The following is a 72,089-nucleotide window of genomic DNA, read 5'->3' on the forward strand; positions in this document are numbered from 1 at the left end:
AGCCTCACTTGAGTCTAACTCAAGTCTAACCCAATCGAGTCTTACTCAATTAATCTAATTTGGATTACTCTTAATCCAATTTGGTTCATCATATGAACCTAATCCTCTTAGTTCATCATATGAACCTAATCTCCATCTAATTTCCCTTTGTGTGTGACCCTATAGGTTCTTGCAACATTGGCAATGCCCCTAAACCCATTTAGAAGCATAAGTAATGAGTGGTATCTAGCAACACATCATTACTACCCAAGTTACAAGAATATTGAGATCCAACATCACCTTTGTGACTACTAATTGTGAATCTCACAATATGTGACAATGCCCTTCTATCCTTGACATATAGATTGATCAATTGAGGCATAGACCGTGTCATCCTCTAATCAATCTATGTCTTGAACTCCAAGTAGACTCACTCTAAACAAATGAGCTCAATATCTCATATTGACTCATTTGGGCATGGTCATGCACTTAGTGGTTTCACTCTATCAAGAATCATGATGTCACTCTCGTCATATAGGAGGGATAGATCCCATCTACATCACTCACATCCCTCCGTATAATTTGTTACATACCCAGTAATCGCCTTTATAGTCCACCCAGTTACGGGTGACGTTTGACGAAGCCAAAGTATGCAACTCCTTATGTAGGGAACCATGGTGACTTCTGGTCCAAAGACTGATAGTCATACTAATAGTCACATGAGAAAGTATATGACACTCATATAACGATCCATGATACTTTCTCATGGCGGGTCATTCAGTATACATTCTCCAATGCATACCCTGGTGTCAACTTGATATCTCTATATCCATGACTTGTGAGATCAAGTCATCGAGTTGACCTATATGCTAGGCTCATCGCATTAACATTGTCCCTGAATGTTAATACTTGATTAGGAATGATTAAGAGTAGTTTTCTCTATATCATCTCACTATTAATTCAACAAATTGATTGATATAGATAAGAACCTTCTACTCAAGGACGCTATTATACTTAGTTATTTGACACCAATACAAGTAAGTATAATAACCATAAAGAAATATCTTTATTAATATATAGGAATATGATACAACGAGTCCATACAGCAATCATCATATGATTGCCTCTAGGGCTCTAACTAACACTGCCATCACCTTATCCTCTTCATCTTCTCATGGTTTGGACGCACCATTTATAAGAAGATTGAGGAAGACGAAGGGGAATGAACGCCCCTTTGTCTCCTTGGCGTTTGCCGTAAAGAGAGACGTTTGTAGCAATGATACAAATGAAGGAGAAACAATGCCCCTTCGTCTCCTTCAACGGCCAACAAATTGACCATATTCAATCTTGGTTACTTACTTCTTGAATAACTTCAAATAAAAATAGAAAATCTTATGAGAGAAGAAACTGAATATAATAGCCATCTTCTTTCACTTTCCTTCCCTTTTGGTAGAATTCTCTTGTAATATGACACATTGAAATATTTGATATCACTATGTTTTGAAAACACATTATAAACATTTCTCTTCTAACCTCTTTCTACTAAATACTTTCTAACTTTTTGTTCAATGTTGTCCCACTTCCCTATATCATTACATCAAGTCTTCTGATTCAAGTTCTCATATTAAACATACTTATCATTTCTCTCATTATCATTCAATTTATCCCCATTAACTGATCCAAGGAATTTTCAGTATCAATCTCATTCTCATCTAATTCATCGTTCTCCACTAATTGAATTATCAACCACATTTTTAACCTTCGGAACTACTTCTTTTTTTTTTTAATTTGAAACAGAGTACTTATTGATATCTCTAGCTTGACTTTGAATTAATTCTTCAGAGTACTTAGTAGACATGATTAACCTAAGAATTTAACAAATAATTCAAAGGAATAACACAAACACTTCTACTTATGTTTCATTTGTGTGAGATATTTATTCAAATATTTAGTAAGCATATGAATCCATATCTCATCTTTAAAGATTTCTTATAATAGATTAATGTAATTCCTAATATTGTAATAAAGTAGTAAAAATAATAAAGATTCAAACTAAAAGCTCATTCTATCTTCTTCGATTGAGTTCTGGTCTACAAAATTAATGAAGTTACAAACATTTGATCCCTTAAATTCAAGATATCAAAGAACATACACAAATCATGTTTCATATATTAAGCAAGTCACGGAATTTGCTCCTACTTTTGAAAAAAATATTCTCTAAATTAATAATAAAAAAAATCAAGAGAAAGAAGAATCAAACCTTCCAACTATTGAAAAACAGCTCTACTAGCAAATCTTTCATCAAATTTTAAGAATTAAAAGGGGAAATAAGATAAAAAAGATTCTTCGATTGATTTAAAAGAAGGATTAGAGTGAAAGGGATTATATTGGATTAATTTACATTACTATTGTTGGTGCAATCGACTTCCAAGATTTTAATGTCCGACAAATATGTTTAAGTAAGTTTAATGGAGTTTGATCATGGGAAGTCCTAGTCATGGCTAGGCAATGGTGGGAAGTCAACCGAGTGACTAGTCCTAACTGCGGTTAGGCAAGGGAAGTCCTAGTTGTAAGCTAGACAAGAGAAATCTCAGTAGATCGTGGAAGACAGGTGGATTTGATAGGTTTGGAGGACCTAATCCCTAGATAGCTGAATACTGAGGTAAGGGAAACCTCGGTAGATCGTGGAAGCCAGGTGGATTCGATAGGTCTGGAGGACCTGATCCCTAAGGGGAGATAACTTTAGGTAACGAGAAGTCTTGGAAGAGTGAACTCCAACCAAGTTGATCAGATGGTTTCGACCGAACTAGCGGATCTCGGTTAATCTAAGTTTAGGTTTACCATAGTATCCTGTATTACTATTATTATTGTTGGCTAATGTAGTATTGCAGGAAAAGTCTTAGTGGAGCAGGTGATCAGACACTGAGTAGGTAAAATCCAAACAGGTCTGGAGGACCAATGTTTGGCAGGTAAGTTGAGGTATGCAACTGGAAGAACGACAGTGAGGTCGTGTTCCTGAAAGGAACAACCTAAGGTTGCTGATCCAATTGAAGAAACCAGGAAGATTTTCAAGTTGAGATCAAGACAGTTCTACTATCCAATATTACTCATACATTATATATATTACTGTGCTAACCTTTGTGTTGCAGGAATACTCTGTTTAACTTTGTGTTGTAGGTTTGGCCGGATCGATCGACTGAACGTAGGGATTGGTCGACCGAACTAGCTTAACTCATATCAGAGATCAGTTCATACCAAAGCAGAGTATGTTTCGATCTAAGCTTGATCGGTCGACCGAACCCTGATGACTCAGCACAGTTTAGATCGAGTAGAAGAAAAGAAGGAAGAGCGACAGATCGGTCGACCAAACCAGGGGATCGGTCGACTGAACAATCATCACTTAATGATGCATTAATTCCAGATCTCGACGAACAGGGAAGGATCTATGTTCGGTCAACCCAACAAGGGGATCGGTCGATCGAACACTTAATTGTCATTAAATGTCAAATATCGAATTAGCATCAGATCTCAGCGAAGATGGAAGGGAGCTGGTTGGGTCGACCGAACCCAAGGATCGGTCGACCGAACACCGACGACTCTTATAAAAGTGAGCTCGAGGTCCGAGGCTAGGAAACGAAATCTGATTGGTTCAAAGTTCATCTCTGCACAAGCTACTGTGCATGCTACAACTACTCTTCACATGCAAGCTACTGCTCCAAGAAGTGCCGACAAGCTGCATACTCATTCTTAAGTCGGTATAATTTTAATAGCTTGTAATTGTACTTATTTATAAGTAAAATAGTAGGTTGTTACTATCTTAATCATTTGTATGCACTGCTTCTTTCCAAGATTTTTGGAAAGAAGAGTTTTAGTGGATTGCCCATTGGTGTGATCAAGGATCACGGGGCTTGGAGTAGAAGTCGACCTAGACTTCGAACCAAATAACCGAATTGTGTTTTCTATTTTCCGTTGCACAACTTTAGTTTTAACAAATAAAAGAATTATCTTTAAAAGTGCGATATTCAACCCCCCTCTCTATCGCACTCTTTCGATCCTACAACTATATAATTTTTTTTTTCAAAATTATGGGCCCCCAAGAAAATGGACCTAAGTTAAAAGACTTTTTTTCCTCCTAATAGATATGACCGTGCGTATGAATTATGAAATGCCTATAATAAAAATATATATATTTAAAGGAGAGAATATTTGTCATGTATGTATTATACATTGGATTTGTTGGAAACACAATCAAAGTCTCATATTAAAAATATATGGAAAAGATCATGATTTTATAAGATAAAAGATATTTCCATTAGTATAAACCTTTTAGGTAGAACTTAAAAATAAATCCATGAGGTCTAAAGTCTAAAGTGGACAATATCATATTTTTATAGAAATATGTAAATTCTTTTGATCTTAACAAGTGGTATCAAGGTCGTGGTTCAAATCGATCTTGTTGGTAATTTTGAGAGCATGAAAACTAAAATTAAGAAAAACATAATCACTCACAGTGATCTCCCGAAGATATCACAACTGAAGACTCCGCCAGTCGATGAAGAGGTTGCCGCTATCGGAAGCACGATCACGGAGCAACCGGAAAGCACTTCAAGGTTCACGAGCCAAATCCCAGCCGTTGGATGTTCTCCTTTGCTCGCACATGATTACCTCACGGCTATGCTCTCTGATCACCTTCGCAACACCAGTCACTCGCCCTACCCTTTGATCTCCACTTGGACACTCCTTTTATAGGAAGGCTGAGGAAGACGAAGGGGAAAGGACGCCCCTTCGTCTCCTTGGCGTTTATAGCACACAAGCGTTTGCAGCAGCGAAAGGGGCGAACTCTTTCGTCTCCCAAGTGTAACACCCAACATCTCCCACTCATCCAAGTCAATCCATAAGGTTATATGGTCACATAGACTACAAGGTGATCATGTCATAAAGACCAGAGCAAAATTAGTCACAAAGACTAAATAAGTTACATAGACTTTATGAGGATCAAGTCATGAAGACCAGAGCAAAATTTAGTCACAAAGACCAAATAAGAACATTCATTCCATATATTAGGGAAAATGGTTCATGCGACAGCAAACACAGTGAGCATTCAATTGCTAAGAAGATTGTCACACCTTACTTAGCTGCTCTATAGAACGAATCAGAGACATAAATATCCATAGAACGAAGATTGTCACAGCTTATTTTGTTAAGAAGATTGTCCATTCAATTGCTAAGAAGATTGTCACACCTTATTTTGTGAATTTGAACTTCATGAAAAATCTAATGTGGTTTCAAAAGAGAAAGGTATGACTCTTATTGTAGAAAAGAAGGAAAAGAAAAATAAGAAAGAAAAGAAAGTGGAATCCTCATCATCCGAATCCGAGCAAGAATCATCGGATAGTGATGATGAAATGTAGGCAAGTGAAGTGACTCACTATGTCAAAAAGATGATGGGAAGATCAAAAAAATTCACAAGAAAGGATGTGAAGAAAATGTTTCAACCCTCAAAAGGTAAAGTAGTCAAAGTTCAAGTTTTAACACTAATGTCACTTGTTATGGATGTAACAAGAAAGGACACATCAGGCCAAATTGCCTGGAACTAAAGAAGAAAGAAGAAAAGGAGAAGAAGAAGAAGGAGAAAAAGAAGAAGGAAGCCATGGTGGCCCAAGCTACATGGGATACACCAAGCATTGGCTCATCGGATGAAGATGAGCTATGCCATGTTACTCGACATATGACATTTATGGCTTTTGAAGATGACAAAGAAGAGTCAAGTCAAGAGGAAGTGTCAAGTGAAGAGGATTCATCAAATGAAGAGGAATCAAGTGAGGAATCATCATCAAGTGATGATGATGAGGTAAAAGAATCTCCCAAAGTAGAATTTCTTTATAAAACTATTGCTCACCTCAAAAATGCTTTTGTCAAATCACAATCTAAGGTGAAGACCTTGAAGGGAAAGCTTAGGACCATTAAAGTTGATGCATGCATGTCTAGTGAGTCAAATATGCTCAAGGAAGAAAATGAGAAATTAAAGAATGACGTGATTGAATTAAGAGCATGTTTAGAAAAATTCACAAATGGATCCAAGTATCTAGATATGATCATTAGAGATCAAAGAGTCGTTTACAATAAAGCCGGAATAGGATATAGACCTAAGGAAAAGGAAGTTGCATATATGTCTCTAATCAATGGTACTAGAAATGATGCACTTAGAAACAAAGTTACGAAAAATCTTAAAGGGAAGGTAAAACAAGCTTGGGTGCCTAAGAAATATTTGAATGATATTTCTGAATCAAGTGCATGGGTACCAAAGAGTTGTGTGTTTTATGTTTCTTAGGTAGAGGAGAAGAAGGATGTAAGTATGTGGATTGTGGATAGCGGTTGTTCAAGACATATGATCGGTGATGTGAGCAAGTTCTCCACAATAAATTATATAAAGAAGGGAACGGTATCATTTGAGAATAGTGGAAAGCTCAAGATTATAGGTAAAGGTACAATTTAGGTATCATCTAAAATTACCATTCATAAAGTCCTATTGGTTAAAAATATGGGGTTTAATTTGCTTAGTGTTAGCCAATTATGTGATGCCAGATATAATGTAGAGTTTCATCCTGATAAATATTTAGTTAAGAACAAAAATCTTGAGAATGTTGCGCTAAAAGGATTTAGAAAAGCAAATCTTTATTATATTGATCTTTCATATGCTTCTAATCCTCCTATTAAGTGTTTGATATCAAAAGAAGAGGAAGGATGGTTATGGCATAGAAGACTTGGACATATCAACATGAGAAACATAGCCAAGGTAGCCAAGATGGAGCCAGTAAAGGGACTACCAAAGATCAAGTACATCAAGGATAAATTGTGTGATGCATGTCAAGAGGGTAAGCAATCAAGGTCATCACACAAAGGTAAAACTTTAACTAGCACTTCATTACCATTAGAGTTATTGCATTTGGATCTTTTTGATTGTCATAGAACACCTTTTTTTGGTAGGTAACAAATATTGTTTGGTGATAGTAGATGATTACTCTAGATATACTTGGGTTTATTTCTTGAAACATAAGGGGGAAACTTTAGAAACAATTATAGGGTTTACCAAGAGGGTAGAAAATGAAAAGAGCCTCAAAATTGATAGAATTAGAAGTGATCATGGTGGAGAGTTTGAAAATTTGAACTTTTCTAAATTTTATTTGGAAAATGGCTATAAGCATGAATTTTATTATCCAAGAACACCTCAACAAAATGGTATAGTGGAGAGGAAAAATAGGGCCTTACAAGAGGCGGCTAGGACCATGCTTAATGCATATTCATTACCTAGCTATTTGTGGGCCGAAGCGGTTAATACCGCATGTTATATCCAAAATCGTGTCTTGATTCATAAGTTTTTAGGTAAAACACCTTTTGAATTATGGAATGGCAAAATCCCTACAATTCACTATTTTAAAGTCTTTGGTTGTAAGGTTTATATTCTTAATATTAAAGATGACTTAGGAAAATTTGAGGCCAAGTCCAATGAGGGAATTCTAGTTGGATACTCATCTACTAGTAGAGGATATAGAGTATACAACAAAAGGACTCAAATGATTGAGGAATCATCCAATGTTGAGTTTGATGAATCCACTAGTACTTACCCTAGGAAATCCCCTATTGATAAGGATATAAGTGAACCAAATCAAGATGTTACTCAAGGAATACAAAATATACATTTAGGGGGTATTGATCAAGGGGGAGGAAGAGATGGTTCGGATGATGAAAGAAACAATGTAAACAATGATCCTCCCAAAGATGATGATTCCATAACCTCGAGGACCTTAAGGTATCATCAAGATCATCCTATTAATCAAGTAATTGGAGATGTTGCACAAGGGGTAAGGACTAGATCATACTTTAGAGATCACACAAGTCAAATTGCTCTAATATCACAACTTGAATAAAAAACAATTGATGACGCTTTACTTGATACGGATTGGATTCTAGCAATGCAAGAAGAGTTGAATCAATTTGAAAGAAGTGATGTATGAGAGTTGGTTCCAAGACCGAATGATAGTACAATTGTTACAACAAAATGGGTCTTTAGAAACAAGTTGGATGATCAAGGGAGAGTCACTAGGAATAAGGCTAGGTTGGTAGCTAGAGGTTTCAATCAAGTAAAAGGACTTGATTATGATGAAACATATGCTCCGGTAGCTCGATTAGAGTCCATTCGGATACTATTATGATATGCCTCCTATATGAGGTTTAAACTTCATCAAATAGATGTAAAATCGGCTTTCCTAAATGGGTTCATTAAGGAAGAAGTTTATGTTGAGCAACCACCCGGATTTGAAAATATAGATTATCCGAACCATGTTTATAAATTTAAGAAAGCTTTATATGGATTAAAACAAGCTCCCCGGGTTTGGTATGAGAGACTTTCATCTTTTTTAATCTCTAAGGGCTTTAAAAGGGGAACAATTGATCCAACATTATTTTTAAAGTCTAAGGATGGAGACATTTTTGTTGCCCAAGTCTATGTTGATGACATCATTTTTGGCTCAACAAATAATGATCTTCTTCATGACTTTATCAAACACATGGAAAGTGATTTTGAAATGAGTCTAGTTGAAGAATTGAGTTTCTTTTTGGGATTACAAGTCAAGCAAACTAGTGAGGGAACCCATGTTTACCAAACCAAATTCGCTAAAGAACTTATCAAGAAATTTGGGTTGGAAAATGCTAAAGGAGCATCTACCCCTATAGGGACTAATACCAAGATAGATAGTGATCAAGATGGAAAATTAGTAGATCCAAAGTAATATAGGAGCATGATTGGTAGTTTGCTATACCTAACCGCTAGTAGATCGGATATATTATTTGTGGTAGGAATATGTGTAAGATACCAATCATGTGCCAAAGAGTCGCATTTAGTAGCGGTAAAAAGAATTTTGAGATACATCAAGAGAACTCTTAATGTGGGTCTTTGGTACCCTAGAACTAGAAACTTTGACTTAATTGGGTATACCGATTCCGATTATGCGGGTTGCAAAAATTTTAGAAAAAGTACTAGCGATGGATGTCAATTTCTTGGACCTTCCCTTGTGAGTTGGAGTAGTCGAAAACAACCTTGTGTGGCATTGTCCACAATCGAGGCCGAGTATGTGGCAATGGGTGGTTGTGTAGCCCAATTACTTTGGATGATGCATACCTTAGAGGATTATGAGCTACACTACTCCAAGGTCAAGGTATTGTGTGATAATGTGAGCACCATTAATTTGACCAAAAATCTGATGCATCACTCTAGAACAAAACACATTGAGGTAAAACATCACTTCATTAGAGATCATGTGGCAAGAGGAGACATTGAACTACTTTATGTTGAATCCAAATCTAATCTTGCCGATATTTTTACCAAACCTTTATCCGAAGTGGAGTTCATCTATATTAGAAGAGAGCTTGGTATGTGCCTTGTAGAATAATAGATTTAGCTTTACATGATCCCATAAATTTACAAGATAAATCCATACTTGAATGTATCTCACAAAGGACCTAAGATGACTTGCTTGTATTTAGACATCATGTGAGATATTAGGAAGATGAATTTGGTTCATCATGTTAGTTATGATGCATTATTGTGAGCCAAAATGACATCTAGAGATATCAATCCTTCATTGGACCAATCATTAGGAAGGCTTGTGCACAATTAATGTGCTCTTTGCTCCTAGAATATGATTGGAAATTTCATGTGGTCATAAGGACATTAACTTATGAATTCAATGCATAATTATCATATAAATGGCTGCTTGAGATATACTCGGATTTGGCTAGGACAAACATTTTAAGGAAAAACTCAAACTAGTGCTTTGGATTGAGGTTACATCCTTGTACTCTTGATAGTTATAGGGTTTGTATCTATTTTATAGTTTATATTGCATCCACTTGTATACCTATTTTTCCCAAATAGATATTGACATAACAGATCTCTCCATGAATTTTGAGTATTTTTTGAGGGTCTCAAGAATATTTGGTGATTTTTCGAAACTCGAATCCTGAATATTTAATCTGCGTGCCAGTCCCCTGATACAGATACCAGTCGACTAATGCAGTCGACTGGTCAGTCGACTGATAGCACTGTTCAAACATACAGAATGGTTCTGTATGATTTTTCTTCGAAGTGCAGTCGACTGCATGTTTTAGCAGTCGATTGCACCAGTCGACTGAATGTTTTGTCAGTCGACTGGTGCCCTCGATTTTATATAAGGCACGCGATCGGGCGACGGCAGAAACCCTAGTTTTTTTCGCCGCCGCCCACTGTTCCTCACCGAATACTCCTCTTTCTCGACCTCTTCTACCTTCTTGTGTCTCGAAAGCCTCTCCAAAACCTTTGGATCTGCTCTCCTTCTCGTTCTTTCTCTCCTCTATCCTCTGGAACACTGTCCGGCCAGCACTCAGAGGCTTGGGTTGAAGATCCCGCCATTTCCCTTCATCCGGTGAATTCCAGGCATAATGGAGCGTTGGTAATACTTTCTTTCATCTTGGTTTTGTTTATTTTCGGTTGATTCATGTCTAAAATCATCTATGTCTTGCTTCTTTTCTTGTTTGACTGAAAATGGGCACTGTGTACTGCATATGAACGGTTTAGAGTTAGGCAAAAATGTCCGGTTGGAGAGGGTACCTCTCGGCAGTTCCCTCGGCAACCCCCTTCAGCGCCTTCTGGAGGGAGGTTTCCCTCCGAGTCTTGCCGTACCCGTTTTGAGAATACCGACTTCAAAATGATGAGTTGTCATTATATCAATCGTCCCGATTTCACCGGAATTGCCCCCGAAATCATTGACATTAGTGTGCATTATGGGTTAGAAAAATTATTTCATTGCATGACTACCATCAATTTAGACTTGTGTAAGGAATTTTACAATAATCTGTGTCCATCTAGTACTGAGGGTCATGCATATGTCACTATGGTCGGCGGGGCATCCATTAACTTCACCCCTGATATACTGAGGTCCTTCTTAGGGTGTAGGCGGTCTACTAGCACCTTTACTTGTTTTCCTCATGTTGAGGAGCCTCTCTCTGATTCACTTTCTCATGTCTCCATCGATCTGATTCATCAGCATTATTTTCATGTTCCCAGGGCTCCACTAAAATGTATTTTTGATGCCACCCGCATGTCATCCCCAGTTACATCCTCTATAAGGTTGTCATTGCCTGTCTTCTGCCCATCGTGACCAAAGGGTAAGCCAAAATCCGTCTTCCTCATTTAGTTCTGATGTATGCCCTAGAGCAGCGTCTTGATATCGATATTGCTCTTCAGGTCTACGAGTCTATCATCCATTTTTCTAGATTAGTGTAGGGGAAGTTATACATGCCCTTCTGTCATGTCTTGACATCATTTTTCATTTCTAAAGGGATAAATGTCACTAGGGGTGCCTTGCATCAGTTATCTAAGGACTTTGATCAGTTAGGGCCTCGCCAGATGTCTTTAACCCAGATTGAGTAGCGTGACGGTGTTATGGTGTGGTGTCGCCACCCTGGCCTGGATGATTCTGATTCTAATGATGATGCGGAGGAGGTTCCAGCCCCTGCTGCGGAGCCAGCGCGTGCCTCCCTGCGGGAGCGTGTCTTTCACTTGGAGGAGTTTGTTCGTGAGGAGTTCCGGAGCGTTCACCAGCAACAGACAGAGATGTTTGATATGATGCGGTGTTGGGATCTTGCCTACTAGGGCCCCCCTCCTCCTCCTTCCCATGATGATGCTTCGGCGTAGGGACTTTGTTTTGTTGCTTGGTGTCGGGTGGACTTTTAACTCTTCTTTGTTTATTCTTTCTCACCTCGAACATTGTTGATGTTGTTGTTGGATGTTATTATCTCTTTTGCCTATGTTGCTTGAGACCTTTTGTATTTCTATCTATGCATGCTCGTTATGTTTATGGTGTTCCTGTTTGTCTATGATTATGTTTCCCTATTTATAACTATTCATGTACGCTTATGCTTCTGTTTAATCTTGTACGGTTTTTGCTTGCTTCTTTAGAGGGTATGCTATGTGTCTCTGAACTTGTTGCTTCTTCTTTCCTTTTTGATGTATGTCAAAGGGGGAGGATAAAACAAGTTTAAGTTAGAATATTTTTTTTAATAAAGCTAGCATATGTTAAGGGGGAGTTTTGGATATCATGATTTATGTCTCATAATAGAACATATGATAAGGGGGAGTGTGTGTGGATGTTTATGCCTTATGGTTTATGATTTATACCATGCTTATAATCTTCAAAGTTATGAACTTGTATTCTTCATGATTTTACATTTCATGATAACAAATATCAAAGTTTTGGATGTTATGTTTCATGCTTGCATTATGTTTGCAATTTTCAAAGTTAATCTTATGTCTAACTTAAATATATTACCACACATCAAAAAAGGGGGAGATTGTTGATACAATCGACCTAGGATTCAATGGGACGATCTTTGATTTTGATGTGTGTGTCAAAGAATTTAAGCTAGGATTCTAATATGTAGTTAAGTTGTGCAGGACTTGATAAATTGCACAAGCTTGGAAAGTTTCATGGCTCAGGTTCTTGAAGATTGGTGAAGGATGGTGCATCCGAGGGACCACGGACAAGAAGCAAACGGAGTGAAGGGAAGTGAACCTCAAGGCAATGTGAAGGATGGCACGAAGAAGAGCTGCAGGCTTGAGTGCATCTGAGGGACAAAGGTTGAGGAGGAAGACTTCAAGGGCAACTCCGGACACCAGTCGACTGGGAGCGAACATAATGTTTTTGTTCGCTCAGTTCACAGACACCAGTCGACTGCATGTTTTAGCAGTCGACTGGTATAATACCGTTAGGATGATGACGCAGAGGATCTCCATAGATTTGAACAAAATAGTAGCCGTTGTGTGCTACCAGTCGACTACATATTTCAGCAGTCGACTGGTATCGAAAATTCCAACATCCTGTATATAAAGTTGGAAGCTTGGAGTGAACAACTTAACAGATTTGAAATTACTGTTTAAGCTTTCCAAGTGACCTCCAAGCCTTACTACTCTTATTCTCTCCTCCCTAAGCTCATTAAAATCTTGTAAAAGGAGGAGATCATCTTGTAAAGGTTTCTCCACCGTCACTCTTGGATTGAAAAGGAGAAGATCTTAGTGAAGCTTGATTGGGTGTGTGTGTGTGCCTTGGATTAGTCACCTCAAGGAGGTGGAGACCAAGTAAATCGAGGAGTTAGCCTTGTTCTCTTATTGTTTTTCAATTTCATTTCTTTTTGTGCTTCCGCTAACAAATTGTAGGTGACAAATCAAAGAAAGGCTATTCACCCCCCTTCTAGCCATACGTAAAGGTCCTATCACATATGAATTCTAATCTGGCCTCAAGCAGATTCAGTAAAGGGTGGGTGCATTTACTCCAATAATTACACAAATGATCTCATCTTGACACAAATATCAAGACGACCTTAACTTATGGGTATGTCTCTATTCACAGCTACATAAGATGCCCCATAAGCAACGGTCTTACCTCTATTCATACTTAACAAATAGAGATGATTGTCCATGTGAGTGGACCAATCTCAATTTGCTAACATGCTTATCGAGACTTTTATTCGAATGTAACCAAGACATATACACTGAATATTTCATATCATTTTTCATTTATCAAAATATTTTTACAATTGTTACATTTTCGAAGTCCCAAAGACTTCACATGCCCATGAAATGACTATTTAGTCAATGGCTTAGTAAAAGGATCAACAAGCATATTTCGTGTAGGGATGTACTCAAGAATCACCTTTTTCTTGTCAACAATATCCCTTACAAAATTATACTTAATTTCTATATGCTTGCCTTTGCTGTGATATTTGAGATCCTTGGAAAAAGCTATCACAGCTTGACTGTCACAGTGCACAGTAACAGGCCTCCCACTATCCTCAGCAATCTTCAGATGCTTTAGGAACCTTCTTAGCCAGACAGCCTCTTGCACAGCCGTTACACAAGCCACAAACTCAGCTTCCATTGTCGACAAAGCTACGCAAGCCTACTTCTTGCTGTTCTATGAGATGGCTCCATCATTCAGCAAGAAGACATAGCCAAATGTGGATTTTCTGTCATCAAGGTCCCCTGCCCAATCTGCATCTGTGTAGCCACTTAGTCTCATTTATGATCCTCGGAAGCAGAGGCAATAATCTGCTGTTCCTTTGAGATATCTGAATATCCTCTTCACCACTTTCTAGTGTCTTGATCCTGGGTTTGATTGGAAATGACTAACTAAGTCAACAGTATAGTTTATATCGGGACGGGTACACAACATAGTGTACATCAAACTACCAATGGCACTGACATATGGTTTCTTCTTCATTTCGGCTATTTCCTCAGGAGTCTTGGGATACATACTTTTGCTCAAGACAGTACCTTTTGCTATAGGCGTCTGTTCAACGTTGCAATCTGACATATTGAAGTGTTGCAACATCTTAGTGATATAAGCTTCTTGAGACAAACCCAAAAGCCTCTTTGATCGGTTTCTAACGATATTCACTTCTAAGATGTACTCTACTTCTCCCATATCTATTATGTTAAATTGTGATGAAAGCCAACTTTTGACTTCTATCACACACTTTATATCGCTTCCAGCTATTAGCATATCATCAACATATAATGATAAAATGACAAACTTTCCTTTCTCCTTTCTTAGGTAAACACAATGATCCTCATTGACCATTTCGAAACCATAAGACAATATTAATTCATTAAATCTTATGTTCCATTGTCTTTACGCTTACTTTAGCCCATATATAGACTTCCGAAGTCTACATACTCTTTTCTCTTGGCCTTCAGCAACATAACCTTCTAGTTGTACCATATAGATTTCTTCGTCAAGATTACCATTAAGGAAAGCCATTTTTACATGTATCTGATGTAATTCCATGTCATATTGTGCTACTATAGCTAGGATGACATGTATTGACACAAACTTCACAACTGGGGAGAATGTCTCTTCAGAGTCAATATCCTCTATTTGGGTATATCCTTTTACAACTAATCGAGCTTTGTATCGATTAATCGATCCATCTTCTTTTCTCTTTATTTTGAGAATCCACTTATTCTCAATAGCCCTTCGGCCCGGAGGAAGATCGACTAAATCCAAAACTTGATTTTTTTTCTCATTGACTCCATTTCCTCATCCATTGTAATTTTCCATTTTTCTCTTACTGAGCTTCTCAAAGCTTCCTCAACTGTTCGAGGTTACTCATCATCAACTGGGAGAATCATCAATGCCTCATTCTCAATATCAAACCTTCTTCGAGGAATAATCTGACGATTACTTCTTCATAGGATAGACTGTTGAGAAACAGACTCATTCAGTGACAAATTACTCCCACTAGGTTGATTAGATTCAGGCATCTCCTGATTTGTTGATAAAGGAACATTATCCTCCTCCTCTATCTCATATAGAGGAATTGTCTTATCAACTTCACCTCGTGTTGGGAACTCAGTTTCTAGAAAAGTAGCATCTCTTGACTTTATTTCAGAGATGGTTCCATCTTGTCGCTCACCAATAAAAACATAACCCTTAGAAGTCTCAGAGTACCTTATAAAGATACCCTTCTTACCTCTGGGTCATAATTTTCCATATTCGTGAGTCTTATCATGAACGTAGGTAGCTGACCCCCAAGGTCTCAGATTACTTAAATCCGACTTTCTGCCTGTCCAACGTTCATATGGGGTAGATGGAACTGACTTTGAAGGCACTTTGTTAAGTATATAGGTCGCAACTAATAATGCATCTCCCCAATAGGAGATTGGGAAATTAGCCTGCGCCATCATAAACCTAATCATTTTAAGAAGAGTCCTATTTCTTCTTTCAGCAATCTCATTTTGCTGTGGAGTTCCAAGGATAGTTAGCTGTCTAATAATCCCTTTCTCATTACACATTGTCTTGAACTAATTAGACAAATATTCTCCTCCATGGTCACTGCGCAAGGTTTTAACCTTACATTCCAATTGATTCTCAACTTCGTTCAAGTAACAAATAAAACAATCCAATACTTCAGATTTGTGAGAAATCAAATACATATGACCAAAATGCGTGAAGTCATCAACAAATGTAATGAAATAAGAATTCCCATTTCTAGCTTTCATATTCATCAGACCACAAATATCTGAATGAATTAATTGCAATGGTGATTCAACCCTAATAGCCTTACCAAATGGTTTTCTAGTCGTCTTTCCCGCAAGACAATGCTCACATATAGACAAGTTAATCTTAGCATGAGTGCCTAATAGGCCCTCCTTAGCTAATCTATTCATTCGTTCTTGTCCTATATGTCCCAATCTAGCATGTCAAATTTCATCATTAACATCAGCATTACTAGTAAGAGCAATGTTTGAAAAACAACCATCATTATTATTTGGTTCTACACCAAGAACCATAAAACCATTTGTTACAAAACCATATCCAATTAACACAGAGTTAATTCGAAGTTCCACACAACAGCTATAAAAATTTACATTGTAACCTAATCAAGAAGACAAATAACGGAAACCAGATTCCGTCAAATCTCAGGAGCGTACAGGACATCATGTAGAAACAAGTGCCTCCACCACGTAGGTTGAGCTTGCAAGTGCCAATTCCTTTGACTTCAATTCTTGCATTGTTTCCTACATATATCCATTTGTTGCCAGCTGGTACCCGACGGTACTCCACATATGTAGCTCGATCATGAGTTACATGGTTTGTTGCTCCTGAATCTTTTTAGGCTCAGCACACTCCCGAGCAAAATGACCCTTCTTGCCACAGTTGAAGCAAGTCAACTTGCTCCTAGGTTTTTATCCATATTTCTTTCCTTTCTTCTTGATTTGGTTTTTCGCAGCAATAGCATTAGCCTCCTTTCCTTTTCCATTTCCTTTCTTAAACCATTTTTTCTTATTCTTGGAACCAGAACCTTCAGCTACAAAAGCTTGATCCAGAAATCCTTGCGGATTCAATCCTCTCTGCTTCAAGTTCCACATGGTGTGAGACATCAATGAAAGTCTTGATACTCTTACTATGGGTCAGATTCTGTTTCATCGTTTCCCAAGAATCAGGAAGGGAATGAATAACTTCTTGAACCTGTTGTTCATCGGTCAACGCTTAACCAACAGTCTTAAGCTCTCGAATCATGTTACCCATCTCCCTGAGATGTTGGGCCATGGTAACATTCGAGCGCTTTTTACAGCTATCAAACTTGATAGTTAGCTGACGGAGCTTACTCAGACTGACTCCACTGTACTTCTCTCTAAGGGCTACCCAGACAGCATGAGCCGATGGTAATGGCTCATACTCAAATACCAGGTCATCCACCATTTAACTAATCAATATTCCCTTAGCAATGGAGTCCTTCCTTTTCCATGCCTTATAGGCATCAAGGTCACGTCTGTGTTGTGCTATAGAACCATCAACCGGTTCCTCCATGAATTGATTTACAGCCTCTAGAACTTCTTGTTCCTCAAGAATGTATTGTATCTTGAGGTGCCAGATTTTGTAGTTATCCCCATATAATTTCTCACCCTTATTGAGTTCAGCTATGATGTTTTTAGTTGCCATGATCTACATAAATAAACAAATTATTTATTATTTCAGTGTAATTCATATATGTGCAATTATTTATTGACTCAGTGTAAATTAGAGTTAGTTTACAAAATCAAGTGATAACATTGTTTCCACTCATCATTTGTATATTCTAATCTAATTAACACTGATCAATCATATTACACATATCTCATCTAATGAACGAATCAATATTAAAATGAACTAATCATTTTTCATATGAACTAATCACATGGATATATGAACGAATCATATTCACATGAACTGATCATGTCATGAAATGAACTAATCATTTCCAAATTTGTTAACATATAACATAGCTTTTCATTATATAATTATGTTCGTACATAACGACAGAAATTATTACATGACTCAAAAACTAGATGAGCTAACACTGCTCGTACATAACGACAGTAAACAGAACACTAATAAACTAGATAGGCCAGCACTGCTCCCACTAGGACAAACACTAGTATAGCAGCCAACACTATGCCTATTAACCTGGACTCATTTGGGATAATCTCAGATGGGGCAGCTTCAGGATTCTCCATCAGATCCATTTCTGGATCTTCCTCGAGCATCTCCTGGTCCTCTTCAGACTCTTCAGGCTCTTCTTCACCCATATGATGAAGTAGTTCCTCACACAGTACTGAATATGTGACGCACCCTTCATGACACCCCCATACATAGTCTGCTATTATCCTAGGATACTCTGGCAATGAATGCATCAATGGCCAGATCCTATAACTGTCCAGGACTGGAAACTCTTCTTGCTCAAGTTTCTAAAATAGTCTATCCAGCCTTCTAACATGTCCGTCGACTCCATAAGCAGACTTATACTCTATCTCCTGAATTTTCTCTCGGAGCTGGTTTCGTCGCACTTCACGACGAGTCAATGTGGTAATCGTCCGTGCCATCTGAAAAATTAAATTTAAATAAGTCAGTACAAAACCAACTAACTAGTACAAAACTAGTTTAATTCAATTTATACAGGCATACCATCATTATAAACCAAGAAAAACAAATCTTCTTGATTTTCAGGAGTTTAAGTCGACTGACCCATTAGACCGGTCAATCAGGAGTCCGGATGTTAAACTTAGTCTATTGTCCTCATTAGAACTAATCTAATTGGACCTATGTTCTATTATTGTTTAAGCTCATTTGAGTCAATCTCAGACTTATTGATCAAACTCAGGTCCATTTGATTCATCCAATGCCCATTGGATTAAGTCTGACCCATTAGAACAAATCTAATCTTTTTGATCAAATTTGACACAACGGAACTAATCCGGTCATATTTGATCACCCCAACTTCTGTAATCAAACTCACCCCAATTAATTCAATAATAAATTGAACTGGTTAAATTAAAAAATAATTTGAACCAGATCTAGATATCATTGAATCAATTTGGTCTGCTTAAATCAATTAATAATTTAAACCAGACCTGGGTTTGATTGGACAAGTTGGTCTGGTTCTATTTTTGATAAATTGAACCATAAATTAATTAAATATTTATTTATTAATTAATAATACATATCTATATGTATTTAATTAATTAATAAATATATTTAATTAAACTTTTAAACATCCATGATTTATATGAAAAAAACTTACATGCATGCACTGTGCTTCGTTAAGAAACTACTGTTCATGCCTCTTTTTTTCATCTTTAATCGATTCATTCAATCTTTAATTGATTCAGTGAGAGTTATTGTGCTTCGTCAAAAAATTGTTCACCACAGCATTTTTGAATCGATTAAAAACTTCATTCAATCGATTGATTAATCGATTCATAAATCAATATGGCACTATTCACGTTTTTTTTCCAATCGATCCATAAATTGATCCATTCACTGTGCCGTGAGCTTAATCGATTCAATTTCATTCTCAATCGATTCAAAATGCATGAATCGATTGAGTAATCAATTAAAAACAAAGAAAATGCACTATTCATCTTCTTCGTGACAGAAAAAAAATAGCGAGCTATTCTCACGCCGATTTTCATGCTTTCAAAAACTATAAATTCGTGCTCTGATACCATTGTTGGTAATTTTGAGAGCATGAAAACTAAAGTGAAGCAAAACATAATCACTCACAGTGATCTCCCGAAGATATCACAACTGAAGACGCTGCCAGTCGACGAAGAGGTTGCCGCTGTCGGAAGCACGATCACGGAGCAACCGGAAAGCACTTCAATGTTCACGAGCTAAATCCCAGCCGCTGGATGTTCTTCTTTGCTCGCACACGATTACCTCACGGCTACGCTCTCTGATCACCTTCGCAACACCAGTCACTCGCCCTACCCTTTGATCTCCACTTGGACGCTCCTTTTATAGGAAGGCTGAGGAAGATGAAGGGGAAAGGATGCCCCTTCGTCTCTTTAGCGTTTGCAGCACACAAGCGTTTGCAGCAGCGAAAGGGACGAACCCTTTCGTCTCCCAAGTGTAATGCCCAATAGATCTATGTGGGTGGAATAGTAACTTTGAAAGAAGGAGATAGAGACTCTCAGAGGAGTGAACTCTAAGTGAAAAGTTAAGTAGGTCAAGGGCGGCTGAATGCTTAACTAAAATTCTGAGGGAGTGAACCCTAAGTGGCGAAAAGTCCAAGTCGGTCAAGGGTGACTAAATGCTTGACAGAAATCTTGGGGAAGTGAATCATAGGTGGTGAAAAAGTCTTAGAAGAGAGGAATGATCTCGATTGATTGAATGCTTAAGAGGAGGCTTGGGGCAGGTCAATAATGACCAGATGCTTAAGGAGAGGCTCAAAGTAAATTAAGGATAACCGGATGCTTGAGGGGAGGCCTGAGCCATGTGAATAATAGTGATCTTTCATTTGGGGAAGGATTGTTGGGAATTCAATCAAAGTTAAACATTGGAAATACATAAAAAAAATCATGAGTATAAGATGGAAGATATCTCCATTGGTATGAGATCTTTTGAGTAGAACCCAAAAATAAATTTATGAGACCCAAAATGGATAATATCATGTCATTATAGAAATATATGAATTTTTTTTGGATTAAATTACAAATGTATAAAATAATATTTATATTATTAATATTTTAACCATGAATAATTAGAGATGATATGGAAAAAAAATGTAACTAATTAATATCTTTAGGTGTATTAATAATAGCAAAATCTAAAAGGATGTACGCATTAATTTGATAAATAAATTTATTTATATAATATGATTTTGAGTGCTTATTTTGGATAAAACACTTTTGACATGATCATGTATATAAAAGTTATGCTTGAGTTGATACAGCTAGTATTTACAATGATGTTACTATAATTGGTTGCAATATTGATCGTCAGCATATGTGCAAATATCTCACTAGTCACTTGACCCCGTATAAAGCATCTTTATAATGGGCAAAACTCTCCATAATTTGATAGGCGTTTGATTCTTTCATAGGAATGAGAATCAGAATAGGAATCATTATATTAAGGAATGTAAATGGGTATGAGCATGAATATCTGTCACGCCCCGGGGAAGTCCCTGTCCGAAGAAATTTCGGCAGCACCTCCCTTGTACGGGTGACAATCTAAAACATTTCTACAGACACAATATACATCAACCACAGACGGCTGGAATATATACACAACCACGCAGTTATATATGAAGCATACTCGGCTGATACAACAAAAATACAACCACGCAGTTATATATAAATCTAACAGTCCACTCCGCTGCATCAAAACCAAACACAGCGAAAATCCAATGGACAATACATACAACTATAAACAGAGACTGCTAGCCGGCTAGGCTTACACCACATAACAACACAACACTCCGGAAACAAAACCGGAACACAAAGCCAAATACACACATTCATATACCAAAAAATAAATAAACAAAAACGAAGACAGGTCTTCTGATGTGACGTGAGGACCGGCAGGTAGGATGCTCCAAGCGACTACATAAACAACCTGATACCTGAAAAAGATAGTGTCCACGGGGTGAGTTCAACAACTTAGCAGATATCAGTTGACATGTATAGCAAGCTATAATAGACAGTAATAACTATGGAGTATAGTCTCCTGAACAAAAGCTGGAATGCTCAATAGAAAAGGGGCTGAAGAGATCTGTACTCACCAGGGTCTCCTATCAGAATAGTCAGGTCATCAGATCGAGAGTATCATAAATCTTGTATGCTTGTCAATCATATGCATGCATATAAATACAACAAGTAAATGCAGCAAACACAAGCAATAAATGCATCATGCATATGATGCCAATGTCATGGTCACCCCTGATGCCAGTCAGCCATCTCACACACAATGGTGAGACCGAGTGGGTAGGGCTGTGACAACCGTGCACTCTGACGTCACTGCTCCTGATGAGTGACCGAGTGGACGGGATGCTATCGGAGTACACCTATCCTCCTACCCCAAATCATAAATGGGGGAGCGCAATGCTCTCATCTCCCGGTACACCATGACGGGGAGGGATCCCTGACGTGCTATCACGCTGCGTCACACTACCCATGAGCGGACCAACGGAGCACCGACAGAGCCCAAACTGACGTGCTACCACGCTGCATCATGCTACCCATGAGCGGACCAACGGAGCACCGACAGAGATGAAACTGGCGATGTGCTCAACTATAATAGAGCAGACTATCGCGCAGCATGCAATCATGCGAATGGTGCATGACACTAAGCATGGCAATATCCTGAACCAATCCATATATATAAAAATGTGTACCCTAGTATCAGTAAGTCAAATCCACAAATCTAGGGTATACATGTCCGCTATGGTATAAAAAAAAACCTAGGTCCTGAACATCATAAGGCAGGGTATGTCACTACCTCTATAAACAAATATATAATCATGTGAGTACTAACATAAAATGCATGATAGGTGAGCTAACAAGCATATAACAGGTATCCGGTAGCGACATATCAAAATAAGGACAAACATAATTATTACTAAAGGCTATAACCTACTAAACATATCAACATGACATTATCAAAGATAAGTCAAGATACCCGCCTCCAATCGAAAAGTCCAAACTGATCCAAATACGATGTCGAGATACTCGTCTCGTGTCAAGGTCCTGTGATATCAAACATACAATTTTATTTAGCTACAAATTAAATGAATAGCTAAATTAAAATCCTTAAGAACAATTTAGGGAAAACCCCTAAACCATAACCCTCAACCTTCCTAAATTAAATCCAACGATTAACTAGGGTTATTTGCCTTTAACCCTAATCATAACATTAGATTAAAAATCTAAAGCTAATCCAATCTACATAATCCTACTAACCATGTAATCCATATTTATACTAACAACAATGTATTTACCTCAATTCAAAACTCACCCAGATATAATGATTTCTCGGTTAGTCAATGTCGAAGGTACACTCTGCGATACCGCTGTCCTACATGGTTAAATGCCTGAAAATTAACAATCCATCACCGTATCACCTATTTTAGAGGCTAGGGTTAACGCTTACCTCAACTCACAGCCAAAGCTGGTTGATGCCGGAAGAAGTAGCTACTGGAAACCCTCCTCACTGCCCGGATCACAAGAAAGATTGAGAATCAACCAGGATATCTATACACCATTACAATTTGTGCACATTACATATTTCTCTCTTACTGTCTGTGATGAACAGGGATCCAGCAACTTAGTGGTGCGACGAGACCACGCTGCTAGGCACATCTCGGAAAGGAAAGAAACTCACGAGAGGGGAAACCCCTGGCGACCTTCAAGACAAGGGTAGAAGAGATGGCGGCTCGGGCAATGCTAAGAAGAGCAGCGCCGGCACGATCGGGTGCTAAAGTGGCGCTACTCGGTGAAGTCGGGAGTGAGCCCGAGGGTCGGCGTGGCGTGGAATATGCAAGGTGGTGCTGCGACAAGGATGGCAACTTCGGCTATCTAGGCACGACGAAGAGGTTCTGTGCGTTGGCGTCAGCGCGATGCTAGGGCACAGGGAAGGCCGGCGGCACTACGGTGGTTGGTGGCGCTGAAAAGGGGCAGAGGGAAAAATTAGAGTGGAGAGGAGGGAAGGAGAAGGGAGCGATGTGAGGCTTCCCTTGGCCTTTGGGGTCCTGTATGCGGGGAGAAGAGATCGCGTGAGGCGTCGGTTAGAGCAGTCAGGGCACGGTGTAAGAGGAGGCTCGGCGCCGAGCACACGGGGAGGAAGGGAAACAGAAGGGACACGACACAGTAATGGGAGAAAAAGAAAAATAAATAGAAAATAGGAAAAGAAATAAAAATAAAACTTTTCCTCTTTAAAATGGGGTAGTCTAAACAGGCTTTTCCGGGGCCCATTTTTATCCCCGTAAACTCGTCCATACGAGCTCCGAAAAATTCCCGAAAAATTCAAGAAAATTCCCCTTATTATTATCTCTATTTTTTCGGTATTTTACATTCTCCCCCACTAATAAAAATTTGGTCTCCAAATTTCGTTATCTACCATCAGCAAGTACTAACAACAAATAGAAAGTATAAATTCTGAATAGAAAATAACTCACACACCTCAAGTGAAAAGATGGGGGTATCGAACCCTCGAGCTCCCAGGTAGCCTCCTCATCAGAATGATGCTGGCATCCGACTTTAACCAGTCGGATAGTCTTGTTCCGCAACTGACGCTCTTTCCAATCCAGAATCCGTACCGGAACCTCCTCGTAAGTGACGTTAGGCTGAACGGGAACTGACATATCTGTCAGCACATGTGTTGGGTTAGGTACGTATCTCCTCAGCATAGATATGTGGAATGCGTCATGCATGCCTGCCAAAGCCGGTGATAGTGCCAGGCGATAAGCTACTGCTCCAATCCTCTCTAGGATCTGGAAAGGGCTAATGTATCATGGAGCTAGCTTACCTCTGAGGCCAAATCTCTTCACCCCTTTCATGGGTGAAACTCGCAGAAAAACATAGTCGCCTGAAAAGAACTTCAGGGGTCTGCGTTTCCAATCTGCATAACTCTTCTGGCGGTCCTGCGCATCTAACATCCTCCGTCTGATAGTACGGACAAACTCTGCCTCCTGTTGAGCTCTATGAGGTCCCAACAACTGGCCTCCCCAACCTCAACTCAAAGGGTGGGTGTCTGACAATGCCTACTATACAACGCTTCAAACGGTGCCATCTGGATAGCCGAATGAAAACTGTTGTTGTAGGCGAACTCTACCAATGGCAAATGGTCCTCCCAACTGCCTCTAAAATCCAATACACAAGACCTCAGCAAGTCCTTTAGAGTCTATATGGTCCGCTCTGACTGTCCATCTGTCTGCGGATGGAAAGCTGTACTGAAACGGAGCTGCGTGCCCAAGGCCTGCTACAGACCATGCCAAAATTGAGACGTGAACCGGGGGTCTCTGTCCGAAATAATAGTCAAAGGGACACCATGCAATCTGATGATCTCCCGACAATATAGATCTGCCAATCGATCCAGGGAATCTGTCCTCCGGATCGCTAAAAAGTGCGCGGATTTGGTTAATCGATCAACGATTACCCAAATCGCGTCATGGCCTCGTCGTGTCCTCGGCAAACCCACCACAAAGCCCATGGTAATATGTTCCCATTTTCACTCAGAAATAGGAATCTGCTGAAGTAAGCCGGTAGGTCTCTGGTGCTCAGCCTTCACTTGCTGACAGACAAGACATCTAGCTTCAAAATCCGCGATGTCTTTCTTCATTCCGTTCCACCAATAGGAATGCCTCAAATCTCAGTACATACGGGTCCTGCCTGGGTGGAACGCAAATTGAGAGCGATGAGTCTCCTGAAGTAGCTCCGACAAGACCGGGTGAGACTGAAGTACACATAATCTGCCTCGGAAGTATATAATACTCACTTCATCTCGAGTAAACTCGGTCTGCTGCCGGGAAGCTATCTGGCGGCCTATGGACTGTAAATACTGATCTCCGATCTGGGCCTCCTGAATCCTCATCCTGATCGACGATTGAGCAACCATGGTAACTAGAATACCCTGCTCTATCCGTCCCTGCTCCTCAAGGCCTAACTCGGAGAAACCCTGAATCAAATCTATAATCACACCTCGGCGGCAAGCTAAAGTCTCTCTAAACTTCCGGCTAAGTGCATCGGTAACCACATTAGCTTTCCCTGAGTGGTAGCTAATGGTACAGTCATAATCCTTCAGGAATTCCATCCATCTCCTTTGTCGGAGATTACTCTCTTTCTGTGTAAAAATATATTTGAGACTCTTATGATCAGTGAGAATCTCAAATGTAATGTCGTATAATGATGTCGCCAAATCTTCCACGCATAGATTATGGCGGCTAGCTCCAGGTCATGAACTGGATAGTTCTTCTCATGCTCCTTCAACTCTCAAGAAGCATAGGAGACTACCCTGTCGTGCTGCATCAGAACAGCGCCCAAACCCTGAAGAGATGCATCAGTGTAGAGTACAAATCCATCCTCTCCAGAAGGAAAAACCAAAACTGGAGCCGACACTAATCTCCTCTTCAACTCCTGGAAGCTGGTCTAGTAGTCCTCGGACCACGTAAACTTCACGCCTTTCCTATTCAGGCGTGTCAGTGGCATTGTAATCCGAGAGAAACCCTCAACGTATCTCTGGAAATATCGAGCCAAACAAAGGAAGTTGCGAGCCTCCTCTATAGACTCCGTCTACTCCCAACGGTAAAAACCTCTATCTCCTGTGGAACCACGGTATACTCCTACTGGTGACCGTGTGTCTCAAACATCTCACAGAAGACAACCAAAATACGCTCTACTGATCTTCACATATAGATGTTTCCGTCGAAACATCTCTAGAACTATGCGAAGATGGTGTACGAGACTCACCTCGGATCCGTAATAGATCACAACATCGTCAACAAAGACAATGGAAACCGATCCAAACATCCTAGGAATACCAAATTCATCGAGTCCCTGAAAACATCTAAGGCTCCGCAAGCCCTTGTTAGTTAGAGCCCTAGAGCCAATCATTTGATGATTGTATGGACTCATTGTATCATATTCTTGTATATTAATAAAGGCATTTGTTTGGTTATTATACTTATTTGTATTAGTGCCAAATAAACTAAGTATAATAGCGTCCTTGAGTAGAAGGTTCATACCTATATCAATCGATTAGTTGAATCGATAGTGAGATGATATAGGGAACACTACTCTAAATCATTCCTAGTCGAGTATTAACATTCAGGGACAATGTTAATGCAATAAGACTAGCATGTAGGTCAGCTCGATGACTAGATCTCACAAGTCATGGATATAGAGATATCAAGCTGACACATGGGTATACATTGGAGAATGTATACTGAATGACCCGCTATGAGAAAGTATCATGGATCGTTATATGAGTGTCATATACTTTCTCATGTGACTATTAGTATGACTATTAGTCCTTAGACCTGAAGTCACTATGGATCCCTACATAAGGAGTTATGTACTTTGGTTTCGTCAAACGTCACCCGTAACTGGGTGGACTATAAAGGCGATTACTGGGTATATAACGAATTATGTAGAGGGATGTGAGTGATGTAGATGGGATCTATCCCTCCCATATGACGGGAGCGACGTCGGTATTCTTGATAGAGTGAGACCACTAAGTGCATGGCCATGCCCAAATGAGTCAACATTAGATGTTGAGCTCATTTGATCGAGTGAGTCTACTTGGAGTTCAAGATTTAGATTGATTAGAGGATGACACGGTCTATGCCTCACATTGATCAATCTAGATGTCTAGGATAGAAGGACAATGTCACATATTGTGAGGAGTCACAATTAGTAGTCACAAGGTGATGTTGGATCTCAACATTCTTGTAACTTGGGTAGTAATGATGTATTGCTAGATACCGCTCATTACTTATGCTTCTAAATGAGTTTAGGGGCATTGCCAACGTTACAAGAACCTATTGGGTCACACACAAAGAACATGTGGATGGAGATTAGGTTCATATGATGAACCAATTGGATTAGGTTCATATGATGCACCAAAGATTGGATTCAAATTAGACTTATTGAGTTAGACTCAATTAGATTCAATTGTTGAATGAGTCTAATTTAAATTTGATTTATTGAGTCAATTTATATTAATGAATTGAGATTCATTAAATTGAAATTGACTTGAATCAAAGGTTGGATTTAACTCAACAAGGAAGAAAATTGGTCAATTTTGACTTGACCAAATGGATGTTGAAACATCAAGTTTGACTTGATGCATTGCCACATCATGTAGGTTGACTCATCCTACATGGCATGCCACATAGTTGCCACATCACCTCCACCTCATGGAGGTTACACCTTCCTCTTTGCATTAATGTGGCCGGCCACATTAATGAGGGAGGTTTTCATTGTGTGGTCGGCCACACACTTTATGGGAGGAGTTTTTATTTTGTGGTAATGATGTGTGTTGAATGCTTGATTCTTCTTCTTCCTTGGTCTCTTCTTTCTCCTTCTCTTGAGGTTGCCGTGTACTTTTCATGGTGGAAGAAGGTGGGTGAGTGAGTTAATCCAAGAAGTCCAAGAAGAAAGGTAATATTTTAGAGGAGTGTATTGTATTCTCTTCTTGGCTTTCCTTTCTTCTTCCATTCCCATCCGAGAGCCCTAGAGAGTGCTAGCACACTTGGGGTCTTTCTTCTCCATCCTTGAATGCTAGAGAGCATTCCTTGTTCGTGTGGATATCACTAGAGAAGTATCTATCTTGATACTTTAGAGATCCGACACGTACCTTGGACGAGCGGGATTTTGTGAGGGCACGCTTCAAAGGTAAAACTTTCAACACATAGATCTAGGAGTAGATCTAAAGTTTTGAAACTCGTACTCGTATTTTTGTTCGGTTTTCCTTGCACGGATCTATGGCTTTGGGTGATTCGGGGTTTCCGCGACGCGAAAAAGCGGTTTTCGCGGCCCGAAAAACCCAACAAAGCTTGTACGAGTTTAATTTTTTGGTTTTATGAAAACTAAAGTTTCTGTAATTTTCTGTAAAATTATGATTTTGGATTTTTATGAGTATTTTTCTCGAGTAATCGAAGCACAAGTGTTTAGACGCTTGTAGGCTTCGACTACCGGGAAGTTTTTTCCAAAACGGTGATGTTTCGACCCAAATCCGTTTGGGACAGCAAGCGAAGGCACTGTAGGATCGCTTAGGATCAACTCACGATGGTTAGATCGTGGGTAGGGGCACTCCCCCTAACCCCACAAGGGGATTTGCTTCGCGATTGCGCCCGAAATCGCTAATCGGGACCGCCGGGAAAATTCTTCTCAAAGGTTTCGTCCCAAATCATTTTGGGACAGCGAGTTTAGGCACTGTTGGATCGCAAAGGAACCCTCGCGATGGTTAGATCGCGGGTAGGGGCACTGCCACTGGCCCCGCAAGGGGATCCGTTCCGCGATTGCGCCCGAAACCGCTAAACGGGACCGCCGGGAAATTTTACTCGTAAAAATTGTAAAAATTAATTTTAAAATTATAGAAAATTATGAAAATATATAATTTTGAATTATATATTAATTTTGTGATAGTCATGACCCAAAAACCCAATATGATTGATTTGTGTTGTAATTCATAATACGGCCTGCGTGCCGTTATGTGTTTGCGCGTGTTGTATGTTTTTATTTTTCCGCGACCTGCGCGTCGTGCCTTTCTCATATATTCTGGTTGTAAATTAGATTTAGACTCGAATGTAACTCGAGTTTCAAATTGTAATGTACAACTTGGAGCGGTGGAGGGTCCACACGAGACGGAGTTCCGAGGCGGGCACGAGCAACACAAGGTGGTCAAAGGGAGGAGCTTAGAGAAGCTGTTGACCCTAGGTTGACCATTCGATCTTCTCATTGTCTTGAGAAGATCGTAGTAGGGCCATGACTAAATCACAAATAGATTAATTAGTTAATTGCTTATGTATATGATGCATGTTTAATAAGTAATTGATTAATTAGTGCCTTACGATTAGATTAGATCTAAGTCGTGCACATGATGCACCCTTGCGATTGATTAGATCTAAGTCGTGCACAAGATGCATCCTTTTCAATTAGATTAGATCTCGATCGAACCAACTCTAAATGCCTAACCGTGCCGTGATACCTATCACTACCTCGATCACATGTATTGTTGAATCTGCCAAAGCAGAGCAATACATATTATCTTGGTAGGGTACGGAGGGATAATCTTGGTCCCGCCTATCAACGCATGGGTGAATACAAACTCAATTAGATTGAGTATTCCTAGTTACTCGGTTGGATCGAGTCAACTATAGGCATTATTCCAACGGTTGGAAAAGATAGGTCAAAATCACATCTATATTAACTCTCGGGCGTATTAGCCAAAGCTAACTCGAGTTTTAATATAAATGCGGATATTGATTCTATAAACAAGAGTTGCATAGAGATGTAATTGGTAATCGTTACCTACCGATCATACTAAGCCTTGGGCGTATTAGCCAAAGCTAACTCAAGGGTTAGTATGATGTGGATCTTGTCCCACAAGAATTATAGAATTCAGTGGGAGCATCATTTAATTAAAGGCCTAATTAAATGATTTTAAAAGAATATGATATTTAATTCTGCAAATTTTCTGTTGTAGATAACCATGACGTCGAACACGAATTCCTTCTCCCTGCGATCTGTCCTTGAGAAGGACAAGCTCAACGGAGCAAATTTCCTGGACTGGTACAGGAACTTGAGAATAGTTCTCACCCAGGAACGTAAACTGTACGTTCTGGAGCAGCCCATTCCGGAGGCTCCTCCTGCCAATGCCCCGCGAGCAGACAAAGATGCTTACAAGAAGCATCAAGACGACGCATTAGATGTGTCCTGTCTAATGCTCACGACCATGAACTCTGAGCTTCAGAAGCAACACGAGTTGATGGGCGCTTACGATATGGTTGAGCATCTTCGCCAACTATATCAGGGACAAGCGAGGCATGAGAGATTTGAGATCTCTAAGGCACTGTTTCAGTGCAAGATGTCAGACGGGGCTCCCGTAGGTCCTTATGTACTCAAGATGATTGGGTACATAGAGAACCTACAAAGACTGGGGTTCCCACTTGGCCAAGAGCTGGCCACTGACTTAATCTTGCAATCCTTGCCAGATAACTATAGTCAATTCGTTCTTAACTATAACATGAACGAGATTGACAAGTCACTGCCCGAGCTCCTTAGTATGTTACGAACTGCTGAGGTTAACCTTAAGAAGGTTAAGCCCATTCTGATGGTCCAAAAGCATAAGGGCAAAGGCAAGCCCAAAGGCAAGGGAAAGTCCCAAGCCAAGGGCAAAGGCAAGGCACTGAAGCCTAAAGGAGGGGTCGCCAAGGATGCTACCTGCTTCCACTACGGTCAGACCGGACACTGGAAGAGGAACTGCAAGGTATACTTGGAGGATCTTAAGAAGAAGCGAAGTGAGACTTCCACTTCAGGTATATATGTTATAGAAGTCAATCTATCTATTTCTACATCATGGGTATTAGATACTGGATGTGCTTCTCACATTTGTACTGATGTGCAGGTGCTGGAAAATAGCAGGGCATTGACAAAGGGCGAGGTGGACCTACGAGTAGGCAATGGAGCACGGGTTGCTGCTGTTGCTATAGGGACTTACTGTTTATCTCTGCCCTCTGGGCTTGTACTAGAGTTAGTCGATTGTTGTTATGTGCATGCATTAACTAAGAACATTATATCAGTTTCTTGTTTGGACAAGAAAGGTTTCTCGTTTATTATAAAGAACAAATGTTGTTCCGTCTACTTAAACGATATGTTCTATTGTAGTGCACCTCTGATAAACGGACTCTATATTCTAGACCTTGAAAGCCCTATCTATAATGTAAATACCAAGAGGTTTAAGTCCAATGACATGAACCAAACCTACCTTTGGCACTGTCGCTTAGGTCATATAAATGACAAGCGCGTATTCCAACTCCATAAGGATGGTTTGTTGGACTCATTTGATTTTGAATCATATGAGATATGCGAGTCATGCCTACAAGGTAAGATGACCAAGACTCCCTTTAGTGGGCACAGCGAGAGAGCAACTGATTTGTTAGGACTCATACATAGTGATGTATGTGGCCCTTTCAATGTTGCTGCTAGAGGCGGTTATAGGTACTTCATCACATTTACTGATGACTTCAGTAGATATGGTTATGTGACACATAAATCTGAATCCTTTGAAAAGTTCAAAGAATTCAAGAATGAAGTACAGAACCAGCTTGGCAAGAGTATTAAGGTACTTCGATCAGATCGAGGTGGTGAATACTTAAGCCATGAGTTTCGTGACTACTTAGCTAAGTGTGAGATTTTATCTCAACTCACTCCTCCTGGAACACCACAGTGGAATGATGTATCCGAAAGGAGGAATCGTACCTTATTAGATATGGTACGATCTATGATGAGTCACACAGATCTTCCGTCATATCTATGGGGATATGCTCTAGACACGGCAGCTTTCATTCTCAATCGAGTTCCATCCAAGGCCGTGATAAAGACACCATATAGGATATGGACTGGGAGAGATGCCCAGGTGTCTTTCATGAGGATTTGGGGTTGTGAGGCTTACGTACGACGTCAAGTCTCAGACAAATTAGGACTCAAATCCGACAAGTGCTATTTCATCGGATATCCCAAGGAAACTAAGGGATATTACTTCTACATTCCCAGTCAGCACAAGGTAGTTGTGGCAAAGACTGTGGTCTTTCTAGAAAGGGACTTTGTTTCTAGAAAGACTAGTGGGAGCGCGTTCGATCTTGAAGAAGTTCAAGATGCGAACAATGACACTGATGCCTCGATGGAAATTGAACTGGAACCACAAAGTGTTGTGGATGATGTTGTTCCACAAGGAGTTGAGGAACAACAACCGGTTCAAGTAGACATACCTCTTCGCAGGTCTGATAGGGTACGTCGTCAGCTTGAGAGATACTCATTTCTCTTGTCTGACCATGATGACATTGTGCTCATAGAGGATGAGCCTACCACCTATCAGGAAGCTGTGATGAGACCAGATTCCGAGATATGGCAGATGAATGTCAAAACCGCGTTTCTGAATAGAAACCTGCTCGAGGATGTGTACATGACACAACCTGAGGGTTTTGTAGATCCACAGCATATTAGTAGAGTATGCAAGCTGCATAGGTCCATTTATGGACTAAAGTAAGCTTCTCGGAGTTGGAATCTTCGATTCGATGATGCAATCAAACAGTTTGGTTTCATCAAGAACGAAGATGAACCTTGTGTCTACAAGAAGGTTGTAGGGGATATAGTTGTCTTCCTCATATTATATGTGGCTGACATACTACTCATTGGGAAGGACATCCCTATGCTTCAGTCTGTCAAGACCTGGCTAGGGAGTTGCTTCTCAATGTAGGACTTAGGTGAGGCATCCCGCATTCTAGGGATATAGATCTATAGAGATAGATCTAAGAAATTGCTTGGCCTAAGTCAGAGTACATACATTGACAAGGTACTCCTTCGGTTTGCCATGCAGAACTCCAAGAAGGGATTTCTGCCTATGTCACATGGCGTGAGTCTTTCGAAGACTCAAGGTCCTTCTTCTAGAGAGGAGAGAGACCGCATGGATCAGATCCCTTATGCCTCAGCCATAGGGTCTATCATGTACGTCATGCTATGTACTCGACCTGATGTCTCGTATGCTTTGAGAATGACGAGCAGATACCAGTCAGATCCAGGTGAAAGTCACTGGATAGTGGTCAAGAATATTCTTAAGTACTTATGAAGGACTAAAGAATATTTCTTGATATATGGAGGCAATGATGAGATAACTGTAAAGGGTTACAGTGATGCCAGCTTCCAGACTGATCAGGATGATTAAAGATCACAGTCGTGTTTTGCTTGAATGGTAGTGCTATAAGCTGGCAGAGTTCACAGCAGTTCTACAACGTTTCCATCTCATTCAAGAGATTATCGATAGAGGAGATGTGAAGATTTGCAGAGTATCTATAGAAGCTAACATCGCAGATCCCTTGACCAAGGCTTTGGCACAGAGAAAGCATGATGGTCACACTAGGTCATTAGGCCTTAGAGCCTATACTGATTGGCACTAGTGCTAGTGGGAGATTGTTAGTTAGAGCCCTAGAGCCAATCATTTGATGATTGTATGGACTCATTGTATCATATTCTTGTATATTAATAAAGGCATTTGTTTGGTTATTATACTTATTTGTATTAGTGCCAAATAAACTAAGTATAATAGCGTCCTTGAGTAGAAGGTTCATACCTATATCAATCGATTAGTTGAATCGATAGTGAGATGATAATAGGGAACACTACTCTAAATCATTCCTAGTCGAGTATTAACATTCAGGGACAATGTTAATGCAATAAGACTAGCATGTAGATCAGTTCGATGACTTGATCTCACAAGTCATGGATATAGAGATATCAAGCTGACACATGGGTATACATTGGAGAATGTATACTGAATGACCCGCCATGAGAAAGTATCATGGATCGTTATATGAGTGTCATATACTTTCTCATGTGACTATTAGTATGACTATTAGTCCTTAGACCTGAAGTCACCATGGATCCCTACATAAGGAGTTATGTACTTTGGTTTCGTCAAACGTCACCCGTAACTGGGTGGACTATAAAGGCAATTACTGGGCATATAACGAATTATGTAGAGGGATGTGAGTGATGTAGATGGGATCTATCCCTCCCATATGATGGGAGCGACATCGGTATTTTTGATAGAGTGAGACCACTAAGTGCATGGCCATGCCCAAATGAGTCAACATTAGATGTTGAGCTCATTTGATCGAGTGAGTCTACTTGGAGTTCAAGATTTAGATTGATTAGAGGATGACACGGTCTATGCCTCACATTGATCAATCTAGATGTCTAGGATAGAAGGACAATGTCATATATTGTGAGGAGTCACAATTAGTAGTCACAAGGTGATGTTGGATCTCAACATTCTTGTAACTTGGGTAGTAATGATATATTGCTAGATACCGCTCATTACTTATGCTTCTAAATGATTTTAGGGGCATTGCCAACGTTACAAGAACCTATTGGGTCACACACAAAGAACATGTGGATGGAGATTAGGTTCATATGATGAATCAATTGGATTAGGTTCATATGATGCACCAAAGATTGGATTCAAATTAGACTTATTGAGTTAGACTCAATTAGATTCAATTGTTGAATGAGTCTAATTTAAATTTGATTTATTGAGTCAATTTATATTAATGAATTGAGATTCATTAAATTGAAATTGACTTGAATCAAAGGTTGGATTTAACTCAACAAGGAAGAAAATTGGTCAATTTTGACTTGACCAAATGGATGTTGAAACATCAAGTTTGACTTGATGCATTGCCACATCATGTAGGTTGACTCATCCTACATGGCATGACACATAGTTGCCACATCACCTCCACCTCATGGAGGTTACACCTTCCTCTTTGCATTAATGTGGCCGGCCACATTAATGAGGGAGGTTTTCATTGTGTGGCCGGCCACACACTTTATGGGAGGAGTTTTTATTTTGTGGTAATGATGTGTGTTGAATACTTGATTCTTCTTCTTCCTTGGTCTCTTCTTTCTCCTTCTCTTGAGGTTGTCGTGTACTTTTCATGGTGGAAGAAGGTGGGTGAGTGAGTTAATCCAAGAAGTCCAAGAAGAAAGGTAATATTTTAGAGGAGTGTATTGTATTCTCTTCTTGGCTTTCCTTTCTTCTTCCATTCCCATCCGAGAGCCCTAGAGAGTGCTAGCACACTTGGGGTCTTTCTTCTCCATCCTTGAATGCTAGAGAGCATTCCTTGTTCGTGTGGATATCACTAGAGAAGTATCTATCTTGATACTTTGGAGATCTGACACGTACCTTGGACGAGCGGGATTTTGCGAGGGCACGCTTCAAAGGTAAAACTTTCAAAACATAGATCTAGGAGTAGATCTAAAGTTTTGAAACTCGTACTCGTATTTTTGTTCGGTTTTCCTTGCACGGATCTACGGCTTTGGGTGATTCGGGGTTTCCGCGACGCGGAAAAGCGGTTTTCGCGGCCCGAAAAACCCAACAGCCCTAATGGTAAAACCAAGACACATAATATCCGTATCACAGACATTCCTAACCATAAGATCCCCGACAACAAGTCAGGAATCTTATCACCAACGATATAAATCACCAAAGAATAGATCCTCCAGTGTGAGAGCAACTCTCCATCACACGAAATACCACATATGTGGGAGCAACGCTCTACCACAAGAAATCCTCCATATGTGGGAGCAACGCTCCACCACAAGAAATCCGAAATATGTATCTGCAATACATATGGGAGCAATGCTCCGCTACACTCAATCCGTAATATGTGGGAGCAATGCTTCACCACAAGTAATCCATAATATATAGGAGCACGCTCCACCAAAATATTCCATAAGTGAACAAGACCTCAAACTATCCAACTAAAGACTGCACGAGATCACTCAATCACATATCACTGTGGCAGCCAGGGTATAACAACCTAGTAAGCAAATCAAATCCATAGTCAACTCTATCATCATCCTAGTGGGTCGGTAGCCCACTAATAGGAGAATTAGTTGACAGGGTAATTCAACCAATAACATAATGTAGACACCCCACATTCTACATTCAACATTGGTAGAATCATCATGATGCTACCAACCATACACCTGGCACATATGCACACACACATATGTATGATCGACATAATCATCCAATTAGTACACACCCAACACACTCATAACACAAGTATAAACCAGCGTGATACCTCCAACAATGCATACCGAACCCGGGTGCATATATCATCGTAAGTATAATCGACAATACACGTCCAATAATACTCACCAAACATGTGTACACATATCTTATGAGTATAGTCAACATATACTTCCAATAAAGCATACTAAACCCGAGTGCACTCACAAATCAAATATAATCAACAAGTTACCTCGAATACCACACCAAACACATGTGTACATATCACAACACCAATTTAATCGACAAGCTACTTCAAATAAGACACCCAAACACATGTGCACATACCACGCCACAGATTAAATTGACAAGATATACTTTCAATAATACAATCAGACACATACACCGAACTACATAGCTATAATCCACAAGGAACCTACAATAATCATATCAAACATGTATACAAATACTACCTGCAAATGGACAATCTCCACATGACTCCTACAACACATACTAATCATATGTACACGCAACATAGATATGAATAATCATCATATATAATCCAATCAACCCGATATTTCCTATGCTACCTTCTATGTTATCCAACTAGGTACATACAGTCAAAAATGAAAGTCCACATGGAATAAGATACATCGATCCTCTATAGACTGACCAAACCGATAATGGTATATCGCTAATTCAGTCTTTCCCACGTCAGTACAAGTCATGCACTCAAATGTGCTCCAGATATCCAACTAAGCACGAATCACCCAAAGATCAGCATTTTTATAAAATATAGTAAGTCGATCCCCTGCTGATCGGACCAACCAAAACAATGAATCGGTGATCGACTATCTAAATCTAACAAATGTACGTTAATCCTCCGCAATCACAAAGGTCTATCGATCTACGACTACCCAAGTCGACAAACGTAAATCAGTCTTCTACTGACCGATCTAACAAGAGTAAATCAATATTTACTGATGAAATTAACTAAGATAACATGGTATTCTCCTGGCTAAGTCAACATGAATATGTAGATACTATCCACTACACAGCTAATAATAACAGAGGCTGGTTTGTGTCTCCATCTCCTAACTAACAAGTAGTAACAAAAGCTAAAACTACTGGTGGTATGTTATGAAAAATCACCAGAGACTATAACCCTTAATCTCTATTAAGGTCGACCATGATCAGTGGTTTACCTAATACATAAAATATATGCTATATCAACTAGACATGTACTAATAAAGAATGTTAATACATGTTATAAACTATAATAGTCAACAATGTATACACTAACAGAAGTATATGATAACAATATACCAACATACCTCCAATAGCTTGGAGATGTCCTGCCGCTGCCAGGTCCCAAAACCTAAAAAGTCACATCGAGAAAACTAAAACATGAAATCCGAAACACGGGATATAAGACTCGTAAACCGTGCTCTGATACCAATAAATTGGTATCAGATAAATCCCGAAAAATCCAGAACACATAGCAAGTATCGTATACCTGCTCTGATACCACTAAATGATCACGCCCTGGGGAAGTCCCTGTCCAAAGAAATTTCGGCAGCACCTCCCTTGTACGGGTGACAATCTGAAACATTTCTACAGACACAATATACATCAACCACAGGCGGCTGGAATATATACACAACCACGCAGTTATATATGCAGCCTACTCGGCTGATACCACAAAAATACAACCACACAATTATATATAAATCTAACATCCCACTCGGCTGTATTAAAACCAAACATAGTGAAAATCCAATAGACAATACATACAACTATAAACAGAGACTGCTAGCCGGCTAGGCTTACACCACATAACAACACAACACTGCGGAAACAAAACTGAAACACAAAGCCAAATACACACATTCATATACCAAAAAATAAATAAACAAAAACGGAGATAGGTCTTCTGATGTGACGTGGGGATCGGCAGGTAGGATGCTCCAAGCGACTCCATAAACAACCTGGTACCTGAAAAAGATAGTGTCCACGGGGGTGAGTTCAACAACTCAGCAGATACCAGTTGACATGTATAGCAAGCTATAACAGATAGTAATAACTATGGAGTACAGTCTCCTGAACAAAAACTGGAATGCTCAATAGAAAAGGGGCTGAAGAGATCTGTACTCACCAGGGTCTCCTATCAGAATAGTTAGGTCATCAGATCGAGAGTATCATAAATCCTGTATGCATGTCAATCATATGCATCCATATAAATGCAGCAAGTAAATGCAGCAAACACAAAAAATAAATGCATCATGCATATGATGCCAATGTCATGGTCACCCCTGACGCCAGTCAGCCATCTCACACACAATGGTGAGACCGAGTGGGTAGGGCTGTGACAACCGTGCACTCTGACGTCACTGCTCTTGATGAGTGACCGAGTGGACGGGATGCTGTCGGAGTACACCTATCCTCCTACCCCAAATCATAAATGGGGGAGCGCAATGCTCTCATCTCCCGGTACACCATGACAGGGAGGGATCCCTGACGTGCTACCACGCTGCGTCACACTACCCATGAGCGGACCAACGGAGCATCGACAGAGCCCAAACTGACGTGCTACCACGTTGCGTCATGCTACCCATGAGCGGACCAACGGAGCACCGACAGAGATGAAACTGACGATGTGCTCAACAATAATAGAGCAGACTATCGCGCAACATGCAATCATGTGAATGGTGCATGACACTAAGCATGACAATATCCTGAATCAATCCATATATATAAAAATATGTACCCTAGTATCAATAAGTTAAATCCACAAATCTAGGGTATCCAGGTCCGCTATGGTATAAATAAAAACCTAGGTCCTGAACATCATAAAGCAGGGTATGCCACTACCTCTATGAACAAATATATAATCATGTGAGTACTAACATAAAATGCATGATAGGTGAGCTAATAAGCATATAACAGGTATCCGGTAGCGACATATCAAAACAAGGAAAAACATAATTATTACTAAAGGCTATAACCTACTAAACATATCAACATGACATTATCAAAGATAAGTCAAGGTACCTGCCTCCAATCGAAAAGTCCAAACTGATCCAAATACGACGTCGAGATACTCATCTCGTGTCAAGGTCCTGTGATATCAAACATACATTTTTATTTAGCTACAAATTAAATGAATAGCTAAATAAAAATCCTTAAGAACAATTTAGGGAAAACCCCTAAACCATAACCCTCAACCTTCCTAAATTAAATCCAACGATTAACTATACTTATTTGCCTTTATCCCTAATCATAACATTAGATTAAAAATCTAAAGCTAATCCAATCTACATAATCCTACTAACCATGTAATCCATATTTATACTAACAACAATGTATTTACCTCAATCCAAAACTCACCCAGATATAGTGATTTCTCGGTTAGTCAATGTCGAAGGTACACGCTGCGATACCGCTGTCCTACATGGTTAAATGCCTGAAAATTAACAATCCATCACCGTATCACCTATTTTAGAGGCTAGGGTTAACGCTTACCTCAACTCACAACCAAAGCTGGTTGCTACCGGAAGAAGTAGCTGCTGTAAACCCTCCTCACTGCCCGTATCACAAGAAAGATTGAGAATCAACCAAGATATCTATACACCATTACAATTTGTGCACATTACATATTTCTCTCTTACTGTCTGTGATGAACAGGGATCCAGCAACTTAGTGGTGCGACGAGACCTCGCTGCTGGGCACATCTCGGAAAGGAAATAAACTCACGAGACGGAAAACCCCTGGCGGCCTTCAAGACAAGGGTAGAAGAGATGGCGGCTTGGGCGATGCTGAGATGAGCAGCGCCGACACGATCGAGTGCTGAAGTGGCGCTACTCGGTGAAGTCGGGAGTGAGCCCGAGGGTCGGCGTGGCGTGGAAGAAGCAAGGTGGTGCTGCGACAAGGATGGCAACTTCAGCTAGGCACGACAAAGAGGTTCTGTGCGTCGGCGTCGGCGCGATGCTAGGGCACAGGGAAGGCCGGCGGCACTGCGGTTGTCAGTGGCGCTGAAAAGGGGCAGAGGGAAAAATTCGAGTGGAGAGGAGGGAAGGAGAAGAGAGTGATGTGAGGCTTCCCTTGGCCTTTGGGGTCTTGTATGCTGGGAGAAGAGATCGCGTGCGGCGTCGGTTAGAGCAGTTAGGGCACGGCGTGAGAGGAGGCTCGGCGCCGAGCACGCGAGGAGGAAGGGAAACAGATGGGGCATGACACAGTAATGGGAGAAAAAGAAAAATAAATAGGAAATGGGAAATGAAATAAAAATAAAACTTTTCCTCTTTAAAATAGGGTAGTCTAAACAGGTTTTCCCGAGTCCCGTTTTTATCCTCGTAAACTTGTCCATACGAGCTCCGAAAAATTTCTGAAAAATTTTCAAAAAATCAAGAAAATTCCCCTTATTATTATCTCCATTTTTTCGATATTTTACAATATCACTCTTAAAAGCAATGTTTGGTTAGTTGCATATTTTCTATCGGAATAAATCAAAATATCTTTTTTTTACCCTTAAAGGAAAATAAGAGAACAAATTAGATGTGAGAGAAAGATGAATGTGAGAAAAAAATATGATGAAAGAGAATGATGAGAGAGAAAGTATGATGAGAAAAAATAAAGAGAGAGAAAGTGTGATGAGAGAAAATGAGAAAAGAGAGTGTGATAGGAGACAGCATGATGAGAGAAGATGAGAGAGAAAATATGATGGGAGAGGATAAAGAGAGAGAGAAAATGTAATGAGAAAAAATGAGGAGAGAGAGTGTGATGTGAGAGATTGAGGAGAGAGAAAGTATGGTGAGAGAGAAAATATGATGAGAAAAAAAAGAGAATAATGAGTGTGATGGAAGAGATTGAGGAAAGAGAAATTATGATGAGGGAGAAAGTATGATGAGAGAGAAAGTGTGTTGAGGAAAAAAAAAAGAGAGTGTGACAAGAGAGATTGAGGAGAGTGAAAGTGTGATGAGAAAAAAAAGAGAAAAGAGAGTGTGATGAGAGAGATTGAGGAGAGAGAAAGTATGATGAGAAAAAAAGAAGGAAAAGAGTGCGATGGAAGAGATTGAGGAGAGAGAAAGTTTAATGAGAAAAAAAGATGAAAGAGAGTGTGATAGGAGAGATTAAGGAAAGAGAAAATGTATGATAAACTGATGAGAGAGAAAATATGATGAGAGAGAACAAAGAGACAGAAGTGATATGAAAGAAAAAATAAATAAATATATTTTGATATTTGATATTAAGGGAGAAAATTTTAGTTTTAGGTCAAGGGTATTTTTGGAATAAGGGAATATTTTGATTGATGAAAATAAGGTAATGACTCATTGAAGGGTAGGTACATGGAAATGAGTTATTACCCAATTTCAAGGATTCATTTCCTTATTTGTATTCGTATTCTTATAATCCAAATATTAACAATGATAATCAATGATTCGCATTTTCATTTCCTACTCTTATTCTCCTAAACCAAACGCCCCTTTACTTTTCTTCTAAATTGCATGGCGCAATTCTAAAGGGCCGGGGCTCTTAGATTTTCACCTAAATAAAGGAGGGAAGAGTCATGATTTCAAAAAAGATAATGTATAATGAATTATTAATAATGGTTCAATTAATCATGAAATTTTTATATCTAAGTCATTTCTTTTGTGCTTTTCTACTATAAATTTTTTTAAAAATTGAAAGATTGGCAATGAAAAATACCATACTTTGGTATGACATTGACGACCACTTTATTGGTGTCGACTACTTTATTGGTGCTCAATCATTTTCACTTAATTTTCTTTTTGCTGGTCTTCGCACAATCTTTATACAAAAGATACACGACAGTCAAATTACTTAAAGGTGCACTTATTAAAGATAAATCACTAGCACTACTCATTTCTTCTCCCTTTTTCTTTTTTCTTTTCTTTTTTTTTTTTAAAGAAAGGAGCCTCGCATGTTTGTTTGAGGATATGTTTTTAAAAAGTTTTATTAAATCTATATCATTTTTTTTTTTGCCAAGGAATCTATTCTTTGAGTGTTTTTATCATAAAAATGATAAAAACATCTTACTATTTAAAGTTCGTTTTTTCTTTTTCAAACAACTCAATTTGTTTATTAAAAATCATTTATAATTTTTTGTAAAAACATAAAAAAAAATGGACTGAATAATGATTGAAGTGGTATTAAAAAAACAATATTAAACTTTTTGGTTGGCTTATATATAAATATACTGTTTAAAAATGTGAAAGAAAAACATATTTTTTAAAAAATGTTTACCTGAAATAAATGGATTTTAGTTCACTTTGGGCTCTTTAAAAAAATGAGATACTAAATCAATTATTGTCTATCCTATTGTTCTCAAATTCTCTTGTGAAATTGAGAAAGAATATTATTTTTTATTAACCATTTTCTTTTATATTCTGTTAGAGAGAAAGTTGTTTTCTACCCGAGGTTTATAGTAGTTTAATGTAAGGGATCTAGCATTTGGCAAGATGGAGGAAATATAGCCGTATTCACGTGATCATTGAGCCATAGGAATACTAGTCTGTTAATCAATATGGGAATAAAGCTCCAATAGTTGTCAATGAGCCTCATACAGGTTGGTTGCATAGGTGATCAATGAGTCTATTGCGATCGAGTGTGTAGACAATCTAGGAAGCCATAGTAAGAAAGACAATAACATAAAATTAATATTCTCCTCTTCTAGACGTGTGTGATATGGCTGGAGAATAAATTCCTTTCCTGTCCTATTATTTTTTTATGATGAGCAGCATAGTTGGGCCAGATGGGTCGGCATGGATCTTAAATGGGCCTTTAACAGACTTTTGGGCAGGGTATGTGTAAATCTTGAATTGATATTTGAGATAGCTCCCTCATTCTCCCTCCGCCTTCGTCAGTAGCCGCCGCGTTTTATTGTGCCATTCGAATGCCTAGGAGCCTCCGATAAGAAGACATGCCTCTGGGGGTGTGCTACCTCCGGTGGCCTCTATACCACTTTCAGTTTTGCCGACCTACCGCTATCATCTTCACGGAGGTAGTAGGTATGATTTGTATTGCATCTACATCAATAGTGATGCGGTGATGGAAGGAGGTCTACCTGGCACGAGGTCAACTGTCAGGTGGAGGTCAAAGTCAAGATGGTCAACACCCGAATATCAAAGGGTCGAACGGAGGATCATTGGAATGGCCAATCGGGCGTTCAAGCCCCGATCGACAGGAGATGGATCTGAGCTGACCTCCCATTCAGCTCGGGATGATGTGCAAGATAGCCAACGCTCGACACGGAGCAATAGGATGTCGAGGGAGACCGAGTAGCCTGTCCGAACAGGGAGAAGACATGTGCTACAAAACCATCACAGACGGGAGCCACCAAGATCGACAGAGCGGAGGGGTCCCGGCCGAGCGACTATCCCGCTCGGCCAAACAGCTGGACCTAGCCGCGGACGGAGCGGAGTCTCGGCCGTGTGGCTACCCCGCTCGGCCCAATACTGGGATCACTGTAGTATCTGTCGACATCTTTTTGGGAGACAGTGCCGCTGTCAGGGATATGCATGTCCTGTTAATGTATGGTGTCAGAGGTACTTTCCTGACAAGAATTTTTCATGAGACACATGGGAGAGCATACCCATGCCTCGAAAAGCATGCACGTCACCCACCAGGGCTCTATATAAAGGGGGATCCATTACTAGCAGAGATACGCATTATTATTGAGTTCTATTGCTGCTACTGTTGCTCCGCTTTTCTCCACATTCTGGTGACTGACTTGAGCGTCGGAAGGCTAACGCCGAGGATCCATTCCCTGGCCCGGCACTGTCACCATTTGTTTTTTAGAGCAGAGCGAAGTCCACATCCGGTCAGCGAAGCCGCCACCTCCCAGCTTTCCAGCTTCACGTTTTGGACAGGATCATTTTGGCGTCGTTAGTGGGAACGCAACCTGCATCCAAATGGGAAGATAGAAGATGTCGAATGATTCACGATGGTGATGCTGACGTAAAAGAAGCTCGACATTCTGATACAAGCCCGAGCAGCGAAGATAGTGGAGCAACAACAACAACAGGTATTGGCCGAGTGCCAACAAGCGATGGTCGAATGCCAAGCGCAGGAGCCAGCAGCATCAGCCGTCGGTCGACCAGCCTAATAGGTTGACCGAGCGAACCGAGTGTCTGCTCAGGGTAATAGCAAGCCTTATCGGAGGAACGGGGTCGAGAGGACAAAAATGGGGGGTCTTCCTCAAACGACACGCCTGTTCGGGATGTGAGGAAAGGGAAGACATCCAGAGAGAATGATTCGCCTGAACGGGTCAATTAGATGTTTTCAAAGGGGATTCTGAATGACTCTCAACCAAAACACTACACTCCAATGGTGATCGGAGAGTACAATGGAACCACTGACTTGGATGGCCACTTGGCCAAATTCGACAATGCGGCCACACTTCATCAATACAACGATGGAGTTAAATGTCGAGTCTTTCTCACCACTCTCTCTGGATCGATACACCGCTGGTTCAAAAGATCGTTGGAGGGATCGATTCACAACTTTGAAGGGACTTCTGGGCGTCATTCCTTCACCACTTCGCCAACAGCTGCCGCCACGACAAGACGAGCATGAACTTATTCTTGCTCAAGCAAGGGCCTAGAGAGGCATTGAGGGCCTACATCCAACGCTTCAATTAGGTGGCAATAGGCATCCCAGTGGTCTCCTCGGACGTGTTGGTAAACGCCTTCACCCAAGGGCTCACCGAAGGAGAGTTCTTTCAGTCACTCGTTCGGAAACCACCGAGGGACTTTGACCACCTACAAAAGGAGACCAATGAATACATCAATATGGAAGAAGTCAGGTGGCAAGGAAGAAGGAGACGCTTGCCGAGCCTGCAGGAGCATCTGAACGACGACAACCAAGTAATCATCAACCCCCCAAGGGGTCTCAGTCAGGAGGAGCCTCGTCACACCATGAGCCCAAGACACATGTCATGCAGCATGTGGCGGTCGCTCGTCTAAAGGCTGCAAAAGGTAAAATGTGGACACCGATGTTCTTCTCCTTCCACCACTCGGTGACGTACAACACCTGGGACTGCTACGACCTGGTAGCTAGTAGGTCAGCCACACGGGGATGTTGCTGTCAATCCCCATCACTTGATCGCCGACATAGGTGTCGATCAGTCGTTCGAAGGGAGGAAGAAAGGACAACTGCTGAACCACGCCACCATCAGCCTCAACGTGGGAACAATCCAAGTCCCGTCCGAGTCTCCGCCGAGTGGAATAGACATTCGGCTCGAGAGGAGGAGAACAGGAGCAATGCCGCTCGAGGGGAGATAGACATGATCGTCGATGGGCCGACTGGCGGCGATTCCAACCAAGCGAGGAAGTTGCACGCTCGACGGCTTGAGATTCACACCATGAGCTGCAACAAAGAGAGGGCCGAAGGACCCGAGATCAGCTTTGACCCTAGAGATCCTTAGGGAGTGGAGATCCCTCACGGTGATGCACTGATCATCCGAGCGGTGATCGCCAATTATACTATTTATCAAACTTTTGTTGATACAGGAAGTTCAGTGAACATTATATTCAAGAAGGTGTTCGCTTAGATGCAAATTGACTGGAACTAGCTGTTGCCCATGACAACTCCATTCTACGGATTCACAGGCAATGAAGTGTTGCCAATCAGCCAAGTTCGCCTGGCCGTCTCGCTCGAGGAGGAGCTGTTGAAGAGGACAAGGACCACCAACTTCATTGTAGTTGACACATCGTCAGCCTACAATGTTGTATTGGGTTGACCAACCCTAAATGAGTTCCGGATGGTTGCATCCACCTACTTCCAGAAGATCAAATTCCAGATGGACGACAAGGTGGGAAAGGTCAAAGGTGACCAGTTGGCCACACGCCAATGCTACGTCGAGATGGTCAAATCAGAAGCAAGGGCCACTCGAAAAAATCCGCTCTTGGAGGTGAACACTATCACGGATAAGCCTTCTACGCTGGTTTACGAGGAAAAGGAGGAGGTTTAGATCCACCTTGGTCGGTCGGAGGCAACCACCTTCAAAGCCACCGATTTGGAAAGCGCGAAGAAGGCAGAGTTGGTCGCCTACCTTAGACAAAATTATGATGTGTTCGCTTGGTCGACACATAAGTTTTCTGGCATCTCGCCGAGTGTGGCTCAGCACGAGCTCCATGTCTGACCGAATGCTCGGTCGATGAAGCAAAAGAAGAGGGACTTCAGTACGGAACAAAAATTGATCATCCAGGCGGAGATAGAGAAACTGCTGGAGATCGACCACATACGGGAAGTGCAATTCCCGAGCTAACTCGCTGACGTCGTGCTGGTCTCCAAGCCGGGCAACAAATGACGAGTCTGCATCTACTTCCGTGACTTGAATAAGGCATGCCCGAAGGATTTCTATCTGCTGCCCTGAATAAACCAGATGCTAGACTCTACGGTGGGCTGCGAGGTAATCTGCACGCTCAACATGTATCAGGGCTACCACCAAGTGCCTCTTGCCAAAGAGGATCAAGAAAAGATCAACTTTATCAAATAAACGGAACGTTCTGCTACAATGTCATGTCATTTGGACTAAAGAACGCCAACACTACCTACTAGAAGCTCATGAACAAGGTGTTTCAGCGGCAGATCGGCCGCAACATGGAGGTATATATCTACGACATATTAATAAAGTGACTCCGAGCTGTTGATCTATGTGCAGATATCTAAGAAACATGCCAAACCTTAAGGGCATATGGGATAAAGCTGAACCCGAGCAAATGTATGTTCGACACGAAGAGTAGACACTTCCTCGAATACATTGTCACCGATGGGGCATTGAGGTGAATCCAAGCAAGGTGAAGGAGCTACAAGACATCCTCGCAGCTTGAAGGAGGCCCAACGTCTAATCGGACGGATCACCACACTATCTAGGTTCATCTCTGAGTCATCCGACCGAAGCCATCCATTCTTCAAGGTGCTGCACCGAGCTACAAAGTTTTAATGGGGCACAGAGTGCAACTAAGCATTGGAAGAGATCAAGGAGTACCTTAATTCCTTGTCGGTGCTAGCTAAGCTGAGCATGAGTAAACCACTCTAGATCTATCTATCGCCCACCGAGTATGCAGTTGGCTCGGCATTAGTTAGGTAGAATGGCCCAGAATAGCAATCCATGTATTTTTTGAGCCATATATTGAAAGGTGTAGAATCCTGCTACACCTGTCTTGAAAAGTTAATTTATGCGTTGGTGTTAACCGTTCGGAGACTACGCCTGTACTTCTTGGCTCACCCGATCGTTGTGATGACCAACAATGCTCTAGGAAAAGTCCTCCTAAATCCGAAGGCATCCGAGCGATTGATCAAGTGGACGACTAAGCTTAGTGAGTTCAAAATCCAGTACCAATCTTGAACGGCGATTGAAGCCCAAGCCTTGGCTGATTTTGTTACAGAGGTCCAGAATACCAAGCCAGATGCAACTTGGAAAATATATGTCGATGGTTCGTCCACTCGGCAAGGCAGTGGGATTGGCATATTATTAATTTCACCGTAGGAGGATCAGATGCAAATTTTTTTTCAGCTGGATTATCAGGCCACCAATAACGAAGCTAAATATGAAGCGTTGATAGTCGCCTTACAGACAGGGTGGCATGTCGGAGTTACAAAAGTCCTCATTCACTCGGACTCTCAGTTGGCCGCTCACCAGCTATCAGGGACGTTCGAGATAAGCAGCACCCGGCTCAAGTTGTACGCAGAAGCCTTCGAGAAGCTGAGAGCAAATTTCCAAGAAGTCATTATACAGAAGATCCCCCGATCAGATAACCAAGCAGCGGACGAATTAGCTAAATTAGCTAGTTCATTATCCCGGGTTGTGATAAACCGGCCGATCGAACAGGTCTCACTGGTGGTGCATATCGACCGAATGGAGGGAATTTCCTTCCTAAATGACTAGAGAACACCGTTGGTCGAATTCCTCAGCTCCGAAAACACACCATTTGATCAGGAAGTAGCTTGCCTATTGAAGAAGAGAGCCAAACGGTTTACATTAATCGGGGATCTGCTTTACAAGAGGGCTTTCTCAAGGCCATTTCTTAAGTGTGTTGGGTCGGAGGACGTGGAATACATCCTCCAAGAAGTGCACCAAGATTCCTGTGGAAGTCATTTGGGTGGTCATTCGCTGACTCAAAAGATTCTCCCAGCCAAATATTTTTGGCCCACTCTCCAAGAGGATGCCGCTTGGATGGTAGCCACCTATCTATCCTGCGAGAAGTATCACAATATCCTGCATCGACCGACCGATGAGATGAAGGCCTCCACGATGTCTTGCCCATTCGACCAATGGGGCATGGACATCATTGGGTTATTCCCCGTGGCAACCGCTCAATGAAAATTCCTGCTCCTCGTTGTGGATTACTTCTCCAAGTGGGTGAGGCCGAGCCGCTAGCTAAAATAAGTGAATAGATGGTTATCAAATTCATCTGAAAGAATATCCTGTGTCGGTTCGGCATCCCCCATCGGCTCGTCTCGGATAATGGGAGGTAATTCGCTGGTTAGAGGCTTAGGGAGTGGTGCGAAGGCTATGACATCCAGCATGCCTTCACCTTTGTGGCCTACCCCCAAAGTAATGGCCAAGCGAAGGTCACCAACTGGGAGAACCTCAGAGGCTTATGGGCTCGACTTGACCACGCAGAAGGCAGCTGGGTTGATGAGCTCCCTAGTGTTCTGCGGGCCCTCAGTACGACTCCAAAGGAGGCGACTGGTGTAACACCATTTCACTTGGTGTACGGCGATGAAGCGATGGTTCCCGTGGAGGTCGGAGTAAAAACTGACCAAGTGCAGCTCTACGACAAGGGGAACGCCGAGCGAAGACTCATGGAGCTCGACTTAGTGGATGAGGCATGGGATAAGGCTATTGTTCGGTTGATAGCATATCGATAGCGGATGAAGTAAAACTACAATCGAAGGGTGATCTCGATGTCCTTCCAAGTCGGCGATATGGTGTGGAAGAGAATAAAACCAGTCGACGACGTCACCAAGCTTGAGGTGTCATAGGTGGGACCTTACAAGGTCATGGAGAAACTCCACTCAGGAGCCTACTACTTAGAGGATGGAGACAGAAGACAACTCAAGCGGCCGTGGAGCGTGAACCATCTCTAACCCTATAGGGCCGGATGAGTGATGCACGAGTGAATATCTGATGTATATGTATAAGTATGTGTGCCTTCTGAATGCAGGATAAACATGAATAAAAAGAGCATAAGTTTTCCAGACTCTTGAGCCGATCAGCCAAGTTAAAAGTCAAGCAGTGACTATAAACTCCTATCTACGCATTACAATCGTCGAGCGGTGACGTTATACCCTAGTCTTCTCCTACCATCGAGCGACGACATTAAACCCCAGTCTTTGTCAACGGTCGAGTGACGACCTTAAACCCCAGTTTTCATCAACGATCGAGCGGTGACCTTAAATCTAAGTCTGCGTCTATAACAACTAAGAGGCAGATATAAACCCGAGAGCAACAAAAAATGACTTATCCAAGCAAGTAATAAGACGCCGACTGGTGGACCACGGAGCCCCACTTGGAAGTTTTTCGCATTATGATAAGCGGTTCGTAATTCGAAAAATATGAAAAGGAAGAGCCGAATGACGTAGAACTAAGGATCAACATTAATTAAAAAGGTTCGCCGAACGAGCGACCATTCATTAACACTTGCATAATTTTTACAAGTCCAAAAAGGCAGTACAAAAAAGAGACGGGATACGTGGGAGCAGGCTCACTCAAGATAATCCAAAACACCGTCGGACAGCGACTCGGTCATCTTGTTTCGGCTGATGACCTTGTTTGTTAGAGCGGTGGGAATATAGCCACTGTCCTTCAATTGGTCGAGTGCCCCGTCGATCGCAAAGTTAAAAAGGCGGAGCACTCGATCTTTGACCTTGTCGTTGAAGGTGTCCGAGCGGAGATAAGCCCGTTTTATGAGCTCAAACCACTCAGACTCCCTGCCCTGATAAGTCTCGAGGGCTGCTCAGGATGCATGCAACTCTGCCTTCAACTGGGCCAGCTCTTCATCCTTGACGTCGAGTTGGGCCTTTGCTATAGACCGATTGGCCGACTTGCCCTCTCGCTCAGCATTCAGCGTGGCCTTCGCCTCCTTCAGGTTCTGAGCAAACATCTGAAACTCTTTATTTTTTATCTCCAAGTCTTCGATAGCCCGGAGCTTCCTGGTTTGGACGAGTGGATCTTGGACTCGAAGGAGCTGGCATGTTTATTAAGCTGAGCCAATTGGGTAGCCTGTTCGGCGCTTTTGCCCTCTCCGCCTCTAGCATCTCCGAGCTCTTCTTCATATCGACCCTTAGTTTGGCTATTTCGGTGCTCATCTGCTCCGTACGCGCTTGAGAAGCCACCTCCTGGAAACGACAATAGAATTATAAAAGCTGAACGAACAAAAAAGAAGAAAAGATAGGTATACATACCCCAGTGGACATCTGAGTGTGGCTGTTGGTGAGTTCCCATGGAACAATAACCGCCACACGAGCTCTTGCATCGGCCTATATTTGTGCGACCCTTAGATCCTGATATGGTGCTTGGGGATGCAAAATGCTGGGTCGTCCACACCACGATATTCATCAGTCGGCAAGTGGATGATTGTCGTTATTGACCTCTATCCGCTCGGACCAGAAGGTTTAGAAGTTTTCCTGCTTGTGGTTTAGGAGGAGGAGACCGGATAAATGTGAGACACCTGCGTCGCTGGCAAAGGCGATGGCATGAAGGTGATCGGCGGAGCGCAGATCATCTATTGAGGTAGACCGGACAGTGAAGGTATCCGGTCGGATGATAGGGATGCAAGGAGTTCCATGATCCCCTGCTCGAGAGGAGGAAGCAAAGTCTCACCCCGCTCGGAGGAGGGTCAAGAGATGACCGTTGTTGGGGTATGCAAGGCCGAAGTTGCAGATCGGGAGGACCCCTCGGTTCGGCGTCTCTTGCATTGCCGAAGGGGCTCGCCGGAGGTGGCTGACTCTATGGCAACCACGATGGGGACCATTGACTACTGAACGGGCGGAAGATCCGTTGTTGCAGCCACTGTGTCGCTCGCGGCCATTTGACTTCTTCCAACTCCACTCCCAGCACCTGTGTTCCTTCATCGCCAAGAGGATCCTCGTTGGAGCCGACCGGCTGCAGACTGCGACCCTCCAACTCGGCTATGACGGCAACATTGATGTCTACGTCCGCGAGCTTGCACTTGTCGGTCAAACACACTCGTAACATGATTCGAGCTAGCTACACAAAAAGAAGAAAAATCAATTATATAGATTTAAAGGTTGGGAGAAAGAACGAACATATCTAGGTTGGACGGAAGCCTTGTGCGGATCGGGCTCAAGCCGAACATGTAGAGGACGCCCTCTAGCAGCAACTTGTGGATGTGGTACTTCTGACCGGCCAAGCTTGAAGTTGCATGGAAGTAGTCCGATCGTCTTTTGTACTTATTGAGCTCTGGAGGGTTTAACACTTCTAGCTGCCAGTTGATCGGGAAATCTAGCTGCTCGGGAAGGCCAACGAAGAAGAAGTAGCCTCTCCAATGCTTGTTAGAGGATGACATCTTATCAAATAAAATTAAGGTCACTCGGGCTTGGAAGAGAAAAGTCCCTGGCTCAAACAATTTTGGATAATAGAAATAATGGAAGAGCCGAGGGGTCAAAGGAATGTCGTGCATGCAGAACAGGATAACGACCTTGCACAGCAGTCAAAAGGCGTTCGACATTAATTGATGGAGAGAAATTCAGAAATATTTACAAACGGTGGAAAAAAAGGGTGGATCGAAAACTGCAAACTAGCGGTGAACTGGTACCTAAAGAAACATAGAGCACCTCGCGATGGTTCATGCCGCCGATCGGAAGCAGAAGGAAGAACACTTTGATAATTAGGAGGAACTCATAGGCGGATTGCAAAGCGTCGCCTCCGTCGAACTTGGACTCGATGGAAGTGTACCAAAGCCCAAGGACGGAGGCAAGGGCTGTGAGGAGCTTGCTATAGAAAACAAGGGGGTCGATGGAGAACAATGAAAAGATTCAAACGAAAGAGCGAAGAGGCTTACAGAAAGGATCGTCGGAGAAGAAGCAACAGCGGAGTGTCGCCAGGAAGCTCGAATACGAAGGCCCACGAAGTGAAGAAGACAACGACGCACGTGGCTTTATAAACCTCGCGGTCGATCAACCTGAGCCGTCCAATCTAGGGTTGCGAAAAACTAGGAGGAGATTTGACCGTTGAATTCGAAAAGGCGCCTGTCACATCACCACAGGATATCTACCTATCATGTCAAACGTACGGCAGCAGAGAGGGGGACACGTAGCGCTCATTCACCAGACGACATTAATGAGATTTTATTAAAAAGTATGGCCATGTGCTCGGCCATAATGGCAGAGATTTACACGGTCTTTGAGAAATTTGGATGACGTCAGGGCATTCGGCCAAGGAAGACGAGAAAAACTTTGGCCAAGTATTGCCGCTCATTGTCCGAGCGACACAGATATGCAGTTGTCATACAGCCAAACGACTGAGGCACATTTGGCTTTGAGAGGCTTGGGCCGAATGACATCTACATGACCAGTCGGGCGATGTGAATCCGAACGGCAAAGGCGTGTGAGCCATCAAAGACTACTGGTCCAGTCAGTTGGACTTGCAGCCTCCTTCGACTAGACTTGAGAGGGAGGCTTGTGATACGGCGATGGAAGAAGGCCTACCTGGCACGGGGTCAACTGCCAGGGTGGAGGTCAAAGTCAAGGTGGTTAACACCTGGTGTCAAAGGGTTGAACGGAAGATCATTGAAATGGTCGGTCAGGCGGTCAGGCCCTGACCGACAGAAGATGTGTAACGACCCGCCTTCTGGGTACTAGGCTGTAAGGCGAATCGCTACAGTTATTGCTAAACTATGCTGTGCGGAAAGCTAGGCTAATTAAAATTTTTCTACTAAACTGATCAAAACTTAATGCTCTGGGTGTACCTAGGAGTTGTACACTTGCTAGGGGAGACAACCTATGCCTCCCGGATGACCTGCTAGCTGTAATCAGGCATTTCAATCGATCCACAGATCGATTGGGCTGTCGGATCGATCACGGGATCGATCCAGCTTGATACTGGCACGGTAGAAGTCTCTGGATCGGTCGGCAGACCGATCCAAAAGCTTTCTCTTCTTCTTTCGCTTTCGGTCGACCGACCGATCAGTGAGCACCTGATCGGTCGACTGACCGATCCTGAGGCGTCTGCGTGCGCACTGATCGGTCTACCGACCGATCAGGGAGCACCTGATCGGTCGGTAGACCGATCCAGCTCACCCAACGCAGCTGACGCACGGATGGCTCACTGATCGGTCAGTCCGACCGATCAGTGAGGTCCTGGATCGGTCGGCTGACCGATCCAAGTGCGCACAGAAACTCGGAGACCGATCGGAGTTCTGATTTCGAATCTGAACTCTGATTTCAGCCCCTGGGTTGTGCCAAGACTCCACCTATCAACTATCCCATGCATGATAACTATTCTAACAACATGTAATAACAATTTTAGACTTAAGCTAGAGTAAGGTTCACTGGTTCATGGCATTTTAAGTCACTAAACACATTTAATAATTGAAAGTGTATGAAAGTAAAAATTGCTAGAGTTCTAATTGGTTAAACTTGCTAAGTCCCCTAAGGACCTTTGATTCCGGTTCCTGCCACACACACCATCTTTGCATTGCCCTCCAGCTTCCTCTGTTAGTCCATCTTTCCTTTACCTTTATCTGCAGTATAAGGAAAAGTAGAATCTGTAAGCTTAAAGCTTAGTAAGAAACCATCTACCTCACAAAATCATACATTCGATGCAATATGCTTTTAAATCATGCTATTTGAAAATATGCGCTGAACTTGCTAAGGCATGGTATACTGAACTTGTAAGGCATAACATATAAGCATGGCATAAACACTGAATCATGGCAAAGCAACCAAATAAACACTGAACTGAATATAGGCTAAACTAACTGAAACTAAATCTGTAACTGGAAACAAACTCAACTAGTATAATTGATTTTGAGTTTTGAAATCTAATACATAATAAGTGAAAATACATAATCATGCTGTTTGGGCCCGGCAACTGTACTTCCTGTGCGCGCATCCCTAACTAGACCCGGGTTTGCAAGTCCCGAATCTAGTAGGGTTAACTAGGTTATCTAAACCTAGGGACGACTGTGGGAGTCCAACCCAATGGATATCTGATCCAGTACAGTGCCACTGAAAATAAAATACTGAATATAGCTAACTGTTTTAACTTGCTGTTTCTAGGTTATCTGAACCTAGAGCTAGGTTATCTGAACCTAGAGGCGACTGTGGGAGCCCACCCATTGGACCGTAGTCCCATATAGCTAAAATAAACTGATTTACTGTTTTAAACGCTTCTAATGCATTTAATTGTACTATTAAAATGCCTAAGTTGCATTTTTACTGATCTAGTTATTTTGTCGAACACTTAGTGGGTCCCAACTCTCCTCTTTATTAGGGAGATCACCTTTAGGCACCTGACAACGTCTACAACCCCAACTGAAGAGGGTAAGCGTGTCCGGCCCATCTAAAGGTGCTCAACTAAATCCCTAAATCTGAGAGGAGGGTTAAAACACCCTACATGTCAACAAAATCTGCATATTACTAATCTAATGCATAGAAAATCCAAACGGAGCTATTATACTGCAGGTGAGGGGTTTCTTACCTCTTGATCGTAATTTCTTACGATTCTATTCGCTAGAGTTCCGGTGGAGATGATCCTCTCGACGATCCGATCACGTCTTCACGTTCCTCTCGCGGAGAAGAACCTCTTTCGTGTTGGAGTCATCGCCGGAAAGTGATCCGAGAGCCCTTGGGACTTGGGCGCCGAGAGAGGAAGAGGAGAAGGGGTGTTCGGCGTTGAGGGTTTGGAGAGGGAAAGTGGCGTGAGGCTTTCGTGAGGAGGAATTGCCGAACCAACTTGAAAATAAACCAAACCCCAACTTAAGTTCTTATTTATATTAAGTGGGTAACTAGGCCCAACTCTAATATAAATATAATTGATTCCTCTTTCTTTCAGCACGGCCATGCTGGGTTCACCGGTTACTAAACTTACCCGTAAACCATAGGTCTCGGGTTCGATTCCCGCATAAGCTATTTTACGGTTCTAATTATTTTTGCTACTTCCGCTACTCGAAAAAATCTGGAAAAATATCTAAAAATTCCAGAAAAATCATACTATATTTCTAAAACAGTTTTGAGAATTTTCGGGCTTTACAATCCCCCATACCTTATAAAAAGTTCGTCCCCGAACTTAAAACAATTCTGGGTACTTCTGTCTCATGCTGGCCTCTGTCTCCCAAGTCGCCTCTGCTGCTGTGTGATTTTGCCAGCTGACTTTGACTAATGGTACTTCCTTGTTCCGTAATTTCTTTACTGCTCGGTCTATTATCTGAATAGGCCGACTGTCATAGCTGAGATCATCACGGACCTGTACCAACTGGGGCTCAATCACCTGGGTGGCGTCTGGAATATGCTTCTTCAGCATGGAGACATGAAATACGTTGTGGACGGCTGACATCTCCTGAGGTAGCTCTAGCTTATATGCTACCTTGCCCACTCTCTTCGTGATAAGGTATGGTCCCACATATCTGGGAGCTAGCTTGCCCTTCTTCCCAAAACGCATGACTCCCTTCATGGGAGCTACTCTGAGGAAAATTGTATCCCCAACTGAAAACTCTAGGGGTCTGCGTCGTGTATCAGCATAGCTTTTCTGGCGGCTCTGTGCTATCCTCTGGCGAATCTGCTGTATGGCTGCTGTGGTATCTGCCACTAGATCCGTCTCAAGCTCTAGTTCCTTCTGCTCACCACTCTCATACCAACAGATTGGTGATCTGCACTCCGCCCATAGAGTGCCTCATAAGGTGCCATGCCGATAGTGGCTCGATAAGCTGTTGTTGTATGCAAATTTCGCTAAACTCATATATTTGCACCAACTTCCTTGAAGTCTAGGGCACACGCGGAGCATATCTTCGAGTACCTGATTTACTCGCTCCGTCCGACCATCCGTCTGAGGATGGAAGGTCTGAATTTCAATTTGTGCCCAATGTTGACTGTATACACTCCTAAGTGTGATGTGAATCTGTCTCTGTCTGAAATGATGGTTCGTGGGACTCCATGTAGTCTGGCGATCTCCTGGAGATACAACTGAGCTAGCTTCTCCATGGAGTAGGATATCTTGATAGCTAAAAAGTGGGCTGATTTAGTCAACCTGTCGACTATTACCCAGATGGCATCAAAACCATTCGTGGTTCTGGGTAGCCCCACTATGAAGTCCATCGAGATATCCTCCCACTTCCATTCTGGAATCTGTATAGGCTGCAGAACTCCTCCTGGTCGCTGATGTTTTGCCTTGACCCTCTGACAGGTGAGGCAGATGCTAACATATCTGGCGATGTCTCGCTTCATCCCGGGCCACCAAAAACGTTTCTTTAGGTCTTGATACATTTTGGTGGAGCCTGGATGCATCACATAGGGAGTCCTGTGAGCTTCATCTAAAATCTGTCTCCGTAGCTCCTCCTGATCTGGAACACAGAGTCTATCACCAAAATACAACACCCCGCTATCGGACACTCTGAATTCTCTACTTTCTAATTCTGTTAGCCCTTGCTTGATTTTCTGAATTTCAGGGTCCTGATCCTGAGCTGACTGAATATCACCAAGCAAGGTAGACTCTAAAGTCATAGTAGAGAGCTGTCCGACGATGAGTTCGAGACCAAAATCCGCGATCTCCTTCTGTAGGGGTGGTGACATGGCTGCTAGAGATAATAAGGTAGCGCTGGATTTTCTGCTAAGTGCCTCTGCTACCCTATTGGCTTTCCCTGGGTGGTAGAGGATGTCTATGTCATAATCTTTGACTAGCTCTAGCCACCTGCGCTGTCGCATATTCAGATCCTTCTGAGTGAAGAAGTACTTCAGACTCTGATGATTATACACTCTGCACCGAGCTCCATACAAGTAATGTCTCCAAATTTTGAGAGCGAACACTACTGCAAGCTCAAGATCATGAGTAGGGTAGTTCTTCTCATAATCCTTGAGTTGTCCGGAGGCATAGGCGATTACCTTGCCATCTTGCATCAAGACCGCTCCTAATCCCAATTTAGAGGCGTCACTATATATATCGAAGTTGTCTATAGTGTCAGAGTAGGTGCACTAGTCAATCTCCTCTTGAGTTCACTGAAGCCCTCTGTCCACCGAAATTTCTTGTTCTTTCGCGGTGTCAGTGGGGAGGCTATCCTGGAGAAGTCCTCTACAAACTTTCTCGTAATATCCTCGCTAATCCCGTAAAGCTCCCGATCTCACGGCATTCTTAGGTCTCCTCTAGTTACTTATCGCTTCTATCTTGCTAGGATCTACCATAATACCATCCTTTGAGATGACGTGACCTGTGAAGGACACCTGATTTAGCCAAAACTCACATTTCGTGAACTTGGCGTATAGTGGTTCTCCTGAAGGGTCTGCAATACTAGTTTCGGTGCTCGAGTGTTCTTCCCGAGTTCCTGAGTAGATAAGAATGTCATCGATAAACACAATAACAAACTTATCTAAATACTCCGAATACCCTGCTCATGAGATCCATGAATGTAGCTGGAGCATTTGTCACGCCAAAAGGCATGACTACGAACTCGTAATGTCCGTATCTGGTCCCGAATGCCTTTCGGATATCACCCTCCTTGACTCGACTTGGTGATATCCCGATCCGAGGTCAATTTTGAGAACACCGCCGCCCTTTACCCGGTCGAACAGTCATCTATTCGGGAAGAGGATACCGTTTGATCGTGACTGATCTGCTCGTAGTCTATACATAGCCGCATGCTTCCATCCTTCTTCTTCACGAATAGCACAAGGCGCTCCCATGGTGAGTGACTAGGCGATGAAGCCCTTGTCAAGTAGCTCCTGTAGCTGCTCATGAAGTTCCTTCAGTTCTGCTGGAGCCATGCGGTATGGAAATAGGATTGGTGCCGGAAGAGCTCTATCTCAAATTCAATCTCACTGTCTGGTGCTAGGCCTGGAAGACTGCTGGGTAATCACATACAACTCGGACCTCTGCTAGCTGTTGGTCCTCGTCATGGCTGGTATTGACTACATGTGCTAGGTACCTCGTACATCCCGAATCCATCAACTTCCGTCTGAGAGAAATTTTCTAGATTTTCTCTTTGGTTCTCCGATGTACTCGAACTGCACTTCTGGAATACGACTTTTGTTTACGGCACTCTATGGAAGCACCGTATTTGATCGGAAAGTCCATCCCAAGGATGATGTCGTAGTCGGTCATTTCCAGCAGGATCGGATCACGTAAGAGTTCCCTGTCTGCTATAATGACCACTGCTCCGAGCCAGGCGTGGATGCCATGACCTCTCCCGAAGGTAGTGCCGTCAGAAACCGACCACCGAGTACCTCGTATTTCTAATTTCTCGGAGAACACCCGGCTATATATGAATGGGTTGCCCCAAGATCAAATAGAACAGAGCACTATAAAAAATGCTAACTGACCGTGACCACCGAGTACCTCCGGGGTATTTCTAATTTCTCGAGAACACCGCTATATATGAATGGGTTGCCCAGTATCAAATAGAACAGGAGCACTATAATGAAAAATGCTAATCGACCAGTGACAACTGCCGAGGCATTTGCTACGCCCTCTGGTGAGTGAGTAGATCCTCGCCTCGCCATAGCTGGAGGGGCTTCTAATCGCCCTGGCCGATAAGTGGACCTTCTAGAGCGGCCTGCATCTGATGTAACTGAGCCGGTGGCCTGCATACTGGATCTGCTGTGGCTGAGGAAGACCGGTCTTGTTCGGCCATGCTTGGCCATGTGCCCTTCTTGTCCACATTCAAAGCATCCTCGTGTGCCCTCACGGACTGCACGGTGGAATTTCCCACAAGTGGCACACTTTGGATAACCGGGTCGCCTAGATGGTCCTCCTTTGAGTCACTCCCGACTGCGCTTGGAGTTCCTCCGCTAGAGCCGTGGCCTTCTGCTTTTGAGTGTGAGAGTTTCCTTGGCCCTTGGACTCGAGGAGACTTGCTTCAGCTTATGCTGCTCGTAATGCTCTGTGGTCAAGGCACCGCTCACTAACTCCTCCGTGGTTTGTGGCCTATGTATGCCACCAGCCACGTTCACCGCTATCTCGGCCTCGGCATCTTGAGCATCAACCGATCCGTTCCTTTTCCGTGCTGACTAGCTCTGGGCATAGACGAGCCAACCTGTTGAATTTCTTCACGGCTTCCTCAATCGAGAGGTTGCCCTGACGAAACTCAGTGAACTCGTCATAGTGGCGGTTTGTAACCCGCATATGAAAGAACTCCTCAAAGAATTCCTTCTCAAAGTCAGCCCATGTCATCCGGTTCACTGGGCGCTTGCTCGATTCTTTCCCACATACGTGCGTCTCCTGTCAGCAGAAGGAGGCACACTTCACCTTCTCGTGTTCCGGCCAGCTCCATCGTGCTTTCCAGTGTTTTGAACCATGCTTGTGCATCCCATGGTTCACTAGCGAGAAGTTCTCCGCTTGACTCACGCCACCGGATCGAGTAGGCTTCCTTTCGCTCACTTTGAGCCACTGTGCCGGTGTCAGAGGTCAGCCGGTGGAACCTCTAAGACTACCGGAGTCGTCAAATTCGGTTCCGGGGTGACTGTGGGTGTTCTGTCATTAGCCTTTAAGGTGGCTATCTCTCGTCTCAAATGAGTCAGAATCGAGCCACTAGTGCAGAAGGTCTCAAGGAGGCACCGAATCGCCTACCTCTTGTCAGCTCAGCTAGTGCCATTCTAGTCAAGGCCCTCGTGCCATTTCTAAAGACATAGAGAACATAGGTATAACTAACACTATCACAGTTATCTAACTACTGATATCATGTTTAAACTATCACATACTAACAAGCAGTAGGTATATAAACATGAACTGTAATAATAAACAAGAAGCATAAATAAAGTAGAGGTGTTCTTACTTGGAAGCTGCAGGTACAATGCTGATGTGTGTGTAGGAAGTATGGAACACTGCTCTGATACCACTCTGTAACGACCCGCCTTCTGGGTACTAGGCTGTAAGGCGAATCGCTACAGTTATTGCTAAACTATACTGTGCGGAAAGCTAGGCTAATTAAAATTTTTCTACTAAACTGATCAAAACTTAATGCTCTGGGTGTACCTAGGAGTTGTACACTTGCTAGGGGAGACAACCTATGCCTCCCGGATGACCTGCTAGCTGTAATCAGGCATTTCAATCGATCCACAGATCGATTGGGCTGTCGGATCGATCACGGGATCGATCCAGCTTGATACTGGCACGGTAGAAGTCTCTGGATCGGTGCACCGATCCAAAAGCTTCTTCTTCGTCAGACATGACTGGATCGGTCCGCGATCGATCCAGACCTCACCGATCGGCCGAACGACCGATCGCTGAGCCTCCGCGCTGCGCACTGATCGGTCACCGACCGATCCAGAGCACTCGATCGGCCCAGACCGACCGCCACCTCCCATGTCTCGTTGGATCGGTCGGCCGATCGATCCATGAGGATACAAGAGATATCAGATCGTCTCGATCGGTCGGTCCGATCCAAAGGACACCCAGCCCGATCGGTTCGAGACCGATCGAGTTCGATTTCAATCAACTCGATTTCACCAGGTTGTGCCAAGACTCCACCTATCAACTATCCCATGCATGATAACTATTCTAACAACATGTAATAACAATTTTAGACTTAAGCTAGAGTAAGGTTCACTGGTTCATGGCATTTTAAGTCACTAAACACATTTAACAATTGAAAGTGTATGAAAGTAAAAATTGCTAGAGTTCTAATTGGTTAAACTTGCTAAGTCCCCTAAGGACCTTTGATTCCGGTTCCTGCCACACACACCATCTTTGCATTGCCCTCCAGCTTCCTCTGTTAGTCCATCTTTCCTTTACCTTTATCTGCAGTATAAGGAAAAGTAGAATCTGTAAGCTTAAAGCTTAGTAAGAAACCATCTACCTCACAAAATCATGCATTCGATGCAATATGCTTTTAAATCATGCTATTTGAAAATATGCGCTGAACTTGCTAAGGCATGGTATACTGAACTCGTAAGGCATAACATATAAGCATGGCATAAGCACTGAATCATGACAAAGCAACCAAATAAACACTGAACTGAATATAGGCTAAACTAACTGAAACTAAATCTGTAACTGGAAACAAACTCAACTAGCATAATTGATTTTGAGTTTTGAAATCTAATACATAATAAGTGAAAATACATAATCATGCTGTTTGGGCCCGACAACTGTACTTGCTGTGCGCGCATCTCTAACTAGACCCGGGTTTGCAAGTCCCGAATCTAGTAGGGTTAACTAGGTTATCTAAACCTAGGGACGACTGTGGGAGTCCAACCCAATGGATATCTGATCCAGTACAGTGCCACTGAAAATAAAATACTGAATATAGCTAACTGTTTTAACTTGTTGTTTCTAGGTTATCTGAACCTAGAGCTAGGTTATCTGAACCTAGAGGCGACTGTGGGAGCCCACCCATTGGACCGTAGTCCCATATAGCTAAAATAAACTGATTTACTGTTTTAAACGCTTCTAATGCATTTAACTGTACTATTAAAATGCCTAAGTTGCATTTTTACTGATCTAGTTATTTTGTCGAACACTTAGTGGGTCCCAACTCTCCTCTTTATTAGGGAGATCACCTTTAGGCACCCGACAACGTCTACAACCCCAACTGAAGAGGGTAAGCGTGTCCGGCCCATCTAAAGGTGCTCAACTAAATCCCTAAATCTGAGAGGAGGGTTAAAACACCCTACATGTCAACAAAATCTGCATATTACTAATCTAATGCATAGAAAATCCAAACGGAGCTATTATACTGCAGGTGAGGGGTTTCTTACCTCTTGATCGTAATTTCTTACGATTCTATTCGCTAGAGTTCCGGTGGAGATGATCCTCTCGACGATCCGATCACGTCTTCGCGTTCCTCTCGCGGAGAAGAACCTCTTTCGTGTTGGAGTCGTCGCCGGAAAGTGATCCGAGAGCCCTTGGGACTTGGGCGCCGAGAGAGGAAGAGGAGAAGGGGTGTTCGGCGTTGAGGGTTTGGAGAGGGAAAGTGGCGTGAGGCTTTCGTGAGGAGGAATTGCCGAACCAACTTGAAAATAAACCAAACCCCAACTTAAGTTCTTATTTATATTAAGTGGGTAACTAGGTCCAACTCTAATATAAATATAATTGATTCCTCTTTCTTTCAGCACGGCCCTGCTGGGTTCACCGGTTACTAAACTTACCCGTAAACCATAGGTCTCGGGTTTGATTCCCGCCTAAGCTATTTTACGGTTCTAATTATTTTTGCTACTTCCGCTACTCGGAAAATTCCGGAAAAATATCTAAAAATTCCAGAAAAATCATACTATATTTCTAAAACAGTTTTGAGAATTTTCGGGCTTTACAAGATGGGTCTGAGCCGACCCCCATTCGGCTCGAGATGATGCGTAAAACAACCAATGCTCGACATGGAGCAACAAGACGTCGAGGGAGATTGAGTAGCCTGTCCGAACGGGGGGAAGGCAGATGCTACAAAACCATCACATAAGGGAACTACTAAGATCGGTAGAGCAGAGGGGTCCCGGCTGAACATCTATCCCGCTCGGCCAAGCAATGGGACCTAGCAGCGGACAGAGCGGGGTCCCGGTTGAGCGTCGCCAATGTCTAAACATTTGCGCTTGTGTTGATTCTCTGTGGAAGACCATTTGTCTATAAGTCTTAATGTGTGGCCAATGTCTATGTCTTAATGTGTGGTCAAAATCAATAATCTCCACCTTCACAACACTCAACACGTTGCTTCACCATTGATCCACGCATCGACTTCAAGGCCAGTAAATTAATTTCCTTTTACTTGGGCGTTTACATGAATACTTCCATATTGTTGCTTAATTTCTCGACCTCATCTCACAACTGGTTTAGCTAGAAGTATTAAGCTACTTTAAGACCAATTGAGAGTTATAACGATGATGATCTACTCAATCTCGGTAAGGTTTACATTCGTGCTAATAAGATGTGCACTGGATGATTACGCTCCCGAGGTTATGTGCTGGTAAGATGTGCTCTGATGGTATCATCAAGGCGAACTAATAGTTTGTGTTTGTGCTAGATCTCCAATTTATTCAATTCATTTAATTTCAAAAACATAGGTCGTCCTGTCTCAATCTTTAGCCTCATTGATTAATAAATGTCAAGTGGAAAAGTTTTCATTTTCACTGGAATATTAGTCGTCCAATCAAAGAACAACCAAGTTTTAGCCGTGGACTATTGTAGAATTTTTTTTCTAATCAAATAACAACTCTATTTGGATGAGCCTCTATAAGTATTTCTCGATTTATTCTGTTGATCGATGAAAAATTTATATAGGGTTTAATCAGCCACCTCTAAAATTAATCAGTTCAAAGAACTGAATTCAAAGACCGAGTGGAGAGTTTACATAGTAGCTGACTAACTACATAGCAACAGGGTCCTTGCTGCTCACAACTCCAACTATCACTACCATGAGTGACCGAGTGGGAACATGACAGGACGAGTAACACATACTCTAGCTACTACTACCCATGAGTGGCCAAGTGTGCAGCTCTGGTCAATGATTCTCTCGACCACAAGGGAGAATTTATCATTGAAATGCATGCAATGATATGATGAGTAAGATGTAACAGTCATCACATATATAAATAGCAATCAGCTATGCTACAATAAATTCAGTATGGTTAATAAGGTATATGAATAAGCAGCAATCAAAGCAAGTAAACATGGTATCTAGTATCTGCTAAATATCATAGATTATAACGAGAGACTGTATATATATGGATCTGATCATCTCAAAGATCAAGCAGGTAAGTATCAAGTTCAGGATATATATGAGTGAAGTCAAGGTCAATACAACATCTATCCGAATATCTAGCTCATGCATTAAGGTCAAAATACTAAAGAATCAAGGTAAGAAGTACCCGCCTCTATATGTAGTTTGTGCCAAATGACTCTCACGTTGTGTCACCCATCTCAATCAAAATCTTGTATCAGCGTATACCATTAACTATCTTCAAATGAATCAAATAGCTAAATTAGATTCTCTAAACTAATTAGGGTAGCCCTAATCATATCACGATCCATGCCTATACCCCCAAATAGATATTTAGAACCCTCTCATCCCATTTTCTTCATTAGATTAGGTTTAATCCTCAATTAGCCCAAATCACCTCACAATTACATTGGTTACCCATTCTCTAAGCATTCCACACTCAATTTGGATTTAAATTCATACACAAATCAACACAATACTCACTAACTCCAATCGTACAGTCGTTGACCCTGGGCCGGTGAAACTTACCGTTGGAAAGTAGCTAGAGCTGTGCTCCTCCAAAATAGATACCCCAAATAAGCACCATATAAAGATCCAATACCCGCCTCTATATGTAGTTTGTGCCAAATGACTCTCACGTTGTGTCACCCATCTCAATCAAAATCTTGTATCAGCATATACCATTAACTATCTTCAAATGAATCAAATAGCTAAATTAGATTCTCTAAACTAATTAGGGTAGCCCTAATCATATCACGATCCATGCCTATACCCCCAAATAGATATTTAGAACCCTCTCATCCCATTTTCTTCATTAGATTAGGTTTAATCCTCAATTAGCCCAAATCACCTCACAATTACATTGGTTAGCCATTCTCTAAGCATTCCACACTCAATTTGGATTTAAATTCATACACAAATCAACACAATACTCACTAACTCCAATCGTACAGTCGTTGACCCTTGGCCGGTGAAAAACCACTACCGGTAGTTGTGGCTAGAACCAAGCAAAGCCGCTCTCCTCCAAAATAGATACCCCAAATAAGCACCATATAAAGATCCAATACCCAAATCTTATGCTAGGGTTAACTAGTTACCTCTAAGATGGAAATAAGGCGCATAGCACCCCCCCCCCCCCCCCCCTATGATTAGTGGAGAGGGAGCTTAGTAGGATGATGGAATGCAATGACTATTGATGGCCACTTGAAATGCTAGCTACAGTTGAGATCTGGTGCCGGTGACCGCGATTCAACTATAGCAAAGTAAGATGGAGCAACGGAGGACAAAATGCTAGGGATTCGTCACCGACAAGCCCTCCAGTGGCACCAGCCACGACTCTGATTCGGTCATAAGCCAAAGAAAGGGTAGCTCTAGCCTTCCTTATGGCATTTCCCCTTTCCAACACTGGCAACCCCTAGCAATCAGTCGGCAATGGATCAAGAGCTAGGGCATGGCATCAGTGTTGTTTGGCGTGAGGACATCGGAAGAGGGGTTGCCCTCCACTCTCGTCGTGGACACGTTTGATCCTCACAAGGAGCTGATGGTGGTGCATGCTATGATGAAGAGGGGTGGAGGGAGAGTGGGATCAGCGGTGATAAGGAGAGGTAAGTGGTGGATCGGGAGAAAGAGGGTGAGACGGGGCAGCGCGATGGGAGGGTCAGCACTGTCGACCCCTCGCGACGATAATGGTTGTGGTGTTGTCGCTTGGGTGGCACTGACCTCAACCGGGAGTGTCGAATAGAGACGTGAGAGGGAGAGGAGAGGAGACGATGGATGAGGATAGGGAGAGGAGATAGGGCTTAGGTTTTAGTACTTATAACATATAACATTAGGTTAATTGATTTTAACCTTATATTAATTTCATTAATCAACTCCCAACTTAAATAGGTAATCCAAATAGGCTTTCTCCTAACCCAATATATCAATCCCCTTAAAATGTATCATACAGATTCTGTTTAAATCTCTAAAAAATTTTTAAAAATCTAATAAAGTTATTTCTTCAATAACACTTACTATTTATTTACCGTATCTTATATTTTTTCCCACTAATAAAAGTTTGGTCCCTAAATTTACTACCCAAACTCAGGGATCCTCATCCAAGGGTGATACTTACTTGATCTCTTGGTGGTTGGAAATGCATCAAACTTTTCTCCCCAACTCGTAAGAACTGGTGTTAGATTTATGTGCTTCAAACCTTCACGAAAACCCCTTTTCAAGGGTTGATTTACACTTCATAATTGATTGGTCTTACCCCTAATCAATTTTCATACCAGATCGATAGTTTAAAACTTAAAAAATGACTCTTTTTTGTATATCTAATTGATTGGTGAGTCGTACCAATCGATTACTAGCTTCTAATTGATCAAGTCAATCGATTTCGATGCTTCTATTCGTGAGAGAAAAAGTTGTATAATCAATTTCCCAATCGATTCTTGTACTTTCTGTTCTCTCGTGAAAAAGGCCCCAATTAATTGGTAAAGCCTGAATCGATTGCCTCAATTGATTCAAAAATTTTCTATTCACGAGAGACACACTGCCCAATTGATTGCACTAATCGATTAGCATTGCTAGAATTCATTGCCCAATCATTTCTGGCACCTTCTGTAGGATCGAAAAGAATTTAAATATCTCCACAATGATATGATATTGTCCACTTTAGGCCTAAGCCCTCATGGTTTTGCTCTTGGGCTCTACCCAAAAGGCCTCATACCAATGGAGATATCTTTCTCTTTATAAACTCATGATCTTTTCCATGTGTTTTCAATGTGGGACTATGTTTGCAACCTTGCAACACAAACAATCCCCCCCTCAAATAAAGGACCACAGGCTTTCCATGTCCGATCCTCGACCCACCAGGTCTTCCTGCCCCTCGGTCCACCCGACCTACTAGGACTTCCTTGCCTAGCCGCAACTAGGACTTCCTGCCTAGTGTCTGGTCCTCTTGATCCGAACATAGGAGCCCACACTTTCTTTGTTCGAGGTCAATATTATACCCACATGGCTCAATTAGACCATAGCTTTTGTGCACAGTCGGTGGTTAAACCTTCTGGCAGTCCGGACTCTGATACCAATTGTAGGATCGAAAAGAATTTAGATATCTCCACAATGGTATGATATTGTCCACTTTGGGTACCCACATGGCTCAATCAGACCATATCTTTTGTGTACACCAACACCTTCTGTGCTCTCGCGAAAATCCTTTCAATCAATTACCCTAATTGATTACTTTGGGCCAATTGATTGACCAAATTGATTGCCCAACACTAAACATCTAGAATTCAAGTTTAAGGTTCCTTTGTCCAACATTCGATCAACTTTGACCTGCCAAGCCTTTTTTACCAAGTGTCCGATCAACCTTTGACCCACTTGGACTTTCCATCTCGTGTCAACTTCTCGTTGGACTTTCGATCACCAAGTGTTTGGTCAACTTTTGATATACTTGGACTTTCTCACCAAGTATCCTGTCCTCCTAGACCTACTTGGATTTTCCTCTTGCCAAACTTCTCGTTCGACTTCTCTTATCTAACATCTAGTTAGGACTAGTCACTTGGTAGACTTCTCACTCATACATTATCAAATATCAAAAGTCAAGTCTGGACCAACTCAAACTTAGTCAAATTAGTCAACCTTGACCCAAGGATGATTGCACCAACACCTTAATAATCATAATAATAATAATATTATTATTATTATTATTATTAATTGCACCATCTATTTGTTGGATCGAAAGCGCTAGAGGAGGGGGTGAATAGCGCTCGTGGCTATTTCGTTCGTTTCGTATTCGGAAATCATTCAAGAGTAATGCAGCGGAAATAAAGGAAAAACCAAACACAGAAAAGACCCAAGTGTTTTTACTTGGTTTGGAGCCTTGGGCGACTCCTACTCCAAGGCCCTCGCTCGTTGAGCGATTACTTTGGGCAATTCACTATTAAACCGCAATAGTATAGATATGAATTAAGTACAATAGAATTAAGTAATACTGACAACAAAGAAATGAAAGCTGAAGCTCCGGGTCGTCGGGATGATATTGCAGCAATTCGGGATCGTCTCGTTAGCAGCTTGTAGCGTTAGGATTGCTCGGGAGTTGTTGTTTTGAGCTGCTGCCTCGACCCCCCCTTTTATACTGTGTTGGAGGTGCCTCCAAAACCTGTCCAAGGCGCCTCCAGGCCGCTAAGTCGCACGGGTGGATCAGCGCAAACCTGGTCGCACCTTATCAGGTTTAAGACGCCTTCAAGCCTCCTCAAGGAGCCTTCAAGCCCTGGTCCAAGGCGCCTCCAGCTCCTTTGGACAGTTGGCTTCGGCTTGCACCCAAGGCGCCTCCAAGCTCCATGGAGGCGCCTCGGATACTATTCCTCTGAGGCTCAACTCTTGCTTTTGGCCTTGCAAAACATGTTAGTCTGCAAACACATCCTACAAAACCAAGTTAGCATAGATATTAATCAATATAATATTCTAACAGTCTTCGGACTGTCCGGGTCTGATTTTGGATTTACGACCGGAAACCCTAGGTCGACCCGACGCCTATTGTTTCCTTTACGGGGAACACGTCCTCACCTACTCCACTCAGGAGATTTACCTGTTGCCAGTGCGATCCTCCAGATCGACTGGACTTTTGCTCAGTGCTCGAAGCTTCCGGACTTTCTGCTGGACTTCCGCTTCCCAGCCCGTCCAGTCTTCCACTTGGTTCGCGACACTAGGACTTTTCAACTAGGGTCACCACCCCCTAGGACTTTTGCCTGAAACTCTCGACCCGCCAAGACTTTCCGCATAGGGTTACCACCCCCTATCACTTAGGGTTACCATCCCCTAGGGTTTTCCACCTGCCTAACCACAGCTAGGTCTTTTGCCTAAGTACACTTAGGACTTTTCCTGCAAGCTCATTCAAACTGTTAGATCACAAGACGACTTAACTTTGAACCCTTTGCCATTATCAAAACTTGGGTTCGATCGTCTGATGCTTCCCGCACCAACAATCTCCCCCTTTTTGATTAAGGCAACTCAAATTCAAAGTTAAGTAAAACAAAATGTACAAATAAACATAAGCATGCTTTTAAATAAGAAGTTTAAACACAAATGTAAGCATACTTAAGTAACGAGTTAAGTACAAGCTAAAGAGATTTTAAACTTTATAAAATTTAAGGTAAACTTAAAATTTACAAAGTTAAGGCTCTCCCTTAATAAGAGAACTCTTCTCCTTAATTTAAATTTTTTATCCTACTTAAAATTTACAAAGTTAAGGCTCCCCCTTAATAAGAGAACTCTTATCCTTAATTTGAATTTTTTGTCCTACTTTCCCCCTTTGCCATATATCAAAAAAAAATTTGTAGGAAAAACATAGTAAAAATGTTGCTGAGTGAAAATAGTTTAAGTGCAAGATTTTGAAAACTTAAGTTTTTAACGAGAACACTTAGCTTTAAGAAAGGATTTTTGACTGATTTAAAGAACTTTTCAAACACTTAGCTTTTTATAATTAATTTTCATTGTAAAATTCTTAGCTAAATGTCTAAAGAGATAATTTTCTTTCTACTAAGCTAGTAAAAAGTTTACTTTGAGAAATAACTTTATCCAATTTTGAAACTTAGTTGAAATCTTTGGGAAAAATAAATTTTCAAACTTTGTTAGATAGATTCGAAAAAGCTTTGTTGGTAAATATTTTCTTAATTTTGAACAAGCTTTTTGAACAATAACTTCGAAAGAGAAAAAAATAAACTTCACTAAATTTTCAAACAACTTTGAAAAGTATATAAAAAATATTAAGAAAGACTAAGACTATATTTAAATAAATAATGAATTCCAAAATACTTAACGGCCAAGGAGGAGCAATAAGGTTAAACCTTAATGTCCAAGCATGAGTTGAGTTAAATTGATTGCAAGTTAATTAGGTTCTTTTAGTAAGGTATTAGAGTCCTAATGTGCAAGTTGAGTAACCCTAAAAAAATCAAATACTTAATTTCTTGGCCACATGTCTAACCATCTAGCTACTAGCTGATTGTCTAGAGGACAACAACTTTCACTTGGTTAGTCAAGTTAAGTCAATAGATCCAGTTAGATTTGACTAGGGTTGGATGACTTGACTTGATTACTGTATATTAGGTATTTAACGCCCAGACTCATATTGATGCACAGATATAAACATTCTTGAGTCAAGGTTGTACCCTATGCATCTCACACCATTCTAAGTTTTTCAAGCATAATCAAGGTAAGCCTAGGTGTTTGTGAGATGCTCTGGCTGAATTCTAGGGGAACATGATATCTAGGGTAGAGCCTAGGCTAAGTCCAAATTTGAAAATCTAGTCAAATTGGAATTTTGAAAACAAAATTTTTCCTAGAATTTTTAAACCACAAGATGATTTTGAAAATAAGAATAACGGTAGGAAACTGATTTGAAAATCAAAATCTACTCTACCCAACACATTCCTATTTGCGTAGAGTTAAATAAATAAAACTGGTAATCATAAATAAGTAGAGTTTTCTAAAACTAGTACAACCAGAGTAGAAAATGGAAATGTCTGTCTAATAGCAGGGTACATGAAAGATGATGTCAAAAAGCAGGGTCATCAGCTGGAGGTGGTGCAAGGGGCTCCTCGGGTGCAGGCCGGCCCTGGCGACATATCTCTCCCAGAAGACACGTGAATCCCACAACTATCTCAGATCGGAGAGATAGGATGAAGTGATGGCTATCTCGAATAGCGCGTCGAGTCTCAATGGACTGAACCTCAAGACGAGCGAGTTTTTCCTCGATGGAGAGTGATGCCGAAGTCGAAGGACCGACTGATGTAGAGGGCCCGGCAGAGGTGGAAGGTAAAGGATCTGTGAAAAACTCCTCTGCTAAGAAGTCGGGTCACTCCTCTCCCTCGCCCGGTGCATCCTCACCCTCTGGAGCAATAGGAGTAGCGACTGACTGTGGCCGGCCCTTCCAGGCTAGAATCCCCTCAGTAGTGACCTCTATACCGGCTAATCGAAGACTACGCTGCCCTAACTCATCGTATAGTGTAAGTGGGATGAGTGTCCCTATAGCCGTGTCTATCCTAGAGGTGGAGAAAATCTGGGTCAAGATATGACAGTAGGGCATGTGCACGACTCTTGATGTGACTGTACTAGATGCATGTATGATGTTATGGAACATATGCAGTGCAATATCTATATCTAATCGCTGACTCAGGGCGTACAAAAAGAATGAGTGAGAGGATCGATCTTCATGACGTCACGAGATGTGATCGGCAAAATACATGCTGTCAGGACTCTGTACATAACGTAGTCCTGAACCCTAAGAAGAGTTGACCTGAACTCAGTTAATCCAAATAGTCTCTCCTCTCTAAAAAAGTGCGTGTAGATGGTGTCTAAGGTGATATGAGAATAGGGATCACCGAACGGTAGATCCCTTGTCACGCCCCCAGAGGAGTCCCTGCTAGAAGAAATTTCGGCAGCATCTCCCCTGTACGGGTGACAGTCTGAAGCATTTCTACATACAAAATATACATCAGCCACATTCGGCTGGAATATATACATAACCACGCAGTTTATATCATCAACCCACTCGGTTGGAACAAAAATGAAATAAACACACCACGCAATATAATAACAACCCACACTGCTAGAACAAAATAAACGCAGCGGAAAACACAAAATAATACGAACGTAAGACCAACAACGACACTAACCAAAAATACCTGCAATCACCAGACTTGACTCCAAAATTCACATCGACTTATTGAAAAGTAAAAATACACAAAATCAACATACCACCCAAACGATAACAAAACCCAAAAAGAAACTATCCTCGTGTGTGACATAGGACCCAGGACTAGCAGCCGGCATCTCTGCAAGCATCCATGACTCATCTACCTGTTACCTGGCGAAAGAAAATCATTTTATGGGGTGGTGAGTATTGGAACTCAGCGGGTAAAGAAAAGAGATAGTGCATGAACATAACATATAAGTAGAGAGTGTCAACAGTATACAGTCTCATAAGAGAAATAGAAAATACTACAATAGAACCAAAATAAATGCTCATACCTGAAACCATATCTTAGGCTAGGTATAGTAGGTCAGAACTGGTACTAATTTGCTACAGTACTGCTCATAACTACAGAGGTAATAAGCAAGGTATATACAAATTTTCAAT

At 41.8% G+C, this 72,089-nt stretch overlaps 1 protein-coding gene across 1 annotated transcript; it reads left to right on the forward strand.

Annotated features, from left to right (window-relative positions):
- Window positions 1-45,903: 45,903 nt before the first annotated feature.
- Window positions 45,904-49,019, forward strand: LOC122040004. The gene is made up of 2 exons (XM_042599396.1): window positions 45,904-46,107; window positions 48,636-49,019. The coding sequence occupies exons 1-2, from the start codon at window positions 45,904-45,906 to the stop codon at window positions 49,017-49,019; spliced, it is 588 nt and encodes a 195-aa protein (XP_042455330.1).
- Window positions 49,020-72,089: the final 23,070 nt, after the last annotated feature.

Source organism: Zingiber officinale, chromosome 1B, assembly GCF_018446385.1.
Source record: "Zingiber officinale cultivar Zhangliang chromosome 1B, Zo_v1.1, whole genome shotgun sequence".
NCBI classification, from domain to species: Eukaryota; Viridiplantae; Streptophyta; class Magnoliopsida; order Zingiberales; family Zingiberaceae; genus Zingiber; species Zingiber officinale.

What these genes read in the sequence shown, in the direction of transcription:
- LOC122040004 (XM_042599396.1), top strand. Translation starts at nt 45,904, where the DNA reads ATGGTTGCATCCACCTACTTCCAGAAGATCAAATTCCAGATGGACGAC. An exon ending in TTTACGAGGAAAAGGAGGAG is followed by an intron (nt 46,108 to 48,635) that starts GTTTAGATCCAC and finishes TTCGCTGGTTAG; the next exon opens with AGGCTTAGGGAGTGGTGCGA.